This window comes from Nipponia nippon, unplaced genomic scaffold (genome assembly GCF_047370975.1).
Source record: "Nipponia nippon isolate SJK-2023a ecotype South Korea unplaced genomic scaffold, ASM4737097v1 scaffold_8, whole genome shotgun sequence".
In the NCBI taxonomy this organism is placed as follows: Eukaryota; Metazoa; Chordata; class Aves; order Pelecaniformes; family Threskiornithidae; genus Nipponia; species Nipponia nippon.
The window spans coordinates 2,718,512-2,790,600 of NW_028262402.1; the positions used below are offsets into that span (position 1 = coordinate 2,718,512).

At 40.7% G+C, this 72,089-nt stretch overlaps 2 protein-coding genes across 2 annotated transcripts; one reads left to right on the forward strand and one right to left on the reverse strand.

Moving 5' to 3' along the window:
• The first annotated feature begins 11,516 nt into the window (after positions 1-11,516).
• Positions 11,517-46,735, forward strand: LOC104019848 (atrial natriuretic peptide receptor 1). Its single transcript, XM_087742133.1, has 23 exons — positions 11,517-11,618; positions 12,613-12,709; positions 15,419-15,551; positions 17,988-18,111; positions 20,085-20,189; positions 20,807-20,909; positions 22,500-22,645; positions 25,061-25,133; positions 27,400-27,547; positions 29,035-29,121; positions 29,389-29,532; positions 30,404-30,525; positions 32,162-32,303; positions 35,844-35,892; positions 36,811-36,915; positions 37,881-38,000; positions 38,736-38,829; positions 39,638-39,725; positions 40,507-40,646; positions 41,790-41,942; positions 42,855-42,953; positions 45,323-45,414; positions 45,964-46,735. The coding sequence occupies exons 1-23, from the start codon at positions 11,553-11,555 to the stop codon at positions 46,126-46,128; spliced, it is 2,595 nt and encodes an 864-aa protein (XP_087598259.1). The 5' UTR covers positions 11,517-11,552; the 3' UTR covers positions 46,129-46,735.
• Positions 46,736-56,927: 10,192 nt separating this feature from the next.
• Positions 56,928-57,796, reverse strand: TMEM215 (transmembrane protein 215). The gene has a single exon (XM_009473170.2). It carries the CDS (start codon positions 57,752-57,754, stop codon positions 57,032-57,034), a length of 723 nt encoding a protein of 240 aa, XP_009471445.2. The 5' UTR covers positions 57,755-57,796; the 3' UTR covers positions 56,928-57,031.
• Positions 57,797-72,089: the final 14,293 nt, after the last annotated feature.

A 72,089-nucleotide genomic window follows, 5' to 3' on the forward strand; every position in this document is an offset into this window, starting at 1 on the left:
CTTACATTCTAAAACCAAATCCCTTAGTAAGAGTAGAAGGCACAGGCAGAGTCAGGGATTTGTAAACACAGGTGAAAAATCTATATTAAGTATGTGACTAGAATTTCTTTTACCCATAAGAAGATATAATTTGCATGGCATTGCTTAAAACACATCTAAATAATACAAGCTGCTTGCTTGGATTCTGGCAGTTTACCCTGAGAGCTGAGACTTCTGTTGTATCAACAAGTGTCTTTTTCACTATTTCTTGTAGATCTGTCGTGGTTTAACCCCAGCTGGTAACCAAGCACCACACAGCTGCTCACTCACCCTCCCCATGCCCCAGTGGGAAGAGGAGACAATCAGAAGGGCAAAAGTAAGAAAACTCATGGGTTGAGATAAGAACAGTTTAATAATTGAAATTTAAAAAAAAATGTAATGAAAACAACAAAAAGAGAGAGAGAAACAAAACCCAGGAAAAACAAGTGATGCAACCACTCACCACCTACCGACCAACACCCAGCCTGTCCTTGAGCAGTGATCACTGGCCCCTGGCCAACTCCCCCCAGTTTATATACTGAGCATGATGTCATATGGTATGGAATAGCCCTTTGGCCAGTTTGGGTCAGCTGTCCTGGCTGTGCCCCGTCCCAGCTTCTTGTGCACCTCCTCGCTGGCAGAGCATAGCCTAGGAGGAAAATTAACTATCCCAGCTAAAACCAGGACAGATCTCAGACAAACCAATTCTTTCAGCACACCCTAAAGAAAAATGGAGACTCTGCATTCTCTACAGAAGGCAGCAGTAACAAATACTGATGACAGTTCTCACGTGAGACAGAGAAGATGTCCTCAATGGCATCACAAGGTAAGTCCAGATGTGCTTGGCTCTTCTCATTGTTCATTTCATACATCTAAAGAAGACTAAACACATATCTCACAATTCTGAATAGCACGTCTCCATTCCTTCCTAGCAACTGAGACTCATTCTTCCTTTTGTCCCTCTCAAAAATCAGACCAAACTTGTATTGACACCCTTCATCAGGGAGGGCTGGTAAACCTTGCATCTCTGCCTACTTTCTTGCTTGCCTGTCAAGTGTCATTCTGCATGAATTCTCATTGCCATCTCCCAGTACTTAGGAAATCACAGGGCCATCTTGCAGGCTTGGATGTGCCAGTGGCCAGCATTCAGCAAATCTGTTGCTTCTCAGCTAGTTTCATCTAGCAATCAGGGTTTTCAGTCAGTAAAAAGGGGACAGCATAACAGAGCAGTAGGAGTATGTCTGCATCCCATCAAGGTCACTTTCAGCCCAGAAATCCAGTGAAACACATTTGTTCAATACAGAGGTACAAGCACTTCCTCACAGTGTGATGCCAGGCACATGTAAACCTTTGTCCTCACAGCTGTGGTCTTTGATCCTGCCTGCTACTCTTTACTTTGCTTGCTGTCCTGGATACTGCTTGCTCTGCTTCTTGCTCCTTCAACCACAAATATTTTGACTATTTAAATTCTTTTAGAATGCATATAGCCTGTAGGACTCCACACAGTCCCATTGGTCATACAAGTCCAGGCAACTCTGAAATACATTTTCTTTCCCTCTTTCTTCTTCCCAGGCTTTAATATTTATACCCCAAAACTTTTACTTGGCCAGACTTACCAGAGCTGCTTAACCCAGGTTTCTGTGCACGGTTACAGTACATACATTGCAATGCTCCATATATTGTGTGAGTATATTATATGATTGTCTTACATATCCTGACTTCTTTTTTAAACAGAAGTGCCTCCCAAGCACACAGGAATGGAGTGAGAAGTATTGCTTCTTGAGAATGTCAGTCTGGCCCACTGGCTACATGCTATGAACATAGAATAGTGCAATTAAATGGTGCTGCTAATGATGGGTCATGTTCATTCCATGGTTGGAAGTGAAAGTGATCTCAGATTGCTTTTAAGAGAGAAGAGAATCCTCTTTGTGGGCCCAGAAATATCAGATTTTAAGTACCTGCTAGTCATAATACACAGAGATGTAGCTGTTTCACAAAAGCTCACTAACAGTTAGATTTGTGGGGTTTTTTTATGCAGAACAAGGTGTAAGTTGGTTTAAGAACCAAACTTATGCGCTGGGTATTTATTGAACCACTGGTACATCAGAGGGAACAAAAATAACCACTGAGTTATTTAAGAGAATTATCCACTTGTGTTTAACCAAAGCCACACAAGTAATCTTCTCCTCAGCTTTATGCTAGCCACAGCTCCCCAATGGAATTTCAATTTATATCTCTTACATAATCAGAGCACACTTTCAGGGGAGAATTTGACCCTGAGGGAGGCAGGAGGACTGGAGAGACTTGCTAATAGTCATGTGGTAAAAATAGTCTTTTCATAAGCCCTGCATGAAGCACAGAGAATGCCTTGAAACATGCCCTAGCTAGTATCAGAAATAGCCGAGCCAGAGATGAAAAGCATCCTTCTGCTGAAATGTAAAGGTGGAAAAAAACCCCTAAGATATTCTATAATGGTCCTCATGAGTCACTCCAACGTGCTAATGAGTTTGTCACAAGCCACTATTTAAAATGGCATCCGTTTCTCACCAGCACAGAAGCACACCAGTTCCCTGGACATTCAGGTTCTCATGCACCCCTTCTCCCTTTAAATGTGGAATATACTAACATTGGTCTCATTTCAGGGTGCGTAGAAATCGGTCCTCGCAGCCCAGGTGTTTATTCGCAAAAAGAAAAATGAATAAGCCTCATGATCCCTGGGAAGCAGCACTTTGTCCAGGAGTTGGGAGAAGAGCAATTTCTTTCCTAGTTTTACCTATACAGCATATCTAGTTTCCCTACCCTTTCTGCAGGTAGTCTGGCTCTTTAGTCCCCCATTATCTGACAATGGTAGGAGATTTGTCCTACTTTGTGCTTGGAGGGCTAAGGATTTTGTGTATCGTTTTTCCAAATGAATTACTTGCATCTGTAAACTTTCCCATCAAGTATGGAGCTGCTTATCCAGCTTCCATGGGATATAAAGAAGGCACTAATAAGGTGGGTTTTTTTCTTCCCACTGAAGTACAGAGAACAAAATATATACAAGTCAAAAGTCATCTCCTATTAATGGGATAAGCACTTGGGGCATGAGAAGAGGACACGCCTAGTCTTTTTTATGACTAGGGAAAGAGTGATATTATGAGCCAATGCAACAAATGGTAGTGGTCAAGCATTAACAGAAAGCTATCATTGTTAAGAAACTAAAGTGCCTGTATAAATTTTATAAAAATCTCTGAAGCCACAGCCTGAAGCAGATATTTTGAAGTAGGAGTGTGCCTGGAAATCAAACTAAATCAGTGATAATACTCTTTATTGAAAAATACTTTAGAAACCCCAGAAAATCCCAAGATATCAATAATATCTGTGTTTGAAGTTAACTATGCATAGAATTCTGTTCCAATAATTACCTACTTACTATGAAAACAATTTCTTTTTTGTTTGTAAAGAGCAAGTCCTTTACAATAATCCATACTTTCAATTAGAAAGAGTTTAGCAAAAGATGCTGTAGAGAGGTATCTCTATGAGGTTTTGAGCAAAGCATTTACATTTTCCTTTCTGGGTAGAATTTTGCTTTATGGCATATTTACTCCTGAACATTTTTTTTCTTTTTTTTTTACTGCAGCATTACAGCTGAGGTATCTTTGTCAGTGAGCAGCAAGAGCAGGGAACTCCAGAAGGGAGGGAGATTCAGGAGCCAAGGGTGACAGCAAGGCAGGCAGGGTAGTGTCACCCCAAACAGGGCCCAGGTCTACAGTGCCTGAAGAGGGCAAGCATGGCAGGTCTGGAAATAGTGAACAGCGTCAGCCAAAAGTGGAGATTGACAGATGAGTCCATGGTGATGAGACAAGTCCGAGGACAAGCCAGGAAGTCAGATCCATGTGTCAGGGTCAGGATTCAGATCAACAGGTTGCTTGGCCAGGTATGGGCATAGGTGCAATGTAGCTCTGTCAGAAAACAAGTGTGAGATCCCAGCCCAAAAGCTGCTCTGCTCCCAGAGAGAGGTGGAGAGCCCCTGCAACGGCTTCTCAGGCAGCTCTCCCTCACATAGCTTCAAGGCTGGAGAGCTACACTGTCAGTGTTGCCCCTGAGACCAGGCAGCATAGCTTCCAGGAGAGAGGGTTGTGCTCAGGGCCCTGATAGCCTGTGTCAGGGTTGTGAGTGTTTCCTTTTATTACTCATTGTACACATACTTATATAAAAAATAGAGGAGATTTTTCCAAGACGTACGTGACAGTAAACCACAGGGAAATTCAGTGGGCATCAGCCCTCTGGCTGCTGTTGATGCCTTTGAGAATCTCCTGCTTTTGGAAGTTTAAAAACCAAGGAATTATTACATTGGAATTAAATCATAAGGGAAGTGAGGGGTCTGGAGGGAAGTGTAAGATGAGAAGACACAGCTCAACTCCTAACTAATATTTGTCAGAGTAGAACAGTTAAATACTTCATGGCAGAATCAAACTGACACTCCATGCTTCTTGTTAACCAGACTGCACTAGAAACAATTAAGGATAGCACTCTGGAGTGTGCCCTCTGAAGGGAGAGAGATATCGAAAGACAGAAGAAAAAGCTAATTAGCTAGTAGCCCTAGGCAATACAAAAGTGAAATAATAGAAAATAAATATCCTCTTTATAAATACTGACTTGCTCCGCCTCCATTTCTCTTTGCAGTGTGTTCTCAAGTTCTCCATTCTGGGACTAGCATATCATTGGAAAAAGCAAAGACATGTGCCAGCAATTTCAGTCAAAGTGAGGCTGAGCCCTAAATCAGATGACAGTTGCATGTGGCTATACAAAAGGATACCTTATTTTATCCCAACAGGTAAGTCACATCAGGTATTTGGGTTTCAAATTCAAAACAGTTTTCTGTCTCTTCACCTCTGTCAGCATTTAAGCCACTGTTCCTTGTGTCAAAGCTACAGTGCAAATGGTAGATTGATCTCTGTTTGCATGCTAAACATGACAGGAAAAGAAGTTTCTGGCTCCCCAGTGTTTTCTGACTGAAGGAAGGCATGTCTGACTTCAGCGGAGAAAGTAATGTACCCAAAGAACCAGAGAATCCTGAATGACAGAGAAATCTTTTCAGGTTCAGTAACATCTGAAAATTCTCAGCTTCTCCCACTAGACCAGTTCCGACAACTAGTCAGTCACAAAACAGTCTACAAAATGACATTATGCCAAAGTGAACATTTACCAAGTTCACTCTACTTGAAGCACAGATTTAAAAAGCTCACTGAGATAAAGCCTCCATCAGCAGAAAGACTGGGATGTTAAACAAAAACTGTTTTTTACTTCTTCCTGGAAATGTGACTTTTATTTTAATCACAGTATGAGAGTGGTCTTGTGATTATGATCTTGGGCTGCATTTGGGATCACTTGTTTGCATCCAAAGATCCAAGGAGAATGTGTTCATTCCTACTATTGAAATATCTGTTCTGCTTAGACTTATGCATTTTCTTTAATCACTCTTTATTCCTGTATTATGTTGCTGAAACTAGGATAATCCTTTTTCCCTGTGAAGAAATGTGAGAATACATTTGTGTAAGGCATCTTGATACATAGTAACTGGCAGAAGCCAGAATAGTAAAGGCTTCAAGAGTGTAAAAAGTATACAGAACATGCTAACTGTTCTCTGTGTAGCTGGGATAAGTACTGAGCTGAAATTATAGCAAGATAGAAGCAGGTGGGACCATAGAGAAAACTTGCAAACAAGGAAGGGTAGTGAAGCATTGGAGTACACCACAAAGGAATGGATAGAGGCTCCACTACTGAAGGTCATTAAAAGCAGGTTAGGCAAACATCTGTCTAGCCTGACATAGGCAGAAATGATCATGACTTGAAGAAAGGAGGTAGTTTGGACCTCTGTTTCATTTTGGGGCTGGTTCAAAGAGATGATCCAAAGGGCTAAATGATCCTTCAATTACAAAAGGCTAAGAGACCGCTTATCTCAATGATGTCTCAGTGTTTCTAAGAATTCCTGATCACATGACACCCTAGAAATGTGGAAGCAATTGTGGCTTATGGGGGTGTCTTTTTCGGGGGGAGAAAGGGTGTGTGCAATGGCAATAAATGTGCAGTGCTAAAATGCATAAAAATATGGGCAGAAAATCATTCAAGAATTCTGAAAACAGAAATGAGTCATGCAGTGAGAAATGAAGAAGAGAGGAAAAACCCATTAAAGCAAAATGCAGATTTCAGTTGAATGGTACAACCAGTGGAGTGACCAGTGGATCTTAGAAGCATGATGCAGGTAAGAATAGAGATGTCCCTCAGCTGCCATCTGTCACTGACACCCAGATCTTCCACAGTAGCCAAGTTTGCTGTTCTTAAGCACTGCAGACATCTATAACATTTTTGCCTGTGTGGGAGGACTGAAAGATTGGAGGCATTTGAGAACATCAACTTCCCAAACAGAAAACTCAAATTATTCTGTGCTGAACTGGGACCAACTCTTCTTAAGCCTCTCAGGCAGTCGTCCTATCAAATTGAAATTCATTCTCACATTCTCAGACTTGCTGAATGCCCTTTGAACAACTACAGTATTGACATGCTGCATTATAGTAACAGAAACCAATGATTTATTCAAGCAAATCCCTTGATGCAGAAATCTCTTTTAACTTATATACTTAGGCTAGGATTTTCTAAAGATTAACCTGGATCACTTTGAAAGTGAAGTTCCTGTTGGTTTCTCTGAGAACTGTGAGTTCAATTTTTCTTATACAGTCTCCTTAGAGGTTTTCAGTCATACGTTATATCAAACTATTAAGACCAACAGCATTTTCAGCTTTAGAGAGAATCACTGTTACCTCTTAGTTTTCTAGCTGTGAGTATTCTCCTTGCAGAATTCCACATATCATCATTCTTGCCACCTTCTCTTTGGAAGAAGAAAAATTAGATTGCTTTACATGATGAAAATCCTGGAATGTTTCTTTCCTTCCACAATAGCTCATGTACCAGTGAATCCTCTAAACAGGGAATAATGCATATTCTTAAAGAGAAATATTTCTTCTTCAAGTTTGCAACATATCCCAGATGACAGTCTTCATACAACCTGCCGGAAGTATACATGATACATTTTGTTTCAAGTTTTGATATATTTTCTAACATTTTTGAAGTGAATTAAATATTTAAGCTTGTTTAGTACTGCAGCTTAAACCCAAAGTGTAGCAACAGAACAAGCCTTCTCGTGGTGCCCCATGAACTAGTGTGGCCCTGAGGAATGCATCTATAAAAGCATAAATTTGTTCAGCATTCCCAGCAACTTGAAAGTCCAGAGAAGACTACCTGCCACCTTACCAATGAATACCATTTGCATTTTTGAGGTTTCTGTGAGTTTGTGAGGTATGTATAACATCGTAGGTGGTAGTCAGAAGAACCAGTTTCTTAGCTGTAGTTTTCAATGTCCCTAATTACCTTTTTACAAAACTTTCTCTGATCTGTCATGCTTTCATACTGCCTCTCAGCTCTATTCCTTTGTGTAAACTATGTAACTGTTTGCTCCTCTGCTGCAATTGAGTTAAACTGTCATCAAACATTAATCATCTAGCATTAACCTTTCAGATCTTTAGTAACAAATATGTCATTACTTCCTTTTTATTTTATGATTACCATCCTTTTAGCCCAAGGCCTCTCTCTGGAATTCTCTCAAACTTCCAATATTTGGGAGAGTGTGTGAGAGTAATGGAGAGATACTACAAAGTTAAGGGATGGTGTGTGTGCTTTATGCAAGGCTCAGGAGCTTGCTTTCTGCTCTCCAGCATTTTCCCAGACCCACACCTGTTACCTGTTCAGCACTCCCAGCAAACTGAGGGCACTCAGTACTTCTGAAGCTACTGATCTACTGCAAAGCTTATGAAAATGTTTAGTCTTTTAGTTAAATTACCAAGAATTCTGGAGAAAATCAGATGTTGTTTTTTAATCTTGCTAATCCAGGCTCCTCCAGCTGAGGTCTGAGTCTCACTGAACCACATGAACACACATGTATGTTACTTGAATAAGAGTTTGCACTCAGAACAGTTGAGAAAAGACAAAGGGTGGGAGGAAAAAACACTGACCCAGTTAAAACTAATGCAGCAGAATAATAACAACAAAAAAAGAGCAGTTGTAACCAGATCAGGCTTTTGATCCAATTGTCCATCTCATAAGCAGCAGAATGCTTGGAGGACCAACACCACAGTGTGAGCACACAAGAAGCCCACACTGGAAGGCCTCTTTTGACACATATACTTGTTTGTGTCAATGTGGAGTTACAAACAAGATCAACACCCTTTTTCTGTGAGGCTGCATTACGTAGGACGGCAAAGCACTTTCTGCAGGCTAAAAACGCGTAAAGAAGTGGTTACGGCGATCCAGTGGAGGTGTGATCACTTGCTGTGCTGTGGTAACGTGGCCAGAGCCCTGGGAATTTCTTGTGGCTGTCCAGTGCATCACTCTGCTGTTGGGAAGGGGAGAGGTAGAAGGCCACCAGCTGCTGCCACCAAGCTCCCAGGTGAGAACCCGAGATCAGGCAGGTTCTCTGCTGCACTGCTCCCAAGTACGCCATCTGTGGCAGCTTGTGCATCGGGGGGAGGCTATCCTTAACCCAAAGTGCGCACCGGGAGGGAGTCCGTCTGACGTACTTCTGCCAAGAAACCACTAGAGGGAAGTGTCAGAGTGCTCTGGCCTTGCCTGCGCACCGCCTCTGCCAACAGGGTGAATATCGGAAGCTCTGCTGGTCTCTTACGATCCCAGTAAGAAAGGTACTCAGACTCCGTGTCGTTTAAATGCTTTTTATTCGAGCTAACACTATAAAATGAGAATAGGATAGATAATCTTACATCCCTTTAGATGCTAGGAGCCCGGAGCGTTGAAGCATTGGGCAGGATGCCAAACCCGTGTGCAGGACGAACATACTCTGAGTAGCGGAGTTTTGTATTTCAAGAACTTAAGTTTTAACTACTGATTTCACAAATGACAGCATAGGTCTGATAAATGGTATCTTTGGAATTCCATCAGTTTTGAATTTCAAATGAGCCCTGGTAATGATTTTTTGAGATTGTTTTTTGCTGAAAATAAGTGTCTTACTAGAAAATTTAATCTGATTAAAAATTAAGTAGCTTAAACATCTCTATTTGAACTTCAGCTTGTTGTCAAGACAAGAACCATCTGGAAAGTCTGAATACCAGAATAAATAAATATTTTCAAGGATATTTGAAGCTTTCATCACAGTAATTTTTTTTTGGTATATTGATGGAAATTGCTTTCCTAAAATAATTGAAAGCACATAATTAGCATAATTATTGTTTTAGTCAACAATATTTAGCCGTTGTTATTACTTTCTACAAATATTGCATATTTATGTTTTAGTTATAAGACTATTATCAAAACATTAATAAAAATGCATGTTTTTACCAATATTTACAGTGATATTGCTCATAAAACTTTGAAATATCTTTATTTTCCCTCTGTTTGGTAGTAGACATTATTATTGAGTTAACTAATGAAATGGAAATGATGTAGTTTAATGGACCATCTGAGTATACCCAACACAACAGAAATATATCTGTAAACATAAAGTTATTTGATAAACTTCTTTACAATCAGTAGAAATTGCCTATTTTTTTCAGATTAAGAGATCCTTCCAAGAGAAGAAGCCAAAGAACTGTGTTATTGCACTAAGCCAGCCAAGTGGCAGTAGGCAGAATTCAGTTAATCTATGCTAGCCTGAGTCTGTCTGTTAATAAACTCATTCACAGTATGATGCAATATTAAGATGTTAATGCAAATTATGTGACGGCATATAATTTACAAACAGAAAAAGGAGCAAATGTAAAGCAAACATTAATAGGTCTGAGATGACCATCTCACTTTATTCAAATCTGTTTCTGATTTCCTTGATATATGTAGAGAGTGGTAGATAGACCTAAAGAATATATTACTCACTATGCTGTCAATCCTTTCTTTTTACCAAGGTTCATATGTTTATATTGCAAAATAGTCCTCACTGATTTTTGTTTTAAAATTTCCAGTGCTTAAATGCAGAGGCAGTAATGTGCTTCTCAAATAGCTGGGATAGATTGTTAAATCAGATAATCACCAGCCATTCCAATCCATCCATCTTTAATTCAGGATCCCCAGACCAGCTTCTTGTACATGGCCACTCTCCAGGAATTCTGAACTTGGTGATAGACAAGTAGCTATAAAGGTAATGTATGATCTTTACAGTCCTTGAATCATGATATTAATGTCATGTGAATATTTGAGAGTCCTATTAAAGAAAACAGGATCAGTCTGGTAATCTTTTGGCTGCTGTAGGGTCTAACAAGTTGTAATCCTTAGCTTCCCTGCCAGCAAATTCCTCATTAAGCACAAGATATCCTAAAACAAATCACCAGTAAAACCTCTCCAAGATGTTAATATGCGTAGAGTTCTTTTAGGTGATAATTCTAGCCAAAAAAGGCATTTTTTTTGTCTTCTCTTTCTACCATGTAGGCAAGCTGAAATATTCTCAAGGCTTCCCTATATTGAAACCTATGATTTGGGTGAAATGGTCATAGTGAAGCACAGGAAAAGACAACCCAAATGAGGTTTAGGATTTCACTACAAACATAAAATTCCAACCTAAAATGTTTGTATTAGTTTATAGAAATATCTCTTTTATGACTGAATCCAAACAGATTTTTTTAATTGGTCTACAACCCCTTTCAAGATGAACTGGACACACATTGCATTTTTTTCATGCAATTTTGACGCAATGAATAGTGAAGTCCAACCATTTTGACTAAGATTCTTAATGTCAGTTTGGGATAAGAGCCAGAATTCCAGAGAAAACACAGGGAAATATTCAGGAGAGCTGAATAACAACTGAAGTTCTGTGTCGGCAGTGACTTCAGCAAACAGAAATAGTCATGGACACATCTATGTCTTTATCGTACCAGCATGGCTAGGCAGAGGTCTGTTTCACCTGTGTATGTGGCAGGACACTTATCAGGTAGAAGTTGTCCTACAACTCCAGTGATGGAAAAATCGAAGTCATAGGGTCTAATACAATTCAGGCTGGAAGGAACCTTAGGAGATCACCTAGTCCAACTTCTAGTCTTACAATTTATCTTACATAGGTGACCTTTTCTTGCCTTGGAGTTTATACACCTCTCCTCCCCCAGGCCCAGCTATGTCTCTGTGTTTATTTCCACAATATCGATTCATCCGCCTAAGGGTCAGATGCTGCCCAAGTTCGACACAGCAGTGAAATGAAATCCTCCCATTGCTTTTCCAGCTTTGAGCTGACAGGGGCACAAACTTCAGTGGCCTGAGAGTGGGGCTGCCCCTGAGACAAGTGATGATTTTTCAGAGAGGTTCAGCAGAGATGCAGAGGGGTGTTTCCACCCTGCACCAAGAGGAAGTGGGGTAGGGGAGAGGAGAGGAGGAGGAGGCAGAACAGCTGCAGCAGCTAGAGTTGCCAGGATCAGCTTGCCTAGCAACCCCCCTTCTTAGCCAAGGGCATCTAATTCAGGAGCAGCAACAACATCAGAAGCAGCCCTGATGCTTGGTGAGCTGGGTGCATGTTAGGGAGCATGAGAGCTGTCAAAACACCAGCCTTAGGGCTCCGAAACCTCCTCAGTTTATTGGTAGGTAAACTACATAGATCAGCATACCAGAACTTATTCTTATGGTCTGTGCATACGGAAAGAACTGTATATGGCATATTGCAGTAAGACAACTGTTTATACCAGGCAATTGTTGAATGTTATTTTAGTAACGTAGAAAACAAGAGTAATTAATAGAAGAATATATTGGAAAAATCAGTTGTATAATTCTATCTTATCCCATGAATACGTGATAAGTAGTTGTATAATCCAGTAGATTATTGTCATCCAACAATATATAGAAAAATAATAGCAGATTATATGAATAGGAAGTATTATTTTTTACTAGAAGTGGAATAAGACCAGGGTGCATTGTCATAACATATTCTGTTGTGTTCATATATACCCTAGAGTATATATTTTAATACATGATTAATATATCTATTATAATGTATAACATATAGAGATATAATGTATATTCTGCTGCTGTTGCAATTCAATCTGTATGCTATTTGATGCTGTATCTTAACAATACAATTGTAATATTATCTATAATCATATATTTTAACATTTATGTAATTAACAGTTATATTGTGTTATTAAAGATATAACAAAAAATTCTAAGAGTTGAAGTGTAAAAGATTAAAAGAAACAGAGCAGTTTGGAGCAGGGGGGTGCCATTTTAAAAGCAAACAAAAAACCTCTTTAAATCAAATGTCTCTCTGCATATGATTCCAGAACCACCTGTTCTTTGTAGAGAAAACCTTCTGCAAGAGAAGGATTAGTTAAGTCCTCTCATTGCTTCATGGCTAATTTTTGGATAGGTCGAAATAATATACTGATCGAGTTTGTACACCCCTAGGAAGCTGTCATTCTTTGCTCCAGAAGATGAAGAGAGTGAAATATGCCAGGCTATATTTCTGCATTTGATTTGATTTCTTTAGAACAAATATAAACTTTGGAGATGGAACTCATCCTTCCCCTGTTCACATACTGTCTTTTTTGGAGTCTATTCATATGCTTTTTTTTCTGGCAGGTGATATTAGTGGAGGGGTGGCATGATTTAGATAACAAAGACTATGATTGTTGGCCCCTGGAAAAACCAGATGAGTATAACATGCTGGACTGCGGAGGTGAGTGAGTCCTAAAGGTGATCAAGAAAGATCATCTCTTGCTTGGGGAATGGTTGGAAACCCAAAACTGAAGTACTCAGAGTAATACCTAACTGATGATGAATGTTATGCATGGTGGAAAGCATCTGCATCAGTGGCAACCTCTCTTTCTAGAGAAAAAAGTGAAAGAAAACAACCAAAAGATACTTCAGAGCAATTATTTGTCCAATATTCATTGGTTCCAAAAGAAAAAGTAATAGCAACAGCTGAATCCCTTTCCCAAGAAAGAAACTGAAAACATTTTATTTCTCATTAGAAAACCAAATGCGACTTACTCCAAAGAAAGCAGGCAGGCAGCTCTGCATTGCAGCAAATTCTATTGAGTCATTGCTGAAATTCTGTAATGTCAGTTCAAAAGTGGACTGTGTTTAAACCCTCCAGCCAGTAAGCAAAATCACTGATTCTACACCTCATGCTTCTCCACCTTGCTCAAAGTTGTGTTCCATGAGTACTTAAAAAAAATCTGAGATCTTTAACCATTTCTTCCAGTCAGTTTCAAAAATGAATTTACATGATGAGACAACAAAAAATAGAATAATTTTTTATGTTGGAAATCGATTGTTTCAGATTAAAAAATAATTAAGAGCAACTGAAATATGGGAAATTCAATTTAAATGTAAGAAAAATATTTTATACTCTAAGGGTGATCAAACAGTAGAACAGGTTGCCCAGAAAGGTTGTGGTTTTTCCATCCTTGGAGATTTTCAAAACCCAACTAGACAAAATCTAGAGCAACCTGCTTTAGGTGACCCTGCCTTGAGCAACACAGGATTGGACCAAATGATTTCCAGAGGTGCTTTCTAGTTTCAACTATTCTGGGATTTTGTGACTCTGTAACTGATAAATAACTGACGTAAACGAACACTTTTGTTCATGTTGTAAAAGACAAGACTGGAGACAATGTGTTTCAATAGGTTTTTTAGAAAAAAAAGAAGAACACCTGAGAAACTAATACTGATAAAACACTCCAGGAAATATACTGCTGGGTTACACTCTGAGCTCAATATTATGGTTAAATATTTTCCAAACAGTTCTGTTGGAACAGTGAAATTCAGAGACTATCCAGATGATTGTCAACTGAGACTTTTATCTCTGTATGAATTTACTATTGCTTTAACATTGAAACAACTATTCATCAGAACAGATGACTTGTTCAAAGTTATTCTTACTAATAATCAAAATGTGAACTGAGTACAAGGGAAACTAATATGAGTAGGTTGCTTAATTAACATTTGCCATTTACAACCAGTTTTAGAATGAACTCCAAGCTCTATCCCGCCTTTCTCTGTGATTCTTTCTTGTCATCTTCTGGGCATTGCTAAAAGCAAAGCAAGAGCCATATACTGTAGCCTCATTACTGTGGATTTAACAAAAGATCTTCAAAGCATTTAGATGTGGGAGTATCTATGGTTGAAAGAAGAGATTTGTTTATCTTTGTGAGACCTTTAAAGGGAAGTGGAAAGTAATTTAACTTAAATTTATGCTGACCTTTTGCCTTCATTCTCACACATCCTCTGAAGCTCAGCTCTCTCTTACCTTTTAGTGCAAATCACACTAGCATTTTTTTGTAAATCTTTGTGTTGTAGTTTCTCTCATAGTGTTAGCATTTATAATGAGTGTTTACTTTTCAAGGGAGGTGTGAAATCAAGAGGTTATTTTATAATTTGCTTCTTTATATCTGAAAGGGAATTTTGTTTAGGGGAAAAAATAGCAGCTTCACTAACAGTGCAAGTGAAGAATGCACTTGTAAAAACAACTCCAGAGTAATGAAAGAGTTTATAACTGAACAACAACAACAAAAGTGAGGATTTCTTGAAGGGCAGGTTTACCCATCCTCTGCAGAAGGGATTTAAAACTTCCTGACAAACTGAGAGCTACACATTTGCATGATGTAAATAATTTGATGTGGTGTGAATTAAAACCTTCATCCTACAATCTGGAAAGAGGTAGGTGAATGGAGTAGGAAGATTTTGATAGTATTGTTTAAGAATATGGATTAATAACTTCTACCACCTCTTAACTCACTTCATTCCCAGGCTCAGAGCAGGTAATAAGGTGTGCCAGGGACAAGAGAGATGACTCAGACAAATCATCTTTCCCAGTAAGTGTGTGGAAATGGAAAATGACAGTTGTCTGAGTAGCACTCCTTCCACTGTCCCCTGTTCTAAATGTGATATGGTTTTATAAAATGAGAATGCTTTCTTAAATATAGAATTATTAGTATATATAATTTACGTCTCATGAGGTTAAGGGTTTTGACTGAATTTCATGTGTGCTAGAGTTGTCTGTTCTTCCATAATGAGGTGTGCCTCAGTGAAAGCAGCCAAGAATGAAAAGCAATGTTTATTGCCTGATCAAAGAGGAAAGCAAATATACCAGGACAAGCAACACTGCATTATACTGGGAGCAAAGTTATTTTAGATAAGATGACCAGATTTTTGTCATATTTCTCCAGTTTCTTGATCTTTTCTAAGTAGGTTTCAGAATTGTTCAATTAATGTGCATTTGTGTTTACCTATACAGCCACTAAAATGGATGACTGTTTTGGGCTCATAAAAAGCAATAGGAACAACAGATGAAAATAACTCCAGAGAAAGTTTTACATTTGTATGCATTTGTAAAGTAGAAAAGTACAGTAAATATGTTGGCCCATGATTGTGTTGTTTCTAGGCCTGGAGATGGCATGGGTGCAAAGGCCTCCAGAAAAGGCTGTGAGTGGGGAATTCTTCAATGTGACCTATGCAGTCTTTGCTTCAGACAGCTTTTATCAATATGCAGTGCAAAATGGAATCCTTTCTCACAGGTATTACCTCCTATAAAAATGCTTTCATGGTCATGAGTATATGGAGATGCTGTGTGTACATTTTCAGTAACATAATTGGAACACATACTCTGGGATTCCTTGCTAATTCCTTGCATCTCTTGAGGTCTCTTACAGGTCTGTTTGCCCTGGTATTTTCTCCTCTGCAATGGCTTTGCTCTCAGAACAGCCATCACGGCATGCTTGCCTGCATAGCCGAGGATAGGGCACGTCATCCTGTATCTGCATTACTGTCTCAGTGCAACTCTGAATATCTTGTTCTTGCCTTCTCTACACAAAGAATTTACAACTGAAGTTTAAGCATGAGTCCCAAACTAACTGTGTCTTATACTTATTTTAATCGTAAGTGAGTTTGAAGTGCACAACATGGATATGAAAAAGAGGCTGGCCCAACCCTGAATCCACTGAATTCAGTGATGAACTTCTATTGATTTCTGTGGGATTGAAATCAGTCCAAAAGCTTATATATCAGCTCAGATACTGTGTTGGTAACTGTAGACAACAGAGGTTAAATACAGAATGTTTATGTGTACAACCCCAGATCACTAAAAGGCTAATACAGCCTGATTTTACACTTTTGTCTGTACACAGCAGTTCTCCAGCTGCAGCTCTATTTCCTCACTTTCTGTGCTGTACTTGGTTAGTGTAAGAGATGCTTACGGAAAACCTCACATTTTTTCTCTGCCAGTCTGAGTGTTCAAATTGCAAAGTTCAGATTGTAAAAGCTGTTATCCAGAGATTTTTTTCATGTTGAAAGATGACCTATAATCCATTTGCAATGACAAGAAGTGGATATTGTATTTTGATCATCTGTGTACTATGGTTACACAGTTTTGCAAAATTTGTTTACCATATATTCTGAAATATATGGCTAGTAATAGTTCCAAGAACTTAACCATAAAGCAGATTTTTCACTGCTTGGAAATGCATCTGTTTTTCTAGTCTTTCCAGGGAGACCCACTCCCTTAAATCAGTAAGGAATTTGGAAAATTCTGCTCTTTGTGTACTGATACATATCTTGCACATAGAGACAGATGGCAAATATTTAAAAATAGAGAAATCTATGCTGCAGTTTTTCAAAGGGATCAAATTTGCACCTCATTTTACCTAGAAAACTATCTGTTTGACTCTTAAGCTTACAGTGGCTGACTCAAATATGGGTGAGGCTGGCAAGTCAACATATGGGCATCAGCATAATTGGGTGAAGCCATGATGAAGATATTGAATAAAAAATACAGAATACAGGAAAAATTTTTAAAAGCAGCCATAAAGACAAATACGTGATGGAATTAGGCACCAACTTGCTTAAGTATTTTTTTAACTCCCAGCATGGGCTCAAAGGCCAATAGATTTTAATATTTTATCTGTTTAGATGTCTTGCGGATTGGCAAATTTGCTTATCTTGGGTTTCAAGTATGCCTATGCCTTTTTAAACCTGGCCATGAATACAATCTATGTCAACCTGATCCCCTATGTTTGTGTTTATTTTTTATAATACAGTCTTCTGTCTTAAATCTACTCATTACTGGCTAGTTCTTTCTTTAAAAACAGTCTGAAAAATAAGTCAATCCTGGTGTTCTGGCATTGCTTTATAGAGATCCTTCAGAAAGGCATAACATTTAAACTAAACCCTACAACTAAGTCTGGCTATGTCTGCTGAGTAAACCATGTTTGCAGAAAATTATTTTATTGTAAAGCCAAATTTATTAGGGTGATAATAACTGAAAGTGTAACTGAGGAAACAGTGGGAAAAAGTGTTGCATCACACATTTCCAGGTAACTACATTCATCTTTCAGGGATAAACTCTCAAAACACCCACCTTGTTTTGCAGAACAGTCTATTCATAAAGTCCACTTTTTGCTCTAAATTTTTGGTTTGTCGAATTGTATCTGATATTATTGTCCAATATAGTTATTTTCCTTGGCTGTTTAGGTTGTGGAGCAAGGACTGGAGCTGAATGGTATGTATGAATCACATGCATAGATGAAGGTACATAACTGAAAACACTGAGAATGAAAGTAGCCAGGGACACATATTCTGATAGTAGAAGCAGAGTAATGGCATCTTCTTCTGTGCCAGATGTAGTGGTGCCAAGTAATCCCATCTGGTCATGAAGTCAGTCTGGGGAGAGAAGCGGAGGTTAGTACCTGCTTGTGGCATAGTACCTGCCAGAAGTCCCTACTGCATCACAGTAAACAGTGGTCCAATTGACAGCAATCTTCATTGCTCTAGGAGCACTTCAACCAGAAGCAAAACAAAAGAGGAAGAAATGGTGTAACAGTGTTTATTTCACTGCATATGTTTTTGCTGTTTATTTTTCTGTGTGGGATAAAGAATACGCTCTCATGTGCTTGCTGAAATTTTGGGGAATGAGGAATGAATATGAAAGTTTATTTTTCTCTCTGATGCTTGGCTAGCAATGCTACTGCTGCAAAGGAATTCTGTGAGAAGCATGAATGTCCTGCCAGCTGGAAAGATGCAAATGGGGAGAACTGCTGTGTCTACCATGCCAACATTCACTCCTGTCCTTTGGCCTTCATGGTTAGTATAATGGTGCAGCATAATGTGCCCTGTTCTTGCTACTGGATAAGACATCATTGCAATAACCAGTAAAGTCTTTCTGTAATTACAATTAGACCAAATCTATAGTTCACTAAAACCACTGTGGGGATGTCTGTCAGTTTTAGAATTTTTTGCAATAGATGCTGAGGCTGCAAAGCAAATGGCTGGATTTTTGGACAAGGCAGTATTCAGAATCTCTCATTATGTTTAGTGGGGCCAGTTTCATCTCTTTGAGATTACTTGACTAAGGTCTCTGTAAAGTCAATAGAGAAAGAAAAACAGATCATTTCATTCTAAAGCAAGCAGGGCAAATTGTCAGTTGGAGATGTTACTGTCTCTGCAGCTTATGGAGGGACTCTGAACAATTTGCTTGAATTACTGAAGTTGAGTGAGATGAGTGTCACTGGCTATGACCTCTAGAACTGAGGCCAGTATGGAATGATTTTTCTGTATTAGATCAGATCAAAAAAAGGAATCCAAATACAGGATAAAAAAATTTGTTCACACAATGTAAACAGGATCCATTCTTAACTTGTCTTCTTGGCTCATTATAAGAGCCTGTCCCTCTTTGAATGAATATTTAAAGTTCTGACTCTACCAGTACAGTTTGGGACACCTTTTTTTTCCTTTTCTTTGTCTGTGAGGTAGGCCTTACCCTGCATAATAACCTTCATGCAGTTGCCCAGTCTATCTAGTTGATCTCCCTTTTGGCAATCTGATTCTTCGTGATCAAAGATGGTGTTATAGAAAACCTAGTCTACACGTCTTGCTGCTATTTCATGTACCCTTCTGTGTGAAGGCTTAATGTCTTCACAAGAGCTGTAGCTTACTTCTTGGCAGTCCCTTCTTAAGGAGCTATTGTATTAATGACTCCTTGGGGGCCTTAGCTGATACAAGGACTTTGATTTAAAAGAGGAATCCCTGCTGGAACCGTCACATCAAAACTTTTGTCTAGAACCATACTAAAGAACTTCAACATCCCACCACTGCGGTGACCTCTCCATTATTTCTTACTTTCACAATTAGTTCTGCTTGGAATTAAGGTGTGGAAAAGGTGAAAGCATGTAGCCAACATGCATCATCCGTCTTCCTTGTAATACTGTAAATATTTCAGTTCCTGCTTAGAAGTCGTCTAAGCAGGTTGGCTGTCATACAGCAAGAAGGCCTTGAGTATCATTGCATAAGATTGAACATACACTTCAAAACAAGCTTTTTCTATTATTCGAGAGGAGGCTTTGTTGGGTTTTGGTTTTTTTTTGTATTTTCATGACTTTTAAAACATTCTGTCTTCATTAAAATGAACTCCATTTCTTTTGATTTGGTCTATGTCTTACAGTGCATTGAAAGAAATACCTGAAGAAATATCTGGAGTTAGCAGACAGACTTAATCCTTTCAAACAAACAAAAAAAAGCAAGATCTTTAGGCAACCAAAATAATCCTCTGTGGTTGCAGTTCCTGGGAGGTTTACTTTTTAACAGCTTTACTGAGAAATGCTCTGCAAACAGGCACAGAAAAGATGCCTTTCTTCCTCGTTAAAGAAAAAAAAAAAAAAAAAGCTGTTGTATCAAAAGTTAAACTGCAATAAAACTCCTTTAGAAAAATATAAAAAGTGGGATATAATTCTGGTTCTGGTTCTAATACAGCAAATCCTGAAAAACTGTATTAGCTTCATAAAGTTACTGCAGTTAAAATTTGGGACCACGTTTTGGCTCATTTATTTTAAAATGTAACAATATTTGTAAGATTTTACTCACTATAGGCACCATTGCTTCTCTCTTATCTTTTATCACAGAACAGTGTTGCTTGTGCTTTGGCATTTTAATAGATTTGGTTGTAAAATATCACTTTATTTGCTGTTAAAGAACACAAGTCATGTTAAGAAAGTAAAAGAGGACGAGCTAGGATTTTTCATTGTCGTGGTTTACTGACATAACCAATATGTCTGATAAAGGGTAGAGGAGGAATATGCGGTCCATGGATCCCAGATGATGGCCAGATATTTACTCACACTTTGTCTACAGCTGGCAAAATGAGCCAAAGAAACTGGACTGCCAAGGTAAGGTATATTTATTGCATACAGGATTTCACCTGGCTTGCTCTTTTCAGAGCTTACTTGCTAGTAGTTTAGTGCAGTTCATGTACATGTTCCCCATCTCATTTATTTGTCAGTGTTATGTGTGTATGCATATGGCTGAGTAATATCAATTCCAAACTGACTTGACTTGGAAGTAACAGCTTTTCACACTACTACTCCTTAGGTAATTAGTAGAAGTAATGGGGATGGGAAGGAAGACAGCCTAATCTGTCCATTTGAAGCCTACACTAACAATATATTGCACTACTGACTGGAGTGTGTTGCAGGTTAATATGGTCATTAGGGGGCTTCTACCCAGCAGAAGTAACAGGGAAGCAAACATGGCAGAATGCATAGGCTGATAGCCCTGCTTGGTGAAAAGAATACACACCAGGAGGGCAATCAGACCTGTCTTTCCCACAGGAGTTGTCTATCCTGCTTCTGTTTGCCTCCCCAGTCAAGGACACCTGTGCTTCCTGATTCTGAAAAAATGCACGCATTCTTTTGCAAGACACCACAACTGGACAATTGTTGTTATAATAGCCTACTGTATGTAAGTGAAATTTTGATGCTTGCTGCTTTGTTCACTTGTTTGGCAGGTTGTTTTAGTTCACGTGGGTGTGACTTCTCTCATCGCACACATCAGAGTTGGGAGAATGCAAGTTGCTCTGGAAGCAAAAACCACAGTCCTTCCTGCAGTAGGTATGATATAAAATGAAGAAGTGACGGAATTGTTTATTGACTGCCAGTCTCAATGGTTTTATCATTCATGCATGGTTACCAAGAGCAAAAGGGACTCCTACCCCTCCGCCGCCCCTTACCATTGAAAATACACAAAAGTCTTTCTAAAATTCTTCTTTGCATAGCACTGAACATCTGAAAAAGTGTTTAGGCTTCTAACCTGTGTATGAATCTAGAACAGTAGGAAGCCACTCTTGTCAAATAGGTAAAGTCAAATACCACGACCAATGGCTTCAGGTGCTACAAGGCTTGTCTCTAGTTGATGGGGATGTGAAAATATTCTTCCAGCTAGTATGTTGTGAGGATCTGGACAGTCTTCATCTGAAGGGGAGCAGACTAGCCTTGCGCATGTTGGAAAGGTAAGAAACCCATCTTGGTTCCCTTGTTCACATTAAAATTCAATTGCTCCCAAAGGCATCAGTCTTTCATTCACTTTAGTATAGCTGTATGCGGGGAAGCAGAAATAACCATAAGAATTGTCCTAGCAATGTAAAATTTAAAAAGTGGACTTTATTTAATAAATTAAACACACAACCTGAAGAAAAATGTTGGGTAAAATAGGAATGTCATCACAGTACTCGTTAGCTACTCTTCTGGAAGTTTGAGAATATATTTCCCAATGTTATGGAAAACAAAAAGAACTGAAGCAACTCCAATGTAGATGGAAGTATTTAGCTATATTTGCTATGAATTTGCTATTCATTTTAAGACAGCTGCAGCTGAGTTTTCCAGGAAACTTTGTCAGAAGAGAAATTTTTAAAATGCAGCTCTACCCCTGAGGCAGAAAGTGACTTCTGTGATTATCCTGGTATTATACCGGAATTAAATGGACTGAGGCAGAATTATCACTGAGCAGTGGATTTTGTTTTGTTGAGGCTTTTTAAAAAAATATATTACATAGCAACAGAATAATACCTTCAGCTCGTCTCAGAAGGCTGAAGTGCAGCATGATATTAGTTTAGTCATAGAGGTAAAATTGAAACACCATTCAGGACATGGGAGAAGGAGTTTTGTCCCTTAGGGCTTTTGTTTTAAATCACATCTGATACTGCTGATAATTTTCATAAGACCTTGGAGAAAAAGAAAAATAAAAAACAATACTTCAGTCCTTGAAGTATTGTTGTACGGTTTCATTCTGCAGTACCCAGTGTCTTCTGCTGCTGCTGGGTCACGGGCTTCTGAAGATCTCAAGGGCTGGATTAAGTACAAAGAATACAAAAGACAATGCCTGTCTTAAGGAACTTTAAGTCTCAGAAAAAACAGATGGACACTGAGAAATAGAGTAGTGATGAAGTGATTTGTAGACAAAACATGTCAAAGGCTCTGATGGCATTAACAATTTAATCTGATCAAAGAGATCCCATATCACTTAAAAAATTCAGATTATTCTTTCAGCTGCTGGGGTGCTATCTCTGGATTCTTCAAAATTTATTCTTTCTGGTACTCTGAGGTTTCCCAGCTCAAGAACCATATGTTTAAATCTGAACACAACCACGTGGATTGATGAAACTGCCTTAAAATATTCTGATACATGTTTCCTTTTCTAATCAGTCTGTGGAGATGGCTTTTGTGAGGAAGAAGAAGGCTGCTTTGTCTGTCCAGCAGATTGTGGGGAATGCCCACTATCTGCCAGTTCTAGGATAGCAATTGCCTTACCAATATGTTTAGTCTGCACTGGCTTCATTTTGACAGTCGTGGTAAGTATCCTTTTTCTCCTCTTCTATTTCCTTTCTCTTACTTCCATTATTTGGTTAGTTAGAGCAGAGCTCTCTTTTAATAGAGGCATAGATTTTCTTCTGCATCCCAAACCTGTGTGCTACAGAAGAAAGCAGAAGGAAACAACATTTTTGGCTTCTTTATGAGGGGAGGCTCATTGGGCTAGGAATTGTCATCCTGTAAGAGTGAAGACTGAAGATGAGTGTAACAGGGGGATGGATATATAATGGTAAAGGAAGAGGTTTTTTACAACATGGGAACTAAGTGATGCCAGTAAAGTAAGAGTACTTTTCACTCAGAATAAAACTCCGTTATGAAATGAACTGCTTCAAAACCCGACGGAGGCCAGAAGTATAAATTAATTAAAAAACAAATTAGGTAAATTCATAAAGGGATTAGCTCCACCAAAGCCCACTAAATCTCAGAGTCCAAATACAACTCACAATGGAAAACATTCAACTTGGGATATTCTTAAAAGAAATAATGAGAAAAGGATCTTTCTTTTTTTTCTTTTTTTTTTTTTTTAAAGAGGTTCATTTTCTTAGTGTAACTGAACCAGTTTGGTTCAGTTCAAAGTGATTAATTTTTCATAATAGTTATCAATTATTATAACAGACTCATGAAGGAGAAACAAAAAGGGAATGAGACAGGAGTGTGTGAATATGGGAGAAGTTGGTTTGGATACTTTTGACTGAAAATGCCTATATAAAGAGGAGACAGCATGCTATTACTTATTACTTCACAGCACTTCTGGGAAAGAGGATCTACGTTTCTTATGTGTCTGCATCTTGAAAAAAAATACATTTCTGAATTTCATAACAAGGATTTAGCACGTGATTATGGCAGTTGTAGAGTCATTAAATTGATTATGTATGTGAAAGGTAATTTATTTGGGGTTTGGCCTATAAATCCTGTAAATCGATAGGCTCCTCTTTCCTCAGGGATTCCTTTTCTTTCCATCTTGTACTGCAGTTGCAGTGAGCATCTGAGGTAGCAAGTGCACTGAGAGGGAATGAGCAGGAGAAGGCTGATGGCCCACCAAATAAGATACTACAGGAAGCCTGAATCACAATAAGTTTTTTTCTCTATTCTGTGCCTCTCTGTGGGGCTTTGTGAGTTAGGACGGAAAGACTGTTGGAAACTGTTTGAGCATTTATAATTCACAGGGCAGTTGTGACAATGTGTTTATGGTAACTGTCCTGTAAAACCATATGAACTGATAGAAATGTGTAATTGGACAGAGGAGAAGTTCAGACAGTTTTAAACAATTTGCATTTTAGAAAGAGCAATGGAGTTTCTTGGCCTTGCTTAGGTTTATCTAAAGGTCTTGTAGCAAAATTTACCTATTTTTTCCTGCTATTTTTCTGTAGGTTTTGAGGTTTATTTTTCTCTTCTTGCATTTCAGTACACTTATTCCTGCTAACTTCTGCAGTAGCATCTCCTTTTTTTTATGTTTTATTTAGGTGATAAGTAAACAAGACAGGAAAGATCCTTTTATCCAATTCAGTAATTAATATCATGTAAAAAGGACCACCTGGGAAACTAATGCCTTCTTTAATCATTCAGGTAGAGGAGAGGATTCCTTTCATATCAGTGTCTGTAGCAAGCCTAGTGGTCACTTCTAGCTAATACATCTTTGTTCAGTCACAGCTTTGCAAGATAAAATATAGATGTCTTTTCTCAGAAACCTTTTAAAATAAATGGGATGACTTAATTTTGATTCAGTGAGCTCTATATTTGTCATAAATTTCTACCAAAATATCGACACAATCTCCACACCATGTTCCTTGTGTATTATCTGGGCTTTTGTTACCTGTTTCAATGAATGCATAATTCCTAAAATTAAATTCCACACTATAGAAAATGGTATAATGATGGTAAAATGCTGCTTTGGTTTGATGTTTTGGCATTGACTGCAGCTATAACAGCTGTATAATTTAATCTGCTGCTCCTCTTTTGAAAGCATGTGTGTATACTTTCTATGTTAGTTTTGCATGTCAGCTTTACAGAAAAATCAGCTTTTAGATCGATGCCTTCTGTACAAAGTAGCCACAGAATCCCTATGTAATATTCTTTACGCTAGAGTATTTCACAAAATATGACCTAATTTGTGGATTGGGGGCTAATTCTATTACAGGATATAAGATGTTTTGCTTATATCTTGGGGCTGGGATATAGTGTGTTCTTGTCTTGCACTTACATAGCACGGGACATTTCCATTACACGAGGTCATATAAACCACTCATCTTATACCCAGGCTGAGATGTAAATGCAGTGCATAGGAAGTATTGATCTGGATACTTATAAACTTTCATATTTGAAAAAAATAATCTCTGCTTTAATTCCTTCAAACTCAGTAGGGCTACATCAGGAATGAATTTAATTTATTTTTGTAGTGGTTTCAATATCAGAAACAAAAGATGTTTTGGGATGAAAGCTGGATTATAGACTTCACCTGCATCAAACAAGGTTAGTAACTTGTCATTTTGATACTATGATCAGTTTCCTTAATAATTTTGAGAAATAATCTCAATCATAAGTACATCTTCATGTTTTAAAGGTCTTACAAAAGGTGAGCCAGTTTGTGAAAGACATATGCAAAGTTTCATCCCTGTAACCTCTGTGAGCTGATCACTGGTATTTTTGTTTACTGAAACTTTAGATGTTGAAGTTATTTTAAACAGTTTCCTTCTTTTTTATGGTGATTCATCAATTAAAAAAGACAGGCCTATCCCAAAATAAACAGATAACCTCTGGACTTGGACAAAATAAATTACAGTTGCTTCAGTGGATGTATCATTCTCTATAATTGGTCTCACTAAGTTGCCCTGGATTTGCACAAATATAATGAGGGATATAATGATATCTTAATTTCAGTGTATGATATCTGTGACAGACTTGCTGCAAAAAGTGATTCATTGTGGCCAGAGTTGTGTTCATTTTACCTTCTGGATATAAAATATGATTTAATTGATTCTAATTAAACATGTTAAGAATATAATCGGATGTTATTATATGCTTTACTATGCTGCACTTAACATAGGTATAGATTATTTACTTTGCTGTTCATTGTTTTAGCATTCAGAAGGAAAACAATGCCTAGACCCTCAGAAAGGGTAAATCTATAGAAATCTGCTGAAGTTGATAGGTCTGTGCTGATGTACACTCTCTCACTTTCTGTCTCTGTGAGGAATTGCTAGAAAGATGTCTGCTTTATCTGTGTTATGTCATTGTGTTGCTAGTAGAAGTGTCAAGACATTCTTGAGTTAATATATAGTAGAGATACTTTCAGCCTTGGACTTGAAAATTGATTTCTGTGTAGTTTTGATATCCTCATTGCTGTAAAGAATAGATGTTGTCTTAGAAATTAATTTGAGTACAGAAACCAAACTGAATTTCAATCCAGATTTGTGAAAACAGAAATGGAACACTTAAGGAAAGGAAAAATGTCTTTCAATATAGCAAAAAGGAACATGAGCAAATTTTCAGCTGATAGTGAATTAGAAGAGGTCATAAACATCACATGGGAGGAGAAACAATAGAAAGAGACTGAAGGAAATTAGAAGCATGATCAAAAAATAACACAATAAAAATTAATTTGAAAAATCCAAGATGAAAGACATCGTTTTCTTGGAGAGAAGCCTGCAAAGCAACAATATTGTTTAAGACCTAGGAGCAATAATTAACAACTTAAGAGTAATGAGGACTGATAATATGATGAGATTTGGAAACACACAGTATGCCTCCTCTGGACAGAGCTGTCCAGAGATACCCATAGTAGCCTGAAATGTACAGTTATCTAAATGGAAACACATCAGCAGTGCTGTACGCAGGGTATATAGCCAGTACTGTGGAAAAGTTAGCTTTATTTTTTCAAGATTACTCCTTTTTTGGTGCATTGCACCATATATATATATATACACACATACACACACACACTCTTATTCTCAAAGCTATCTCAGGGATCTCTAATATATTTCTGGGTGGAATGCTGTAGAAAGACCCCAAACGTCAATGCAATTTTGAACTGCATATGGATAATACTATGGTGTGGGAACATGGCAGTCCTGATGCAAAGTGAGATGCTGAACTTCCTCAGCAACACTTTATCGGATACTGGTACCAGGGAGATTTGAGAGGTTTCAGCAATGCTGAGACTAATTGGCCAAATCTGGGTTTTAACTGGAGATGGTGAAATGATATGTAAGTCATTAAATTTGTTTTGAAATCCATTTTGTTACCTTGAGCTGGTCAACAGAGATTAAAAAACATACATTGAGATCACTGATTTTTTTTCATCTGACTGTATTGTTGCTCTTCTCTGAGTTCCCTCTGGTGTCAGAATCACTTCCCACATCCCTGTACTGTACAGTCTTCTAGGAGCTTCAAATAGACTTGTTAAAATATGGCACAGGGCTTGCTCTGCTTCCCTGGGTTCTGTCCTCAGCATCTAAGTAGCAGCAAGGGCTAATCATCCCAAGAGCAGAGAAACGAAACTTGCATCAAATTCTGAGGATTAGTGGAAAAGATCTCTGGCAATGAATCACCTCTGGAACTTTTCTACTTTTTATGCATCAATCTTATTCCAAACAATGACTTTCCGCCTTAAGTGTTAACAAGACCAGCCAAGAGGCAAAGATTTGGAGAATTCCCTGTATTTGTCTGCCTCTGGAGTCTCTACCTTTGCAATAATATGAATCTTCAGGTGCCTTTTCTCATCCCACATCCCATTTAGATCGCATAGTACGGACAGCAACAGGAAGCATGATGAGTGCTCCCCCAGCACCCAGTGACTCCAATGCCAGCTGTATCACTGCCCTGAGCTCCTGCACAGCAGCTGCTAACATATCCAGGAAACAGTACTTCACCCAGACTGGGAGATAGTAAGTCAATATATTACACATTTACTGCAGTACCCATTATACTATATTTTCACCTTGCTTTCTGGTTCTTGCCACTTTACTGTTGATATGTAGTGCAAAAGCTTGCATTTCTTTTGCTAGCCCAAATCCAGTAAGTTAATATCATCGTCGGACTTCTGTACCACATTCTGGCTGCAGAATATCTTATATGCCAGGCTTCTATTTTGGTTGTCATTTTTCCTTTTCTCTTGGGGACTTGTTAAAGGGGTGTGGCTGCCTAACGTGTCTTGCATCTGTTAATGAATGGCCTTACTGTTCAAATATATTTGCAACCAAGGCTTTTATGCAGCCCTTTTTCTACAATGCAGGCAGAGAACAGCTAGGTTCTTTACACTAAAGGGTGGCATGCTATACAATAGCGCATTAGAAATCTTGTCCTTAAACCAGCTGACGTGACTGAAGATACAGAGCATTTCACCTCTGGATCCCATTATAAAGGTGCACATCACATAACTATATGGGCAAACAGTATAGCCATATCCTGCTATCCAGAAAGTAATTTTTCCCATAAAAATAATATAATTAGGGGGTAATGGTGAAATATGTGCAAAGATGGAAGTAATACCTACCATTTGAATACACAGGGCAGGATCTGTGCTTTGCAGGATAGAGGAGCTTACTTAGGATCATTGTCTAGGGCAGCAGCTGCCTTTTTAGCATAGATCACTGTTCTGGAAAATCACAGCCACTTCATTGATGAGACACTGTGTCCAACATAGATCTTTTACAGTGTGCGGTTTTTTTGCTTCTTTCTGAATTATGACATTTTCATCGTCATCATCATCATCTTCCTCAGATGAATCAAGGTCAAACACATTCATCAAGGTTAAAGATGTAAGAATGGGGCATTTAATCTCATAGGCAAAGCACCTACATCTGCTACACCACAAACCCCATACTCTGTATTTATATGGTGGGTATCACTTAAATTCCTGCATGTAACTCCACTGCATTCCTTTATTCTTCCAAGGAAAATTGCTTTCCTGTCTATCAAGCTCAGCTGCTTCATTGCTGAGAATGCTTCATCCCATGAGAACAAAAGGATGTTAAATATCAGTAGTGGATCTCCAAAACAGCAGACAGAAGCAATGGATAGCAAGGATGTTGCTGTATAGGTTTCACTAGCTCAGACATTTCCTTTGCCGCTACTCCATCATCCAGCTGCCTCAACTGACTCTAACACTTTCATGTTCCAACCATCATCCACAGATGAAGGATGCTTGAATATAATCACTAATGCTTCCCTTATCATAGAAACAGGGCCCTGTCACCTGTCATGTACTCAGATTCAGATTTACACCCGCATATGGACATGCTTAAATTCTGTGCCTCATCTCTAGAAATATGAAGCTGCCCACTGTAGAAAAAACATCCAGTCCATTTTTGTAGTCTGGCTGGCTTATGAAGTTGGCCTAAAAGTCTGTGAACAGCATTTCATTCTGTTTCAGTGACGGTAGAACAGTGGCCATAAAGAAAATAATGAAGAAGGCATTCACGCTGTCCAAATCCATACGTAAAGAAGTAAAACAAGTGAGGTAAGAAGTGAAACCTGAGAAGTGTATGTTGTTCCATTTTTACGCTGGTTCTTTAGGGGTTACAATCTGTACAAATGTGACTGGAAATTCATATTTCTCTTTCTTTCAAACTTTGCTTTGACACCAGATCAAAATCTCCTTATGCCTGTTTTACTTTTCTCTCTACATGGTGAAACAAAGCACTTAGTTTTCCAGTTACCCTACAAAAAGCAGGAGGGACATCCATGGAAGTTGCTGGTGTGCTGTGATTTCTGTTGATTTTCACAGGGAACTTGACCATCCCAATCTCTGCAAATTCATTGGAGGTTGTATAGAAGTGCCAAATGTTGCCATCGTGACAGAGTACTGCCCCAAAGGCAGCCTGAGGGATGTTCTGCTCAATGAAGACATTCCTTTGAACTGGGGCTTCAGGTAGAAAAAAGCTTTTGAAAAGCTAAATGACTCAAACTGTGCTACATGCTGTTTAAGACAAGATGTTAAGTTTAGGTAAAGTCCTTGGATAGACAGGCCTGCACTGGGATATGGAGAGAATGAAGAAGAAAGAAAGAAAGTGTATTCAAGTATCCAGCCCAACTTGTCTTCTGGATTTTTCAGCAATCATATGTTTAGCACTGGTCATGCTAAGCCAATGACTTTTCAACCCACCTCTAGTTATACTGCAAAACTAGTTTTAAACCTTTTTTCCCATGTAACTTCATTTTGTTCCCAAATATCTTGGGCATCCCCATTTAATTAAAAATCACTGCATCTCTGTTTGTGAAGACATATTGATGAAATGATTAACATACCTACACACATTTTATTATATTTACCAATACAGAAAATGAGCTCACGTTGTCCGTGAAACTTCCACAAAGCAATGACATTGTTTTTTGAGAATAATTTTCTTGTCACACTCTTTCTATTTCTGCCTTATGTTTGCCTTCAGCAAAGAAAAAGATTGTAAGGGAGGAAACCCTCCAAATAAAGTGAGAAAGTTAATAAAAAATTGTTTCTCTTGTAAACATTTGAAAGCACTCTCAAGGATACAAAGGTACTGGCAATTTCTAGAAGAAACTTAACTGTCTTAGAAGAGGCTAAAGGCCTGTGGACTCAGACAGCTGAGTGGGAGTTAAGCGCTTTCAGCAAACCACCTTAAGCGTTTTGCAAAAATGAACATGGAGACACAAATTGAAAGCTATTGCAGTCATAGGGAGGCTTTCTGTCAACTTCAGTAGGCTTTTGAGCCCCTCTTGAGTGAATGTTTAGTGGAAATACTAGCTCATTGATTTTTGTCTTTCAGGTTTTCTTTTGCTACTGATATTGCACAAGGAATGGCCTATCTTCACCACCACAAAATGTATCATGGACGGTTGAAGTCCAGTAACTGTGTGATAGATGACCGATGGGTTTGTAAAATTGCAGGTAAGGAGAAGATAAGAAACAAAATTTCAAAACTGTCCAGCTAACCCACTAATGCATACAGATTTCACACTCAACATTCTTCCCAAGAACCTCCATGTTGACATTTCATGTGGAAATGCTGACTACAACAGCCTTCACTTAGAAGTGCCCCGTGCTAAAGCAAGTTTCATGATATGTTACCATGTCAAGTCATTTAACATGTTTTAATGCACACATCAGGTCCCACAAATGATGGAGTCTATCAACATCACTCTGGGCAGAAACTCTGTCTCATTCTCAGTTTTGATACAGAGAGAAGACCTGAGCCACGGATAGTGCTGTAAAGACATGGAGTAATACTGACTGATTGGTAAACACAAGGTAGTTTCATGGAGAAAAGCAGACTCAACTCACAGCTTTTCAGTCCTGCACACAAAACTGAATTGTATTCTCCCAGAGACAGAGCTGCACGTCTGGTCTTCTCCTGGTACAGGAAGACAGCTTGTGGGGACAGGAAAACCACTGGAGAGTCTCGTTTAGTTTGCAACTGCCAAAGGGAATGAAAGCAATGATCGCCTCTTCTACTTCCTTCCCAAAGTAGTTATCACACTCTATAACCTGCAGCTATCTTAAAAATGGTTCATTCTATGACTAAGGCTCCTACACAGGGCCATGCCTGCTTCTCCAACTTGTTTAGTATCCTGCTGCCTTCAGAACTGCCTGCGTTGCTTAGAACACGTTCTGGAGAAAAGCATAAAAAATGGAGAAGATAGATAGTTGGATTACATCAACTGCATCACCTTAGCACAGCTCCTCTGAATTAAATGGGATCTCTGTGAAATTGTTCAGAAGTTAACTGGTAGCACTGCAGAGACTTCAAATATTCATGGTTTATCTGGATGCAATAATGTTAAACAAACCTCACAAATAACCAATCTGGGAACTATTTGAAAAACTCCAATGACCTCCAACATAAAGAATGAAGCTCTAGGACAATCTGAATTAGAGGTCACTCCAGACAAAACCAGACAACTGCATCCTGCTTTCTCGTACACTCAGCAGAGTGCTGTTTATATCACCAAGAAAACGAAAGTCAGTTGGTTTTTTCTTCTCTTCAATGCTGAGTCACAGGCTGAGAATCTCTTCTATGTTAGGCTAAAAGTATAGCTGCAAAGATGTTTCATGTTTATGCTGCCTTTGTTCTGAAGCTAGTGGTGTGCAAGTAAAGCCCACCGTCTGATTTTCAGTAGTTCTAGTCTGTCGAACTTTTAATTACTCTAGCAACCTGCCAGCACAGATAAGGATCAGGGGATGAGTAGAACAGAAACCTGCATTTGCATGCTAACTCTTGCACTGAAGTGAGGCTGTTCTCTGAATATAATTTTATAAAATCATAAAATAATTCTGATTGGAAGGGGCCATGTAATTCAACTTGCCTGCTGTCATGCAGTCTCAGCCAAATATTTGATTTCCAGACCCTATATTTGCAATTGATTTAGAGGGACAAGACCACGAGACACACACTATTTTTAGACTAAGATATATATTTCAAATAGGGAAAATTAATTCCTTTAGATTAGTTGTGTTACTGTCTACTAATACACGTTTCAGAGAAGTACCCACTGAATAGTTTGCTTCCTGTTTTCTTCCATGTTAGATTATGGTTTGCAGTCATACAGAAAAGAAGATTCTCCTGAGGGGTCAAGCTCATACCAGCAGCATTTGATACAGATTTACACAGCTCCTGAAATCCACTCCCTTTCAGACTTTGAACCAAATTCTATGACAGATGTCTACAGGTAGTTAACTTTTCCTGATTCTCACACTTAATAATCCCATCTCAAGTTGAGTATTCTTTAATCACAATTAGGCTCAGTGTAATTCTGTGGTCGCTCCGGGTATAAGTTTCATTGTATTTTAAAAAGGATTGATCCTGGAATACAGAACACCATAGATATCACAGGATCTTCTCTTTCAAGGTAGATAACCAAATACTGAATTCACTGACATTATATAAATGAAGAGTTCGTCTAATGATTTATAAGGAGTTACTCTGGACTGGTAGATAAAAAAGGTATAAAGATCTGCTATTATCTAGTAACCCTTTTTTGCTGCTGTTTCTTATGAAAAAGTAGAATGTTTTCAATAATGGCAATACCTTAAATGTTAGTAGCAACAATTTTCCAGGATGTCATAATGCACATATGCATCCCATAATCCTATAATTAGTGTCAATACGGTATTTTGCTGCACACACACAGTGACAATATTGGGATTGCAGAGAAAAAATAGAGGTAGAAAAGGAAATGGATGAAATAGTGGATAGCTCCATCCCTTTCCTTTCAAAATCCTTTATGGGAGATCACTTTGCACTGGCTTATTTGGCTATCAGGTTTAGCCTTGCCAGTGATGGGTAGCTTCTATCCAACCACTTTTCAGATAAGTGGGATTACAATTGAATTTTCAGAGAATAATAATCCAATGAAAAAGTCATTGAACTAGTTTTTTTAAAAAAAACCCTATATTTCTTTTTTCTTGCATGATTTTTCTGTATTAAGTAGGAAAATCACTGTGTTCTTGGTGTATTCTATTTCATAAGAAGGATACTTCCTCTGTCTGCTTATTTCCAGTAATTTGCTGAAAGCATGTGAAAGGGGAAAATGCAGAATGGTACTACAAGATGTTTTGTGGCCCTTTTCTCTTACTTTTTCTTGCCATATTCCCTGCCCAGCAGAAGTCTTCTATTTCACAGTGGCTTTGGTAGCTAGCAGAATGCAAAGAACTGGAATTCAATTAGAGACTGAAATGCTGGTAGTGCAACACAGTTGAGCAGAAGAAGGCACAGTTATTAGCACTGTTTCTTAACAACGTTTACCAAAGAGTAGCTATTATTGCCTTTTATCAAAAGCTCTGAGTTTTACTCTGGCCTGCCCTAGGCCACAACAAAAGCTTACTGCCTTAGGGACTGTTACGGTGCTTTTATTGAAAAATTAGTTGCAGAAACAGAGAATGTTGTTTCACTCTTCCCCTTTTTTCAATTAGGATTCATTAAAAATTATATGAACTGAAGACATGATTTTATAGATAAGATTTACTGGATTAATGCACATTATTCCCTCATAAAGAAATGTATGCATATGCAATGTGCTAGAACATTGTTAATTGTAGTCAATTCTGTCAGATTATGTGAGCAAGAATTTGAGGTCTCAATAGTATTTATATCTATAGCCTTAAACATGCCCTTTAGCTCAACTAAAGGCAGTTTGTCACTGTGTTGATATTTCTGGCTATTGTCATTTGTCCTGTGTCAGTCTTTACTTTTTCAACATGCACTGGTCTTACAAAGTGCTGTGCTCCAACTAAGCAGTATTTTTAGGATTGTCTTATACATTGCAGTTTATCATTGCCCCACAGCCAAAATGCATTCCAGAAAATGTTTCCTCGGTGCTTATCTGGTTCACACTTTGCCCTCGTTCAGGTTAGATATCATTACTTGACCTTGCAGGCAACCTGGCCTCCTGAAGCCATTCCTTGCAAGGACTCTCCTTAAAATAGTGCAAAGAGCTGATTTGCTAATATAGATGACTACAATGTAGTTTTGACAGATTCAGTGAATGCTTGCTGAATCTATCTTACTGTCAGTCCCTGTGACTGCAAAATCCAGGTATTCTTTCATTGTACTGCAGTTAATCCTTTCTTGGTAAAAAAGAAAAAAGGAAAAGAAATCAGAAAAGGGAGAAGAGCAACGTGCAGTCAGGGAAGAAAGAGAGATGTACTCTGTAGCATTAAAAGGGTTGTTTTCTTAGCAGAGCTGCATTTTAACACAGTTTGTGTTTGATGATATGAGCGGGTGCTAAGCCTTCCTGATACATGTATGTGGGATCACTGGCCAGGGAGCAGTGTCCCAGTCTTAAAATCCTCAGTTTTTATCTGTGCCAAAAATTCCATTGATATTCCTAAAGGTATGGCCCAAATAAAAAATTAGTAGAAATTGCAGGAGTGGGACTTGTAATTTTGTGTGCTCTTATGGATGAATCACTTGCTTTTAAAGTTCTCCAGGGAATGTGTTGGTCAGATGGGAAAGCTAAAATGGAAATGAGAACAGGAACATGAAAGCAGCTCCCATTTGAGCTGAAGAGGCTGTTTCCAGTCACAGTTTCTCCTAGATTGGCTCCTCTTGATTTGTAATCCTTTTGTGAAGTTCACTATCCACTACATTAGGACTTTTTTGAGCAGTGCTGCTGAAGCTGAATGAAATCAATACTGCTTTATCGGAGTTACCATCATCTAATTACTCTCCTTGAAAATTTGTTTCAGCTTTGCTGTCTCACCAGAATTGGTATTCCTTTCTACTACCAAATGACCCTCAAATTAATATAAAAATCTCATCAGATTAATTTCTACATCATTCAGCATGGTTTATATGTGTCATTTTATTTGCCAGTGGTGGTTCATGAGTGGACTGAAAGATAGATAGACATACCCCATTATATAGCTAGAATGCCTTACTGAACAGAGCAGCCATTAGCAATACAACAGATTGCAAACCAATGTTCCCCATAAAAATAAATGTTATCAAGTAGAGATGCATGTGGGAAGTTAATTATTACACAGTTTCAATACATAAAAAGGCAAGAGCATCTTTATCAGGATTGCTGGCTGGAGGAGGTGCTGGCTTCTTAGATATCACTGTTCTAAAAGATCTCTAGTGAGTTCAATAAGGAGACTGAGCACCCAGTTGTTACCCCATTTTTTCCATTCTTCACCCTTGATGAATGTGTTTGACCTAGGTTCATCTGAGGAAGATGATGATGATGAAAATATAATGCAGAAAGAACGAGCAAAAGTGGTCACTGTAAAAGACCTACTCTGGACACACTGTCTCATCATTGACTTTATCAAGATTTTCCAGAACAGTGTTCTATGGTGAAAAAGAAGTCACTCCTCCAGATGATGATCCCGATGAACCTGCTCCTGCCCCTTGATTATAGCACAAACCTGTTGTGTATGTTTAATTGATAGCTATCATGTAAGTCCCTGCACATATCCCCTCTGGATTCCATTAATTCTTCCAGAGAAAATTGCTTTGCTGTCCATCAAACTCAAATGCTTCATCTCTGAGACCAATAACTGTGAGAGAAGACTGCTATAAAATGATCAGTGACAGATCTCTGAAAACACAGAGTAGTAACAGATAGCAGCACTGTTGCCATCCTCCCTTTTGGGATACTGGGCTTTCAGTCATAAAATGGGGAAGAATAAGAAATCATGGAAAGAAGAAATCACTGATGCTATTAACTGTTATTTCATTGATATTTTGGTTTGCTTTTATTCTGCAGTTATGCCATCATTTTACTAGAAATTGCCACAAGAAGTGACCCTATGCCAGTAAGTAAAGATTAACTTTGAAGTTTGTATGACAACTTTGATTCTGTTTCTACTGAAGATACAAACCAAACTCTGAGTAACTGCACCTTTGATTTATTTTTTGAGCATGCATTTTCCTCTTTATTTGTGGCTGCAAGTTTAGGTCCAATGGAACATGCAATCAGGGCTTCCTCATGCATCTACCAGCCCTCCCTTCAGGTCTTTGAAGAAGAGTGCATGACAAAAACAATGTAGCTCCAAAATTGCCTTTTGGTTAGCTCTGTGAGGCTTAATGGCAGTGGCGTGGAGGGGGAAGGTATGCCATAACATCTTCCTTTTTCTCCTGCTGTTCCTTCCCTTTCCTGCCATGCACAGGCCATTTCAGTGGAGTCTTGCAGTGGTAAGAATATGCTAGAAGGCCAAATGAGCTGCTGTCCTTAAGGAAAAAGTCATCTTTGCATGTGTCTTGTGATCACTGCTAAATGGCAAACACAAAAAATGCACCTTGAAATTGAAACCAGATGTTCTGGATATGTAACCATGTTCTGTCTGAAATAATTTGCTTAACAAGAATTCTGACTGAAACTGCCATTCTTCTATTTCTGACGGTTTGTGATAATAGACCAATGTAGGCCTTGTGGTTTCTCAAAAGTTTCTCAATATCTTGCCAGGTATTCATTTCTTTCAAAAGTTGCTTACCTCATATAAACATTGAGATTAAAGTCTTTCAGCCACAAAAAAGCTTTTTAGACAAGGCCACCCAGTTTAGACTGGGTTATATCCTTTTTTTTTTTCCTTGTACTCTCATGTAAAAAAACTGATCTGGAAGTGATAAGGAAGACGTCATAAAAGTAAGGATAATCATAGTAATACATTTTCAATGGGTGGTATGAAAAGCACACCACTTGTTTCAACATTGTTTAATCCCTTTTTCTCTAGAAAGATGATGTGCATTCAGCTGAATATTCTTGGTGCCCACCTTTGGCAGAATTAATTTCAGGAAAGGCTGAGAATTCTTGCCCATGTCCCACTGATTACATAGAAGTGAGTAAGATACCATATTGTGTACAAAAGTTCTTTATTGAAGTGAATTTAAGATATCACAGAAATTTTATGGCAATATTACCTTTGATGAATGTAAACAACCAAGAAGTCAAGAAGTACATCTCAAACAAGACACAACAAAGTGCTTTAATATCCTTAATAAAAAACAGTCATTCTGACAAATTGAAAGTTTCAGTGGTCCCCTCAGATTGTCAGTTTAACAAATGATGTTTTTAATATCCAATCATTGATTTTTTGTGCATTTTCATTTTATTATAAAGTGTTGAGTTCCATACATATTTTATATTAGTAGTATCTATTTAGCTTACTGGCAAAGGACTTTCAAATAGTGAAGTATGTGTCTCAGGCAAAGTATGAGTTTGGTTTGATTCTCATGCAAAAGATCTATATGTTCAGTAGCCTCAAACTGCTTAATAAAACAAAGTACACCCCCTCCCAGTTCAATTAAATCAGAACAAGATTGTGGCATCCTTGTTTCAGCTTAAGAGCTATATAATTCACCTTTCGTGGTTTGTAGCAACCTAAATGTAACAAACTTCTCATAAGCAGCACTGGATTTTAGTCATGAGTTAACATTCTTAAGAAGTAGTTGAGTTTTTAATCTTTTGTGAATTTTGTGTACAGACAAGTCCTCTGAAAACAGTATGTGACTCCCACAGCATAACACTGTCTTAAAGCACAAGACAAGAGCTTAAGCAGTGTTTGGCAAAAGGAACGTGAGCATCTAATTCATGATCTCCCCCAGCAGCATTTTCATGATCCTTCATTCAGCATAAATCTGTAGAACTCTGGACACCTCAGTATAGCTTTGCTACTTTTCATCAGCTGCAGATAGGGCTTCACATGTACAGTTTGCACCAAGAAAATAGTAGTATTAATTAGAAACACTGCACTTGGAATGACAAAAGGCTGTTTGCTTTTCTCATTCTCTTTTCCTGCTGCAGTTAATCAGAAGGTGCAGAAAAAATAATCCAGCCCAAAGGCCTACATTTGAACAAGTCAAGAAAATGTTGTACAAGATGAATCCTAATAAAGTTAGCCCTGTTGACATGATGATGACTCTGGTAAATTTAGGTTTTTAATCCAATCCAAGTCAATCTGCTCACTTGCAATAACTTTCACTTCTATCCTTCAGGTTTGTTTTTTGATCTCATACTCCTTGTTTGATGAGAAAATCCACAGTCATTCACTCACCTCTGGGGGGCTGATTGTAGCTGTGGTTCTGCTTGAGACCCAGCTATTCTTCTCATTCCATTTCTGTCAGTTTTTCTTAACTTTCTCAGCTTCTTTGGGGATGAACACTTTTGTTTCTTCAGTCAAATGTTTTTTGGTTTTTAATGCATTCACAGGAATCTATATTTCCCTTTTCCAGTGGCTCAGTGGTGGTCTTACAGTACTAGGGGTATAGAATCCCTGCATGCCACAAATAGCACATTTACAGATGCATTTTGAGCAGAGTCTCTTAAGCCCATCAGCAGAGAAAAGAGTCTCCTGCCTCCACAGCCTGTTGCCTGTCTCTGCATTGGATTTGACTCCTAATTTTTACACAGACTTTGAAAAGTTTGGAATTGGCTTCTGCCCTCTTAAGTGTAAGCAACAATCTCAATCCTAGAATCATAAATGTACCTAGGGAGAAATCTGATCTTTGGATTTTGTAAGAAAAAATTAGCTATCTCAGATCTGAGCCTTTGCTTATCTGAATGTTTTCCAACCAGAATCATTCAAATGCTTAAATCCTCTCCAACTATGAATGTTTTTCAGTAAAAGGATTATTTTATGCAATTCTCTATGTTATGTAGATGGAGAAATATAGCAAACATCTGGAGATACTGGTTTCTGAGAGAACCCAGGATTTAATGCATGAAAAACAGAAGACAGATCGTCTGTTGTATAGTAAGTTAGACAGCAAAAATACTGGATATTCTTCTCAATAAGAATTTAATTTTAACTGTCTAATTACAAACAGAAACCCTTTGATAGGTGATTATTTAATAGATAACATTTGTTGGCAATGAATTAAAATACTTGTTCCTTGCAAAGCTGGAAAAATATTTAGCGACTCTTTATATTTTCCCCCTAAAAATCAGTGCACTCATCTGAGAGCTATGACGCCAGAATCTATAGTGCTTTCACTTTGATCTTGCTTGGCAGTCCTTCTGTATAGCTATAAATATTTGGGAATTGCTTTTGGACTGAGGTTACTTTTGATGGCAGCATATCTTCTGCAATTCCGCAAGAAAAAAGGGATAAAGGAGCAGGTATAACACATAGGAGAGAAAAAGAAAAGGCTGCAAAAGTGCAAGATAATAGAAATGAGGAAGATCAAAAAAATCAGAGAAGAGGTAGTAAACAAACATAACACAGGAAAAAACCACTAGCAAAGAGTTGGCAAAGAAGGAGTTAATAATATCCCAGGTCACACTATTAGAATCTAACCTTACTCTGACTTGGAATGTATAGATATTGGTTTGTTTGAACTAAAAATTATGAATCATCTGAAAAATCTGGACTTGTTATCAGTGAGATTTACTGTGAATTCTCACATTACAGCAGAGCAGATTTTGATGCTAAAGAATGCTTTCACCTTCAGAATATTTCACATTTACAAACATTGCTTTTGTACCTTTAAACAAACATGTTCTATTTATTGTGTGCTTTTATCCATGGCAAAAAAGTAACAGCACTCTACTTTCTACAACAGGTATGTTGCCGAAGCAAGTAGCAGATGATCTCAGGCAGGGAAAACATGCACAAGCTCAAAGTTACTTAAGTGCCACCATCTTTTTCAGGTAAACAAAATGAAAGATAGGACTAAAACTGACTCCTACTGAAGAAACTTCTAGGCTTTTAGTGGAGGTGAAGCTTCTAACCGAGTACAGAATGAGTACAGAATTTCTATCATCTCAACTGCCATTTATTGTACTAGGTAGCAACATTTGACTCTTCAAATGAGTGTCTTTCAAAATTCTCACACCTCTCCATTTTTTCATTATAACTACTTAAATAAAAAATGAGATTACTGTGGAGCTCTAACACACAGCAGAACATCACTTTATGCATGTTACACACACATGCATGTATGTTTCATAAGACAGGCCTAAGTAACGGTTCCAGCCTTTGGCTGTGTAAAGGAAACTTGTCTATCCTTAGAGTCCACATGGATTTATAATCTTTGATTTGTTATGTGTGCATGAAGCAACATATAAATTGAATGTCTTCACTTGTCATAAATGGACAGATATTAATTTCCCTTTTTTCATTTGTACATAACCCAAAATTGAAGACTACTTAGTCTGTCGCAGATTAAAATCTAGCTGTAAAAAATGGTTTACTGCATTGGTAAGCAAAAAGAATTAGGTCAGTCAGCCCTTTTAAATGGAACGAGTCTTTTTTCAGTTTAAGTAAATGTTTGAAGACAAAACTATTCTGTAAGATCCTTAGCGAAAGAAATACTGAAAAAGAGAAGGTTGAGGTAGTTCCACTGAGAAATTATTACTGTGTTCTTAGGATTACCAATCTGCAATGGTTAAGACAGTGGATGAGTATGTTCTTTTTGTTGTGTTTTAACAGTGACATTGTTGGCTTCACTCAGCTGTCCAGTAGCAGCACACCATACCAAGTGGTAGATCTCTTGAACAAGCTTTATACCACTTTTGATGAAATCATAGATAACTATGATGTCTATAAGGTGGAGACAATAGGAGATGCCTGTAAGTTCCTTGAGCTGTGGACAGTGCTGGGGCATGGGTATTTCATCAGGATTGAGACCGATTTGATGACAAGGAAGAACAGATGAAGGAGATTTGGGAAGCTTATTACCACTGGGAAGACCACACAAAACAATTAGGGGAGAAGTCCTAGCAGAGCCCTAGCAAACTTTAGGAACATTTTCCTGCACACCTTTCATCATTTCTACAATTGATGAATGTTGTGGTTGGGACAAATGAGTTGAGTAAACTACTGCTGCTGTTTATTTGGTTCCTATGACCTGTAAGATCTGACTTTAAACCTTGGCAACAGATTAATCACAGCTGGTGACTTCTGTTTCACAGGAACACAGCTGAAAAATTTACCTTTTACATGGGAGCATAGATGCCATTCCATAAGCTTTATTATCTCTGTCTTTTTTGCAAAGACCATGAAAACCTTCTCCCTCCTAATACTCTGTAGGGGCTTGGCTGCCTCTTCTTTTTGGATTTTTAGGAAAATAGCTTTCTATTTGCTACCATGGAATCTGTTGAAGATTGACTACCATTAAAACTGAGTTCCATCAAAAACCTAGCAGAATCTAGGAAGATTTTTGGATGAGACAGACAGGAAATCCTATAAGAGATGTGGAAAAAAAAAACCAAAACCACTCTTTTTTTTCCTGTGTGTGGTTGAGGACATTCTGGAGCATAAAATTCCTGAACAAATGCACCTAAGGGATTCTGAAGAGACCTTTCTCTTTTCCTACACAGTAAGAGTCAGTGCAGGAAGCATAAGACAATGCCTAGTGGGAATCATTGTCTCTTTTTATAATATCTGCCCAAAGACAAAAAGTACTGAATGGCCACTTTCCCACTACCTGTCCTACTTCAAGAATCCTCAATGGAGGGAGGGAGGAAGAAAGGGTAGGAAGGAATAAATCTTATGGAAAAGTAAAAAAGAAATCCAACATTTTTCAGAAGTAGGGTAATTACACACATGAGCTGTTGCCCTATCCTTCGTTTCTGGTGTTCTCTGTTCAGTAGGCACAACTGTGCCACAGGATATGAAGGAATAGGGCTTTATTTTTTTCTAACTTAGGCAGCATCCCTTGGTAAATCTGTGTGTAATGCCAAAGGTTCACACAGCTGCATTGTTCTGTTAAGATATGGTGGTGTCGGGAGTACCCAAAGAGAATGGAATCCTTCATGCTGGTGAGATTGCAAGCATGGCTTTAGATCTTCTGGACGTCTGCAAGACTTTTGAGATCCCACACAAGCCCAACACCCTCCTAAAGATAAGAGCAGGAATCCATTCAGGTATGTTAAAAGGGCTGCAAAAGAGTCCTCCTCTGGTTTAACAAATGTTTCTGTAGTGGCATTTCCTCTCCATTAAAAATGAACTTAATTTCTTGACATGGGATGGAACACCTCACAGAGGTCATCCCAACAGAATAACTTATTGGATACCTGGAATATTGGGAGCATAATGTGGAATACAACATTGGAAACACCACATGGCCCCAGTGCCTTTGCTGATGTGAGAGGACTGCCATTCTGTGTGTTACTTGTCCTTTTCAGCTGTTCTCTTCTCAAAACAGTGAGTTTCTTCTTGACTTTTGATCTAGCCTTCACTCTCAGACTCCCAGCTCTCTGATGTAAGCTGATGTGTTATTGCAACTCCTTCTCGATAGACGGCCAGAGTTCGACGTGTGCTGTGCAGCCCAGCATCTACAAATTAAGCAGCCTACATTGTCTCAGCAAGAGATCATATCTTCTATATTTTAAATTCCCTGGGGCAGACATGAAGGAATCAAAATGCTCCTTTTCTGCCTTCAGCAGGAGCAGGTTACTTCCTCTTCCTGCTTTTGCATGTGACTAGTGAGCATTTTGTGCACAACTCCTATTGGCAGCATTCCTATCTCATTGCCCCTCAAAATATTCTGTTGTCATGCTGAAATATGATTCTGCAGGTGCCTTAATTCATGCACACTACTTCCATCCCATCATTACTCCCTGCACTGTTCTCCTTTGGGGCCCTATTGCAATTCCCTCCATGGCTCTGGAAGCCATCTGTAAGTCACATGTATAACCCATATAAGACAATATGACACTCAGTCTTTATCTTGTTAATTGATGAGATATAAGGTAATGTAGGAAGCAGCCAGGAGGCTGTATGACTGATTATGTGATTTAAAACCACAAAATATCTTGTTTTCTTTTCTTTAACAGGGGCAGTTGTAGCTGGAGTTGTTGGGACCAAAATGCCACGGTATTGTTTATTTGGAGATACTGTGAACACAGCTTCCAGGATGGAATCTACCAGTGAAGGTAACAAGGACCAAACTGCAGATGTGGTTTTGACCATCCCTTAATGAGTGCTGAAAAAATGTTATGCTGAGTTTTGAGTCCTGTCCTGTTTAAATGACTGCAAATCCTGTAAGGAGGGTGTTGATTTCTGTGTCCAATCTGCCTATGGGCAAATTATGCCAGTGATATTCTCCACAACCTTTGTAACAAGATCCCCTCATTCCTCAAGTCTCAGAGAGGGATCTTCATGGCTTTGAAGTTCTCTACCATAAAAAAGGGTGAGAATCAGATAAAATGAGAGGTAAGTGGATATATTCACCATTTCTATTCCTTCCTGCACCCAGCTGAATTTATAGTAAAAATATTTTCATTACTCCTCTTTTTTGCTGATAACTTCCTCTAATGGAGAACACAAGAGATAGCAGGACACCAAGGGAACTGTGTCTGTCTTTAACCAGTACAGAAGATTGTATGTGTGTCCTCCAGCAAAAAGATTAGACAGAAATCTCTAGAGATTAAATAATGAAGATATCCTCACTTTCACTTCTTCCCAGGAGATAACAGAGCTCCATGCTTAGTTAGCAAGCTTTATCTTTAGCCAATATAAGCATTTGAACCTCAACTTCTGAAATATTTTAGCCTGATCTACCAGAACTGGAAAAAAAAAAAAAAAGGATGAGGGTCAAAAAAAAAAAGGATGAAGGTCAAACAATCTTGATGGCTTGTTTTTGTGTCTTTCATTCATGAAATGAAGCTGAATAGTTTTATGGCTCACATTGCAGTGCTTTGTTAATGGATTTGAATTAGACAAAATCTAAGGTGTTTTCAAGTTTAATTTAATGATAAAAAGTGATGCTTGTGACATCTATCATGGTCTACTAAAAACAAGGCAGAAAGGCAGAGAAGTGGTCCTACATGATGACTTTGAAGGTTTAGTGTGGGGATTTGAGAATCAACCAGGATCCATTCCTTCTCACCATTTTAAACATTTTTCCAAAGCAAATGCTAGCCTGAGTGGAACACATATAACCTTCTGTCAGTCTCCCAGATGATAACTCCTTTCCTTCTCCTCCTCCTCTTTTCAGGTCCTTGTATCATCTCATCTGAACTTCTTTAAAACAAATGCCTTCAAAATCTGCTTCCATCATTCTTCATATTTCATCTTTTGTTCTGTATGTCAGTCCTTTTCTCACATGGCTCATCAACATTGTAAACTTAAGTATAAAGACAGAACTTCTTATCTTTTAAGCCTTTCTTTTATCTCCCTCTTTCTCTGGCCATGTACATCTGAGGATCTTAAATTACATTAACATGTTTTAACCCTAAGATGATCAATTTAAAATAGATTAATTAATTACTAGCTATGTAAATTAAAATTGCTATCAGCTGGAATCTGAGTGACAGTGTCTTGTTCCCAAGCAGGATGACTGGTTAAAATATCATGTGTCTACTGGAAAGAATATTTCAGAGATATGTATCTGGATATGTTGAAACATATATTTCAGACTTCCTTGTCTACAGAGAGTGTTTTGAGACTTTCAGTAAAAAACATTTTAAAAAGAAACAAAAAAGTGGATATTACAAAACTATTGTTTTCTGATGTAAGAAAAATCAATAAGACAATCTTAGCCAGTCCTACTATCATCTGGGATCTTTTTCAAACAAAGAAGCATAATGATTTATTCTGTGTCGCAGAATGTTAAAGGCAAAAAAAACCCAGGATTTTTTTGGGCAATTTTCCATATTTTGGCAAAATTTTGCTTTCTGGCAAAACTAGGAGTATTCAAAATTTGTTCTAGCTGTCCTCCTCCTTGGTCCTTCCTCTGTCATTTGCAAAAGGCAAGACAGCCAGGGTTTACATGAAGATAAATTCTCAACTAAGGAAAAATCACATTGTTTAAAAAAAATAGTGGAATTATGGTAATATTGTCTCTTCCCCCTGTTTTTATTTACAGGTTTGGAGGCAGAGCAAGGATGGCAGTTTCTTTAATGTTTAGACTTCACTGAAAACTGTATGTGTAAAGAAAGCGCTGGCTCTTTATTGATCAGGAGGTAGAACTATGTATGGTTTTCTTCACAAGATGAAAAGGGTGCTTATCAGTAACTCCAGCCAGGCAGCTCTGAAGAGTAGACAAATAATATTAGATGCAGGATGTGAAGAGTAGGGTGTGTTGACAACCATGTATTTGTCCTGAGATGCCCTCACAAAGAGGCCAGGATACTGGAGCTTGTGTGTGAACATTTCAAATAACAGAGGAGTGACAGCAAAGACATGAAAAAAGCAAGGGAGAGCTCATTAATGAGTCTTGAAGTCTTTGGCACAGAGGGGGACGGGTCTGTCTTAGATGTTTAAATTGTTACGATAATATGACAATTGTCTCTCTTTATAGCTCTTAAAATACAGTGCAGTTCAAGTGCATACCAGCTGTTGGAGCAGCTTGGAGAGTATGTGTTAGTATGCCGTGGGAATTTACAAGTCAAGGTGTGTATGCAACATTTATACTCAGCTTTTCAGAGAGGAGAGTGTGAAAGTACTCTGGAGTCACTGAATTTTAACCCATGCAGTCCACTATGTCTCAGAGTCCTTGGGTCAGACTATTTCCTGTCCCTGAAGAGAGGAGACTCAAGTTTTAAACCAGGACCAATTCCATGGCTTTGTTCATGGGACAACCCTGATAATTCAGAGATGAAGAACTTAGCCAAACTTGGAAGTACTGCGTGGCACATCACTTTGTCATAACTGCTTGAAATCAAAAAAGGTCATTCAGAGACATCATAAGTCATCATAAGAGTTCCATGAGAGCACTAACATGCTTCTGGACCCAGTTTTGGATGGGACTTCAAAGAATTGTTTTAATCCATAGTGGTGCCACTATCTTTTAAGGAAAAGTTTTATGCCTGAATTTTCCTGTATGTAAAATGGTTGACAGCACATCAGTCTCCTTTTGGGACTTGCTTTGAGCTCTAATAAGAAGATTATTACACAAGTGATGGGTAGTATTATAACCCCATGACTCATTTTCTTCCTTAGGGAAAAGGAGACATGATAACATACTGGCTTGAAGGTAAGAAAGCCTCTGCCACCCAGAAGGCAGTCACCAGCACTTCTGTGACTCTTCAAGACCCCAACAGATCTTCGTTTAATTTAATACCTGGTGTCCTTCCCAGTGATCCTTTCTCAAGTCCTGCTTACTAGCCACTCACTAACTCACTCCAGCATCCATCCTGCTTTCAGTCTGTTAGGTCATCGTGCTGAATTAGAGAGTAAGAAAAGAGATAGTATGCCCCTTTGGCCTTGTAGATGTATTAGCTCAGACTTTACTCACAAGTACCTCTCTCCCACCAGTGGCAGGAAAAAGTACAAAACAGCAAAAACTCATCTTGAGGAATGATAACATAAGACTGGCCCACCAGCTACTAGGGCAGAAGGTAGCTCCCCATGTTACTTGATTTGGTTTTGCTGGGTAATCCCCTGCCAGCAGCCTCCATTACTTCAAAACCAGCTGGCTGGACATTCCAGCCTGTAAGCTGCTCCCACAGGAAAGAAAGAGACAGTGTAGCCTTGCTGTTCAGTGGTATGATAAACCTTGTGGGTGTGATCGGTTTTGTGCTGTGAAAGGGAAAAAGGAGATGTGTGTTGTGTTAGAAAGCAAGGCCCATTGAAAGAAGAGGATAAAGCAGTGCAATCATAGTGGATACAAATCAAAATGAGAATTTGTGCTCCTGCTTCCGTTTCATCTCCATTGCCTGGAGCATAGAAAGAAGAATTAAGAAGAAAGTCCAGGATATTTCCATAGATTCAACGCTTAGTGATACCTGCATCTTGGTACAGAGATCTGAAAATCTTGGGAGAGAAAGGAAAGACATTGCATGCCGTTGTCAAACAGAAGAGAGTCCATTACAGCTGCTCTTGTCTTTGACTGCTCTGGGATTTCTCTGAAAAACTGCTCTTAACACTAGCTTATATTATGGAGTTGGTTTGACTAAAGTGGCGGTGAAGCTACTATGGCTGGGTAGCTGTCTGATTGTGAAATCAGGCAGCCCTCTGAGTCACTGTATAATTTAGGACACAGTTTAGAAAAGGTCATTCCTGAGCAAGCATTTCCTGTAAAGAGAGACCCATCGCTACAAGTGGAGTAATCTGTTGATGAGCAAGTGGAGTAATCTGTTGATGAGTGTAGTTCTGTAAGCGTTGCTGGTGTTGACTTTCTTTAAAGACAAAGTATATGTACAGTGGACCCTGTTTATACTTTTTAGGGTTTTATTTATGGCAATAAATCACCTTTCAGGCCTAATCTATTTAGCCAGTCCAGCTGAACTGATTAACAGTCTAGCAGAATTAGATACATGAAATAGAGGAATGAAGGATAACAAGAGTCACAGCAGTTCCACCGTAATGTGAACTGGGCTGGCCAAAGCTAACTGGGAGGAGGTGAAAAGGAAGGATTATGAGTGACAGAGCACGATTTACTCCTTATTCTGCTCCCTTACCCTCCAGTCTGTCCCTGATTCTAGGTACAAGCACAAAAACACACATGTAGATGCAATTTTTCTGGTATAAATTCATGTAGCTTAAACAAGAAGCTGACTAGTTGTCCATGTTCCCATGTAGATAGCATACTTTTAATTCTGAATATGTGCTCTGTGATAGTAATAGGGGAGTCACATTACAGTCATTTTTCAGCTTCTGTGGGAAGTAAATGCAGTGGTAACATTAGATTTTTCAGAGATGCCTAATAGAGGTAGAAAGCTAAATCATTCTGAATTATGGAAGAGTTATTTGAAATCCACAGAAAAATATAGAACATTCTGAGTGAAATTCTGTCTCAGAAGTCTGCGGGAATACTGCCACTTCAATGGGACCAGAATTTCGGCAAGGGACATACACATAGCTGATCTTCTCACATGAGATCGCAACATAAAGTGCAGCCAAATTTTTAAAAATTAAAATTTTTAATTGGTTCCACATTTTTTTCTAAACTTAAAAGATTCCTTTCTCTATTTTTGAATTTCTTAGTAGAACATGGTACAGTACAGTTACCTTATTTATAATCTTAGAAAAATAAACCTTTCAGTTATCCAGAACCCAGAGACGTCCTTTAATACAAACATTTCCTTTAGCCAAATGCTACCTAGATATTGTGAAACTCTTTATTATAGTGCTGCATGATGTATAATATAGTTTACATTATGCTTTTAATGAGTTAGCATATTTTACATTTTTATTAGAAATGTTCATAAGGTCTTTTATCAAATGTGAATGTGAAAGCATGTTCTTTGTTATATGTTCATCTGTAGCAGTACTTCAGCTTTAAATCTACTGCTTTATTTTACTGTTGTTTTTAGAATTAAAAGTTTTAAAATGAGTGTCTTCTGAGTTTAAAGTCTTCTAAATAGAAATGAGTGATGAGTAACCATCAGCAAGCTTGTTGGATTGACAGCCTTCACCTTGGGTCCTTGGGTAGTATTCCTTGGGTAGTCCTTGGGTAGTATTCAAATTCTGCTGAAGATAGTACTCTTGCTGTCTTCAAGAGGCTTAGATTCTGGTTATCTACAAAAGAGGTACAGCTTGAAGAACACCAGTGTCAGCCTACCTCTCCGTTTTGTTGTCTCTTGATCCTCTCCTCGAACAGAGCATCTCCAGAATGAGAACTAGATTATTTTCTAAGGACCGTTGGACCTGTGGTAACTCTGCTGAGACTTCAAGCAGTAGTCCTTATTAATGTCAGTTTGTCTGATGGCTGTGATGATGTAACTGTTCTTCCTCAAGAAGACAGAAGAACAGGGTAATGAACATTATAGGTGCAAATGGAAGTGTCCTCAGTCAGCTGGCAAGTATTTAAGATTTATCTCAGGCATTTTGACAGATGTAGTCAATGGCTACAGACATATTGCATTGCCAACTACCGAAGCAACAGGCAAGTTTCAGGAACATGAGCTCTATTTGGTTCCACAGATTTTTACTAGAAGTTAGATACAATGCAGCAATCAGTAGAGATTGTATGACACAACAAACTCAGCAAAGATGGTTGCAGCATAAAGCCTGTGAGATGTGCCTTACTTTTACCTCCTGGGGATGGCATAGCTGCAGAGATAATTTTTTTCTGTATTGTTGTGGCCACACAGGCATACGTATGTATAAGAACATATATATAGAATATATAGAGAATTAATATTCATATTTATGTAAAACATGTCTGGCTATAAATATAACTGTACAGGGAGAGGTTACTGCAAATCCATACCCAGTATAAGGACACAACATTGTTGAGAATTGTTGCCTCGGGTTTGGACTCTGCAAGCATCTCAGTTTTTGAACCCATCAAGGGAACACAGAGTGGTGCTCTTCACAGAAGTTCATACACAAGGGCAGGTGGTCTTTACAGCACCTGCAAACCAAAACGCTGTCCCATTTCACCACTCTAAATCTGTATCCTTGCGTGGGGCGGCACTTGTGACTGGTGTTACTGCAAATTCAGATCTCCAGAGAATAGCTCCTAGAGTCTCTGGCTGCCCAGGAAATGTGGCAAGGAAGTTCATGGCTAGTGCTGTAGCTGCTGACTAAAGTCCTGATGACCTTGGCAATGCAGGAAAGCATTTACCAGCTGGTAAAGCTGAAGTATGATAACCAGCATGGTGCTCATCTGTGAGATGCTTCAAATCCACAGAGATTCACATCCCAGATGTGGAGTTAGTCAGCTAATCTGGCACGTATTCTTTCCTAAAATGGCACTCTATACAGATAAATATGTGATGTGTTCCTCCTTTCCTAGAAGATTATATCCCTACCAGAAAATGGGAAAGCAACTGTAATAATAGAGCTTAAGAACTGAAGGTGATATATGCTTTATAGACCCTTCAGTTCTTCACTGAGTGGCCATTCATTGTCTATGGTCATGGAAAATAATGCAGAGGACACTAATACTGTATTCATGATGTGGTGATTTTATGGAAAGATTGTGCATTTTCATTATTGTTTATTGCAGCTTCATCTACATACAGGTGAGGATGCAGGCAGGTACATTAAATAAATCACACAACGCAAAAACTGACTTATGAAAGTCTTTAATTAGATTGATAAACCTTCACTATATTGTTTCAGTTTGAATATTGAGGAACAGATTGAATAACCACAATATTTTAAAAAATCCCAACAAGTTTAAAAAATGGCTAATGTATTTCCAGGTGTAAAACTTCCTAGATTTTATTCAAACCATTGGCATTGGAAAAAGACTGTGTTTTGCCACCGAAAAGTTAGTCTTTATCCCCTAGATTAGGTAGCAAACAACTTTTATTTAGCTTGTTATTGATATGTACAGACGGTCTCCAGTTCCATGGTTCTTTTTGTGTAAACAGAAAAGTTATCTGCTTCTTCCTACAGCTAATTAGTCAAACCAGAAAAATGAATTTATTTAAAGAAAAGTGGAAAAAAACCAGGTGTTCTTTGCAAACAGTGCAAGGGCATAGTATGAGTGTTGAGCCTGACTGTGCAGCCAGAGGATGCAGGGTCTCTTGAAAATATATGTCTGAAGAAGAGATTTGTATGAGGTTCCCCAGTGTGTAGAACATCTCTCTCTCTCCCACCCTACTCAGACCCCCAAAAGTTATTAATAGCCCTTCCACCTGAATTGACCTCAATAGTAAGAGTCTTTGTTTTTTTAAGAGTGTCTTTCTGGGGCTGTCCTTTCAGACCAGTAAAAAGACAAGGCTATGCAAGATTATTCTGATTATTCTCCAGCTGGCTACCATCTGCTTTTCAATTAATGAGCACTCTGTCCTCCTAATTCCTGTCTGAATTTTCCCCTACTTCACACCAGTCAGTGTAAAACATTGGATTGTACATTATTACATTCTAAATTGGAATTCAAAGATAAAATAATTTGCAATCCAAAGGAAACAGGGGAAAATTCCCTCTCCTCCTAATTTAAAATGTGCTAAAATGCCCTTTCTGATGTAGAGATATAAAACAACCAGTTTGAAATGTGAGAGAGTGGGTTTGTAGAATTTGTTTGCGTGGGAACTCTAATGACTGAAACATTCCAGTGAGCATGCATGAGTCTACATGATGTTCTTTAGTGTCCCATAGTCTACTAACCACAGTCCTCTGGCTCAGACAGGGAACCAAGCTACCCCATCTCCTGCATTTGTACCTCACCTTTCCGTTGCACTAGGTCTTACGTGCATATGCATCCTTTTTGGAACTAATTTCTACTGCTGGATTTAACAGTTTTCATCCAGTAGTAAGCTTGATCTTGAAGCTCCACATGAAATTTTTACTGTTACAACTTTGTGAAATTTGCCTTGGATTTCAATTGCAATAGAATAGCCATTTGGCATTCCTAGCCAAATACGATGCTACTGTAGTAGTATCCGTATGTTCATGAGTGCGCATAATTGCTAATGATTATCACTGAATTTCATAGTAAAATACAATGGTGTGCAAATAAGGGTTTTGATAAGATCTGAAAACGAATCAGCATTCCTGGCATCAGGGCCCTACTACACAGCAATTTTTTCTGTAGCTCTTGCATCCTGCCTCCGGGCAGAAAAACACTCTCTGTCCCTACCTGGGGAGCCTGTTCAGGGTAAGCTACCAAAGAGAAACTACACATATGGAAGAATGCACTAAACATATTGCCTATGTGACCAGAATATAACACAGTTAATCTAACAAAGTAACGAAATACTGTCTGTGAAGCCTTTTTGGTCTCTTTTGCTTTTATGAAGAATACCTCTTTTTCTGTTCTTGCCTCACTAGAACGAAGTACAGAGTCAGATTTTCAAAGTATGTAACCCTGTTCCACTCTCTAAGTAATGAAACTGTAGGTTGAAAAAATACTAGTGCTGAATCTGTCAGAATTGATGAAGGGTTCAAGGCTTTTACGAATGGTTTGGGGAAACGCTGAATGCAAAGCACTGGAAAATTTCAGTTTGCGATTGGTAATGGAGCCAGGATTTCACAGGGGTTATAATGAAACACACTCCTGGGATATTTAAACTCTGCGTATCCTGTTGGAAAAGCTGTGTGTCCTTAAAGAGCCACAACAGAGTTCTTCTTAGAAAAATTCTCTTCTCCTAAAGGACGGAAGGAATTTTAAATTGCAACAATAGGCTTGAGGCATAAAATTTGGGTGAGGTGTCAGAAAGAGAGACGGGTCCTCTGAGCAGATCTCAAATTAATATATTGCTATGCTTGTGCATTCTGTGACCTGCTCTTGCAAACAAATGTGTAACGTATACACAGCTGTGCAGTGTTTGTTAGCAAAACCATTAAACAGAAACACTTCTGCATGCATCTGACAATAGCATAGCCTAGGCTAATCCATGCAACTGTTCTGAACAGAAAATAAACCATGATTTAAAAACCAGTGATAGCTGGATCTCCTTGCATGGTAAAGACATACTGGGTCTGGAATTCGTCTACTGAGAGGACTGATAAATTAAAGGTAATGATTACTGATGAAAGTTTGCCAGAAAGCATTAGAAGGGAATTCTAGATCCGCTTTCTGTGTCATTTCTAAAGATCTCACATAGAAGAGACCATCGTACCAGAGAAGTAACAAACCTGACGACTGTTGTCCCAGTAGGGATTGCATGTTCTGACTGGCTGCAGAGTAGAAATGGGCTCAGCATGAGCTGCTTTGCAGCTGATGCCCCATGCTGCGCGTTAAGAATGTGTTAAGAAAACTCCTCTAGTCTATATATTAGGAAATTCCTCTACAAGTTTCAATATGATTGATATTACAAACTTACACAGAAACCTTTCGAGACTCAGAAAATCTTCCATGTCAGAACTGCATTCTCTAGCAATATGTCTTTACTGGCAACGTGTTGAGATTCAAGTTTCTAAGTGCAGATTGTGCTCTGTGTATAAATAGATCAGTCCCTAAATGCTCATGAAAATCAGGCTGGAAGTGCCTTTGAGGCCTGACAGCCACCCATCTCTAACCCATCTCTACAGCATCTTCAGTGTGAAAGGTATTACACAGAGATGCAAAATCCCAGGCCTATGCTGCAAGAACTGACAATAATTCAGTCGGATGTCTCAACATAACAGCTTACATGGGATGGATGATGTAGGGTCAGATTCTACCACCCCGGTCAAGAGCAGGAGCTCACTCTGCAAACAGTCTGGTACATACCAGGAGGAATGCTGAGAGGGGGTCGTAGTAGCTGTTATTCTGCTAATTACAACATAACAAATAGTTACTGGAGCCAGGACTGCAGAGAGGTTGGACTGGATGGGGAGGAACTGCCTGTGGAAGAGCACCACATTTCTGCAGAATGCAGATCAAGAATCCAATACCAGTCTGAAGGGACACACACCCTGAGCACACTCACCTCCCACTCGTTCAGTTCCAGGCAGAAAGGACCAGCTATCGCTCAGTGCTCCAGGAGGACAAACTGCACACTGATTAAAACTCCCAGTTTTCTGTTAGAGGGTTTACAAATATCAGCTTGTATGACTGTAAAAATGCTATTTATGGCAATGGAAATTTAAACAAAGCAACACAAATTTGCCCTGTGTACAGTTGATCTGTGTATCACATTGTTTCTTAAAAGAAGGTAAACTCCACTGTAGCACTGTGACAAATGCTATTCTAAAAATAAATTTTATATATCTTAGGAACCTCCTCTGAATGTCCAAATCACTGGTTTTCTTCAAACACTGATATATGCCCTGCCACCCATACTGTAGGACCAATATGTGGTAATTGACTTCAATGAGACTAGGAGTTAACCCCACAAACAGAGCTCCACTACATCTGCATACACTGTTTGGAAGGTAGCATTGAGTAGAGAGGTGGGATTTTGACCCAGAGGTGTTTTAAAGGTAGCAAGGACAGAAAGAAGCTCTCATCTCCAGGTCATGGCTTGGAATCACACCCCAAGCTGTGGTATCCTGAAGCCAAATTCAGACCCAGAACTAGAAGTTGCCTCTGAAAAGCAACGTGATTATTCCTGCTTGTTCCAAGATCAGCACTGGTCCTACAAGTTCTAGTGGCCATCAGAAGGGACCACGTGAGCTGAATGTGAAAATAAAGCCCCCGTAATTCTCTGGCCTGGGCATGGTATCTGCATAAACAGCTTGAAGCTGCTGTCACGCTGTCTTTGATCAAATAAGGAGTAGATTTCCACTGGCAAAACTATAGTGTATGAAAAAAGCTCACTTTATTTAAAAAAAAAAAAAAAAACGAACACAAAAACCTTTCATTTTTAAATGGTTAAAATCTTATTTTTAAAATGGCCAAATTAATCCATTTCCATTTCATTCTCTGCTTAACTAGCAGAAAAGAAAGGAAAAATCATAGAGAAAGAGATTTCAGAGGCAGTACTAATGTATTTCTTTAACTTCAAATTCCCACACGTTCAATAAAAAACTTTAGTGGATTATGGTGGATTAGCCTAGAAATACTGCTTAAACTTGTATTTTGTGATGAAATCTTACCTCAGCTAAATGAATGGAGAAAGGACATTGCCTGTAAATATCACATTTTAAATATACATTTTTTTATATCTCTTTCTATATTGTGGAAAATTTTCACTCCCACTAAACTTTGCTTTAATACAAACATTCTCTTGTTTTTACACTAAGAATGGAATAAAGCACATGACTCAGACCTGTGTGGCTGTATCTCAAGTTATGTATTTACCATTCCATTTGTCACTAGAGTTTGCTGTCTTGCCTTGTAAAACACCATATAACTTTTGACAGAGAACATCTAATCCTAGACAAAATGGAAAAACTTGACCTCTTCCTATATATATTTGCAGAACTGTACAAATCTAGGTTCCCAGTGGGCTGACGCTTTGCTCTCTTATGCCAGGCAAGCGATTGCTCACAACCCTGGCAAAGGCAGCATGCAGCTACCTGGTAGCCTGTTTTCTCACGGTGGGTCTGATATTCAGGGATGCTGAGCACCCATGGGCACACGCTGAGACCCTCACCTGAACAGAGAGCCATAAAAGACTCTATTCCTCATGTTCATCAGCAGTATATTAGCTGTTGGCTTCAGAGGTCATGAAATAAGGCTTCCCAGTGCCATCAAAAAGCTGCTCTGCACATTGCAGAATAAGGTCCTGCAGTGACTAAGCCTGCAGGAGACAATCTGCCTGACAACAACACAGTGCTTTGACGGGGAAGTGGGAGTTGAACATGTCAGGGAAAGGGTCTGTTTTTGTGGAATTCCTTTGCTCAGGGGATAAAACTTGGGCTGTACAGAGTATAAGCGTTTGCTTATTCCCACGGTACTGTTGCTGCATGCCACAGCAGCAAAGCTGCCTCTTACCACCTATTGAGAGGCTTTACCTGACTCAGACTAGCTAGTATTTTTTGAATTTATCTTAATAGCATCCTGATGCCCCACCAAAGCCTGGCCAAAGCGTTAACAACTTGCTTGGTCTGAAAGAAACTAAACTATCTTATGTAAAAAATTGTATTTCCTCCTTCTGGAAGCCTCCTTAGAGACTGGTTGTCTGTAACAATTTGACATAAGTTTCCAAACAAATAAACTAGTGGATGCATAAAGTTTCCACTCGCTTTCCAAACAATTCCATAGGCAGTGAAGAATGGCTCATTTCAGTGGAAAATTCCTTGCCACTTTCTACACAACATGTGAGGTTGCTACAAAAGAAAGGCTGTTTTTCTTCTTTACTACCCTTGTAATTCAATACGTTTGTCTGGTACAACTTATGGTTGACAAAAAACAGCTAAGAACAATTATTAAGACCACCATCAGAGAGGAACTTTTTGGAGTTGTGAGAGTTTAGTTATAGGAACTGGGACTTTGTGAGATGCTAGCAAATTACTCTATGCTTTAGTAAACATTACCGTAAGCGCTTAACACTTAGAGTAGCTGCTTAGCATGCACATCATATTATACCACATCTCTGTTACCTACAGAGGCCAGATAAGATTTGTACACACAGCATGGAACATGCAATTTACTGTTGATCAGAATAGCCAGGATTTGCGTTTCTGTATGTAAGCTGCAGGCTCAGATTTTGAATGGTTAATCCTCATTACTCACTTCATGCTTCTCTTGCTATGTATCCATAAACTGTGAACAAAAACATCTGTCAGCCAGGTCCTCTGTTCCCTCTCTCCAGCAAAGCATGGCTTTGAGACCCCTGAGTGGACTGTAACCATTCATCACCCATAGAGAAACATCTGGCATTTTAGAAAAGGCACATGAAAATGACATTTTCAGAAGAGTCAGATCCAGCTCTGAACACAACCCGCAGAAGTCTATACCCTAGCAACTTGAGAGGTACTGAAATATATTTTTAAGACCTGAGTCCACTGACATCTGCTTTTAGTCTCTGCAAAACTGTGTCATAATCATGTTGTAATCTCCTTGTCAAGTATGCCTGTGAAATCCAAAAGTGTTAGAAACATTCCAGTGAACTCAATACCAGTGGGCAATGAAGCTAAAACCTGTACCTTCCACGCTATTCATGATGGATTAGCCTTTGAAAACTCCCTTGAGCCTATCTGGCTCCTAGGAGACTTTCAGAAGAGCCCACAGGGTCAGCACATCAATTCCTTGAAGCAGAGGAAAATAAAATCCTGCCAGGAAGAAGAAGGAAGAGAGCCAAATCACTTCTACACTCCCTAACATTGGCCAGCTATTGGAGTGCACGCGGACATCTCTCAATCCCTCCCAAAATTAACTGACACTGTTGCTAAGACCCTTTCAGCCATAGAGCACCACATTTTTTTCCTACAGACAGCTCCAGAGTTTTGATACAGCTCTTGATCTCAGCTGTCAGCCACTGCTGCCCTCCTGCCAGTGTGTCTATGGGCTTGGGTACAACAGGGAGAAGGAAAACAAAAGGGAAGGAAAGGGAGAAAATAAAATTAAAATGTAATTTCTTTTTTCCAAAATGAAGAATTGAATTCTTTAACCTTTAAACATGCTTGTTTACTTACAGAAAGAGTATTTCAGGCACAAAAGGTTTGAGTATCAGTCACATACCAGGTTAAATTGTAATAGTATCAGGATTGTCCCATGCAGTGCAGTCAGCTATATTATCCCCTATCAAGAAGTTGAAGTTGTAGTTTTTGTATACATACATATGGATAAAGTATGCATCTTTCACACTATGGTCTCCTGGTCCGAGTTGACTCCAGCAGGGTTTATGTAACAACAGTATCTGTCATAAGGGCTGTTCTCCTTGTACGAGCAGACAATGATGCTGTCCTTAGGAGCAACAAAAATGTTGTCTTCGATGTCAGGGCAAGCAGCGCTGTCCCTGGTTGGAGAAGAGCTCTTCTTCTCCAAGGCACTGTATGTGGAGCCATCTCCCACGAACACGTTCCCCGGCATCTCTGGGTAACAGGTCTCCAGGTATCTCAGCATCTCCTCCTGCTCCACCTTTCTGATGAGGCTCTTGCACTCTCCCATGGTGGTGGTGGTGGTGGTGGTGGTGCAGATGGACACAGAGTCCTCGCCCCGTAGCACTCTCCTGTCCTTCTGGTATGCCTTCTTGGCCAGCTCGTCGCAACTTCCCTTGCCAGACTCCAGGTCTGAAGGGGTCCTCAGCAGCTCCATGACATCCCGGTCCTTGACTTGCTTGCAGCACGGACACTTGTTCTTGGGCCATTTGGTGCAGCCGTCAGTCTTTCTGGTGAGGGCGATGGCAGCGATGCCCGGTAGGCAGATGGCCGGCCCGATGGCCAGCAGCGGGATGTCCCCCAGGGTCTCTCCCTTGATGCCGGACACGGTGAACATGAAGCCGAACACCAGGAAGACGCTGACCAGAGCCACCACCAGCCCCGTCCGGGGGTTGATGTCGTCGGGTCTCATGGTCCGCCCCATCCTGCCGCTGTGCAAGGGACCACTTCCCTTCACCGAGGCGGGGTAGGGAACGGGTGCTCCCCGGCAAGCGCCCCAAGTTTCCCGGACAGGGAAGGGCGCAAACCCCCGACGGCCGGGACCGCTCGGCTTCCCCTCGGCGGAGCCGCGGCCGCAGGACGGGCGGGGGCCGGGGCGGGGGCCGGGGCCGGGGCGGGGGCCGGGGCGGGGGCCGGGCCGGGCCGGGCCGGGCGGGCGGGCGGGAGCCGTCCTGCCTCCTCCCTCTACCGAGCCGCTCTGAGCCGCGCTCCGCCGACCGCTCCGCTAAGGCGGGAGCGGCCCCGCCGCCAGCCCCGCCGCGCCCTCCCACGCGTGACGGCGGGCACGCGTGGGCACGGGGGTCGGGGGCTCAAACCCTGCCAAAGGCGGGGGCGGGGGGGAGGAGAGAGACCCAGGCGGTTTCTAGCAGCCGGCGGGCGGGGAGCGAGCGGCCGTAAGGGACACCTGCCCTTCCTCCTCCTCCTCTCCCTCGCCCAGCCCCGCCGGAGCTCCGCAGCAGCCGTGAGTACGTGCACCGCCCACGGGTGCCGCGGCGCGGGGGGCTGCGGGGTCGGGGTGTGGGGGGAAGCTTTTAAGAGGGTGCGCCGAGGAGGCTCGGGGGGTTCCCCCCCACTCGATAGCCACCCCGGGCAGGCTTCCCCTCCCAGGCGGAGAGAACCGGCTCTGGGAAGCCGGCGGGGGCTGGGGTTTGCGGAGTAAATCCTCCTCCGGACAGAGAGCAGTCCTGCCCCAAACTCTCCTTTCCCCAGTTAGGTGCAAGCGGAGAACAAGGCTTTGGAGAGATGCTGTGCTGCCGCTGAATTTCATCCCGGGAGAGCCCTTACAAATAAAGTCTCTTCTGGTGTTGTCCCCTCCCCAAGACCCCAAGAATGAGCCTAGTTGTAGGGATGCATCTCGCAGGGTTTCCCTTGGTGTCTACAGCCTGACATAAATCGGCTGTGATGGTGATGTTCAGTCTCTGTGTTTTCATGCACATAGGTGATGGTAATTCAAAGTAGAGCCCCACCATCTGAATGAACATAGGAAAGGATCTGAAATGTGTGGGAATGTGGAAAGGCAGGAGGAGCCTTATAAGCAGCAGCATTTTCAGGCAGGTTGCTTCAACATTTAATGTGCCAGTGACATAAAGGAGTACATGCTTTCACCTGGGGCAGAGATGTGGGGAGATAAAAAGGAATGGTGCCAGAAAGTGTCCAAGAGAATTAAGAGAATAAAAAAGGACATTCTGAACTAAATTGTGAAACCGTAGTTTCTGTAAGTTTTCCCATTGACATGATTCCGTTTCCTCATACTAGAAATTTGGACAGCTCAGAGAAGCCATTTTAGAAAACACTCAAACACCCGTCATCTTTCAGCCATGAAAAGGCCTGTTTTTTATTCATCCTCCCTACAGTACAACATGAGCAAAGCACCTCTGTGTTGTAGATTTCCAAGCTGCCTTGCAGAGAGCAAGGCCGAGAATATCCTCTCATTAATAGGCACAACTCCTGCCTTACAGGACACTTTCTTCATAAATGGGGTGTCAAGTGATAGCCTTTGCTGTCCTAATTTGAAGGAAGAGTAACGGTGGGAACAGGAGTACATATACTGGGATGAGGTGTTTAAGTTGGTGGCAATGGCCTGGTTTTGACATTAAAATTTTGTAATGGACCATAATCATCGTTTGAACTTGTCCTCCAGAAAGCTGTCCAGTAAAATCCACGTTGAGCGTCTCACCTGTTGCTGAGTGAGCTGAAACAGGAATAATTTAGGACTCTGTTAGGAATACTCTCCATCTTGACTGAAAGACTTAAAAATGAAAATCCAGATTTCGGCACAAGTTAACTTCTACCTTTGTCACTGTGCAGGATTTAGCAGGGTGAGTAACGACTGTAGCTTCTCGGCTCGTATTTTCTGGAGTGAGAATTTGCTTCTTGTTTCCATCTGCTGTTATTCAGATACACAGCTTTTATGTCCTCACATTAGAATGAATAATGCCTTTTTTACCCCTCTGCTAAATTCTGGATGAAGGGAAATGATTAACCTTCAGCCAGTCTGTCCCACATAGCTAAAATGTTGTAAAGGTTATGTTATGAGCAGGGTTATGTTGAAAATTAATGCCATGAAGCTCACTGTTCCTGCTCCCTGACCTTCCTTCACCTCCCCTCGTGCATTTGAATAGTCTTAAGATTTCCTGTTGGGCTGGAAATTGGTCTTTTGCTGAAAAACAAATTGTGTTGCTTGGGAATAGCAATTAGCCCTTGCTGTATTAATCAACAGTCCTTCAGAGAAAAGAAAACTGCATCAGTAGATGACACGGAAATGTAAATATCAGTAGTGTCATCGGTGGAGGGGAAAAAATACTGTAAGAACTGCAGTACATGTCAGAAGATCTAACAGGAATAAAAATGGCCCTTCAAATTTAAGCGACAGGGTTACTGAAGTGGAAGAGAGAACATCTACTTTGGAATGGAAAGCTGTTAGTGGGCACAAGAACACTTACAGAAAATGTCAGGACAAAGGTGGAACTAAATGCCTCCAATTTGTCCTTTTGTCAGTGGTTTCCAAGATGAACAGTATGAAGATAGTATGCTTCCTGGGGGGATAGAAAAGGGAAACCAACCACCCCGTTCCATCAAAGCATGTGACAATTGTTAAAATTGTCTTTCTGAGCTGGAAATCAAGAGATCAGCAAGTATCCAGTTACACAATTGAGCAAATGGTTGAATTTTCTATCATCCTGTTCATAACTAGAGAGAAAAAATTACTCCTTGGAAGTGAAGCACGTTTCCATTGTGCTGCCTTATACAAAAGGTTTGGATTAGCTAGCGCAATGACTGAAAATTCAAAGTATTAATTGAACAGATGATGATGGTGGTTAACGATCTTTTATTGCTGTTACCCATAACTTAGACTGTTCACTCAAAGCAAAATTGGAGCTGAATTTAAGGAAAAAAATGTGTTCTTATTCTACACTGATTTTTGACAGCTCTTTTGGGACTGGTCTAATTGGATTAATCTCTGGAAGAGACTTTTGGGAAGATCTAGGATTCATTAAAAGAAGGCTGTGAATGGACATCCCTTACTAGGGCAGACAGAATGCGGATATTGGACACAGGTCATGTGTCTTGTGGAAATGGTAAGCTGGTATGTTCTGGACTGGGACACTAATTTCAGCTTGCTCACCATGCACTTCCCTTATATACTCAGTTAGATACAAAACCCTTTTCCTGTCCCACAGAACAGTTTGGTGTAACCAATAATCAGTTAGTATTTGTCATCCTCTCACTGTTTGAAATTCATAACTGAAAGTAGTGGCCACTGTTGATAAAATATGTAAGCATTACTCAGGTTGAAAGCCATTACAGAGGTGACACCTACCTCAGCTCCTTATAGCCGTAGTGTGGAAGCTGGAAAACTGCAAATTAGAGCTGTCTTCAAATTGAAAATAAAGATTTAAAATAAAGACCTAATTCAAAGTGCAGTGAATATTGTAGTGGTAGTCATGTTAAATATCATGGGTGCGTAAAAGTGCCCAACCCCCTTCTTTAACATCTTGATCCATCAAATGTAAAATATATAAATCTGAATGGCCCCAAATGAGTAAAACACTGTTGAGCATTAGCTACAAAGGTGAGAACTTTAACATGTCAAATATCTTCAGCAGCCCTGGTCTCATGCAGTGGTCTGAGCCCAGTGCATCTATATAGGAATAAGTTGTCCTTCCAAAAGGGTTGGACCCCTCAGATAAGGATGACCCGATCTTCTTTTTATCTCCACTACTTTCAGCACTTGCCACCTCAACAATGCAAATGTCCTCTAGCTTGCATTTGCTGACCAGTTGTATTGATGCTAAAATATCAAGACTCAGCCATTCTGGGTTGTTACTGTTTCAACTTCAATTAATGTTTTATCTCAATGGCAGGCTGTTTCTTAATTACCGTGGAGCAACCAAAACAGGTATCTAGATAAACAACTTCAGACATGCTACATCATTTCTGTTTTTATGTAGGTTTGATGGTACGGATCAGAAAAGAATGGACCAAGATGGATGTGGTGAAAAGGGTACCAGCTGAGTGACACTCAGATAAATTTTCCTGGCACTTCTTTCTTAAGCCCTTCTCTGAATCTTTTGTTTTGCAGATCTGATTGTCCACTTCAGTCAGTGGTTTATGTAAAAGCAAAGCCTTTCTCTGACCAGGCAGTACTGTAAAACCCATGGAAAAGTGTGTGTAGCACATTTTTAGCATCCTAAAGGGAGACAGATCTAGGAGGTGGAGTTTCAAATCAATACGTTACAACTGACAGCTGGCCTATCTGTAACATCTCGGCCATACCATACCAAGACTCCACAAGTCCTTAGTAACATCACAGGTAAAATTAGACTCTCCTTTCCACCTTCTAAATGCTATGGCAATGCTGAAACTTGACACAGCTTGATACTGCTTCTGAGCGTGGGATCATGTAAGTCCTACCTATAATTTGGATGCGAAACACAGGACTTGTTTTGCTGACAAGTTCTGTGTGGGTTGAGATGCTCAAGTTTCAAGCTTTTACAGCAGTGCTCTTGTGCACACATTTGAGCCACCCCATTAGCTTGGGTAGACCATTGTCATTCTGCTGAGGTCACTGGCACTTCAAACCTGCTCAAGAGCTGCTTCACAAAGTCCTTCCAGTTTGCTATCTGTGGCAAGTACTCCTTACTGAAGGTGGGTGCTGAATGCCACATCCATCTCCAAGCCTTCTTTAACATTGTGTTTTCTTGGCCACATCCATAAAAGAAAATACTTGCTAATTTCTTTGTGCTGTGCAAATGTGTGCTGTGATTCTCATATGCCTCAATTTGCAGATTTTTCTTCCCATTTGAAAAAGCTTGTCGTTCACCCAGCTCCACATACCAAAATTATTTATACTTTTTAGAGGGTCTGTCTAGCCAGATCCTATGGCTCTTCCATCCTTCCTAACTGGTCTCAAAGCCCCAGGCAGTTCTCTGTCTCTTCATGTCCTCAAGCACAAGAAGTTCATCTGAGGGAGGATTTTTGGACCCTGGCTGTTCACTAACGCCCCTAGGTCTTGATCTCTGAAGGCAATCATTTGTGCTTGACTGCTGCTTGCTGACTGATTGGCCGTAGGTCAGATGTGGAAGGACTCTGCTGATGAGAGTCCGATCAAGAAACAAGTGGTAAAAGGGGAGTAGCAGATGCCTGAAGGGCTTGTGCTTTGCCGCTGGGCCGTCATACCAGGAGTGGAATTCAGAAACCCTGGTAATGAGTCATGCATCAGTCTTGAGGTGACCTCGGGGACTTCAGCAGGGTTGCTGTGGAACAGGTACAGGCTGTTGTATGAGTCACAGCATCAGATAGTAAATTTGCACCATTGGAGAAAAACCCTGCCCATATAATTGAATGGGAACTTGTCTATCTGCATCATGCTGCCCTGTGTGCTTTTTCCCTTTAGGATACTTGTGATTAAATATACTTTATTTCTTCTATACAGAAGCACTCAGACAAAACATGCAATAATCTCAGGGGAGTCACCCACAAGTACTGTGTGTTATGCATAATGGTGAATAATTGGTATCTTGCTTTGTCCCAAAGAACACAGCAAAATGAAGCCCACACTTCTTAAAAGGGGTCTCTAATTGGAGTCTGCCGTCTGTGGAGAGAGAGGGAGGGAAAATAACCCATGTCAGGTTGTCTTGACCTAACTACAGAAGCAGCTAATGATTCTGGATGTGCTGAAACTCCTTTAAAACAGTTTTAAGCATAATCATGTAGAAATCACCACATATTAGGGCACTTGAAATGACTAGTTCCCTCTGGGAAGCTTGCTGACACCCTTCCTGTCTATTTAGGAAAAGTTAGTAAAAAACTAAAGGAACTGATCAAAAGAGTACCAGCAATTCATGTTGCTTGCAGGCTCTGGAAGACTGGAACTTTCCAAGCCAACTAAACTTGAGGCAAATGAAAATGGGGATGGATATCATAAAATCCTTAGTCTATAGCTCATTTAAAAAATCATCCCATTCTGTGGATGTGAAGGAAACAGTGAAATCTTTGTCATAACAGTCCTGATTGCCTGCCCTCTGATTACTTTGTGCCGCGTCTGCATCTTTGCCAAGATGTAGCAGCTAATCCTGGAAACCATTTCCAGGCATATGAGTGACAAGAAAATAATCAGGAGCAGTGAGCATGGATTCACAAAGGGGAAGTCATGCTTGACCAACCTGATAACCTTCTACGATTAAATGACTGGCCTCGTAGATGAGAGGAGAGCCATGGCTATTGTTTACCTGGACTTCAGTAAGGCCATTGACACTGTCTCCCATAAGGTCTTCATAGACAAGCTGTTGATGTATGGGTTGGATGAGCAGCGAGGTAGATTGAAAACCGGCTATTTAGCCAGTTTTTTTAGATCCAAAGTGTGGTTATCAGTGGCACAACAACTAGTTGGACACCAGTGACTAGCAGTGTACCCCAGGGGCCAATACTGGGTCCTTCAACATCTTCATTAATGATCTAGATGATGAGGCAGAGCACACCCTCAGGAATTTTGCAGATGACACAAAACAGGGCGGAGTGGCTGTTAACAGAGGGTCTACACTGCCATCCAGAGGGACGTCGACAGGCTGTAGAGATGGGCTGACAGGAACCTGATGAAATTCAACAAGTGGAAGTGCAAAGTCCTGCACCTGGGGAGGAACAACTCCAGACACCAATCTATATGCTGGGGGCTGCCCAGCTGGAAAGTAGCTTGGCAGAATAGGACCTGAGGGTCCTGGTGAACACCAAGTCGAACATGACCCAGCAGTGTGCTCTTGTGGCAAAGAAGGCAAATAGTATCCTGGGCTGCATTAGGAGGAGTGTTGCCAGCTGGCTGAGGAAGGTGATCCTTCCCCTGTGCTCAGAGCTGGTGAGGCCACACCTGGAGTATCGTGTCCAGGTCTAGGCCCCTCAATACAGTAGAGACATGGACATACTGGAGAGAGTCCTTTGCAGGGTCATTAAGATGATTCAGGGACTGGAGCACCCCTCCTGTGAGGAAAGGCTGAGAGACCTGGGACTGTTCAGCCTGAAAAAGAGAAGGCTCCAGGGGATCTCATCAATGTATATAAATACCTTCAGCAAGGGCGCAAAGAGGACAGAGCCAGGCTCTTTCCAGTGGTGTCCAGTGACAGGACCTGAGGCAATGGGCACAAACTGAAACACAGGAGGTGCCCTCTGAACTTCAGGAAACACTTTCACTGTGAGGGTGACCAAGCCCTGGCACAGGTTGCCCAGAGAGGTGGTGGAGTCTCCGTCCTTGGAGATATTCAAAAGCTGTCTGGACATGGTCCTGGGCAACCTGCTGTAGGTGACCCTGCTTGAGCAGGGGGGGTTGGACTAGATGACCTCCAGAGGTCCCTTCCAACATGCACCACTCTGTGATTCTGTAATGGCAGAGAAGATGACGGATGAGTGTGAGTGTGTGTGTGTGTGCATGGGCTGAGCAGCCCCTCATCACTGTGTGCAGGGGCACTGGATGGAGAAAGGCAAGACATGTTTTGCTGGAGAACGGACTGCAAGCAGCTCTCTTTGGAGGGAGTGAAACCTGCTCGGTGCACCAGGAGCTGTCTGTGGGGAGGACTGCAATGTGACACAAGGCAGGGGGCAGCTGTGTCCCTGAATAACATGAAATCTTTTTTTCAGGAGGCAGCCTGTCTGATCCCTGTCAAATGCTGATGGCTTCCCTCCCCGTCTGCTCCACTGGGACTGTCTGCCGTCACATGGCTGGAGGCATCAGAGCTGCTTGCTGCAGTCCCATGGTGGCTCCCCAGCTCTCGGGCACTTCCCTGGCAGCTGCCCTTCCCGCCACATTTGGGGGATACCTGCTGCTTCACTGGCCACAGCCCTGCCAGCCAAGTGTCTCAAAGGGGTTTCCTCTGGCAGTGCCCTCCAGCAGCTGCAGGGCTGCAGAGGCTCCTCAGAGGACACATCTCACCTCAGCCCAGCTAGCTGCTGGTGGTGGCCACTGGGAAGAGCTTTCAGGCCATCTCTGAAGTCCCAGGGGAGAGTTACATGCTACGAGGCAGGTATCCGGCAGCTCCGCTGTCCTGGTGAGCAGTACCCAGAGCCGGCAGTCAGGGCAGCCGAGGATCAAACCAACAGCGTGTATGCACTGTGCAAGTCCCCTTCTTGTGTTTGGCCTTCAGGTGCACCAGAGACCGAGGTCAAGGAGTGACAGAAGTCTGTCCAGGCTTTCCTTCCACACTGTGAGCTGCTGGAGACTGCCTGCAGAGGTAACACTGTTTGAGTTTGTACCCACAGGTACTAGCCGTGAGGAGTTTTGGGGGAAGGAGGGGAGGACATGGTTGTTAGGAAGATATTGCTGTTTTCCTCCATGGATAATGTACCAAAGGGGCAGGAAGGGGTAGTAGCCATAAGGTCTCTGTGGTGGAGTGGGGAAAAATGAGGAGATATTCTGTTGTCCAAAGGAAAATGCCTGCACATCACCATGGCCCTTGCATGCCACCGGCTGTCTAAAAATCAAGAGCTGACTTGTACAGGCACCACTCATAAGAGCTCTCATTACCTCAATAGTGGCTAAATGTGTACCTGATTGACCTTGGTGCCCTACCGACTAATTGAGCAGTTATGGGGGCAGCTTCACAGATTTTAATATTTCCTTTCTATGGACTCGCTGCCTTTTTCTGAAGCTGCAGCCACAGTATCCATTAACTAACTAGGCTGTTGCAGATGATGAGATGATGAAGACCATGAGCCAGTCACGGTACTGCCCTGTGTGACGGAGCAGTATTTAAAGGTAGGGTTATGTGTTCATTGTGCTGGGAGCGCAGCTGTGTGAATGCTTCAGGCATAAAATACATTATAGTGTTTACTAGATGAGGAGATGTGTAACCACAAAGGGTGAAGGATGGTGATGGGGGAGGACTTTGCCAGTGTTACGCACTTTTCAATGTAATAGGCTGTTCTTGTGTTTCAAAGGCATTCGGTGCAAGGCGGGGAGTGTTAAGTTTTTATTGCTGTACACTTGGACTGATTGCAACACTTAGAGCTGGTAAAAACCTTGAATGCTAATATCAGCGGATATCAAATGGCTCCTGATTGCAAGCGTGGGTGTAAATACACTGCTAATTCACTCCCTTTCTGTAGAACAGACCTGTGTCTCTGAAGAAACAGGGAAGGATGCTGTAAAAACAGCTACATATGTTGCGGAGGAGGAGCAGAGCACAGGAAGGTCTCCAGCCAGCCCCTGGGAGCGAGGGGTTGGTGCAAACCAAGCCTCTGAGCACAGGCTCAAAATGGCCAAACCTGGCCCCCTGCCCACCCTCACCTCCCCTGCCCTCTGCCTGACACAGAGGCAGCCCGGACCACCCGGGGCAGCTTCCTTCGGACAAGGATGTTATTTACTGTCCCCCACAGATGGGCTTAACTTTGCCGCTGGGTTTGGAGAGCACCAGTGAATATTTACCCAGTGTGTTTACTATTGCTGGCCCTTCCCAGCCCATCACAAGCCACTCGCTGGTGAGGCCCCATCTCTACATCCAGCATCAGGCATGAGGTGCCATGTGTCCTCCATCGAGGGAACTCCAGCCTACAAAGAAGGTGCTTGGGCCACGTGGCAGGCTTCTTTCTCGCTTTGCAGGCTGCTGTGAGGTATTGTGCAATACGTGTGTGCAAAATTTTTTAATTCACTTCCAACAAAGAATACATCTTTCACTGGTGTGGTGGTAGGAAAGACATGGTAACAGTTTTATAACAGGCTTTTTTCTTCTTCCTGCAAAGTGCAGGCTTTTTCTGCAGACTGTGGTGGCATTTTGGGTCCCTAGTGTACTGCACGTGTGGGCACTGTCTCTTCGGCTGGGCTTTCACATCCCTGCTCCTAGAAGCCCTGATACAGCAGGACAGCTGTCAGAGGTCTGGCCCCAAGACCTGTGGGTGAAGACGCTGGTAAAGGAGGAGCCGGTGTGCTCCCTCCTTCCCTGACTGCCACACCGCAAGCAGATGGGCACAGCTCGTGCAGTGTCACTCTGACCCAGGCTAAGGACCTTTAGGTAAGCACATCCTTGGGCTTCCAGTTGATCCAAAATGCCCACTTCCCAACACTCATTTTCACTTTCCGTTCAGGAAGTAACCTTCAGTTGAAGCTGCAGGATGTGGGCAGCAAAGACTCCTAGTCTAGACAGACGGCTCATCCCAGGCACAGATGCTTGGCTTGGACACCTCCTCAACACATCTCCCTACAAAGAGTGAGCACAGGTCAGTCCAGGACCCTCGTCTGCTGCTCTCATGGTCTTTGAAAAGGACCAACCAGCCATTGGTGTACACTGAGAAGTACCTTGTGCTTTGACAGGAAGCTGCAGTGTGGCAAGATGAGTAATTAATTAGCCTCATGCTGCCACAAGCATTTCCAGTCCCAGCTGACAACAGACTAATTAACAACCTCCCCGTGGTGTCTATTTTAGATAACCATTTACTTTGGTACAAATTAACAAAGGCTTTTCTAATGGTTTATTTCACAGGCGACTCATTAGATCAATTTATGGGGCAAATACCAGGAACTTGAATAGACATTTTGAGTTCCTCGCCACCAAAAGCCCAGACAATTTTGCTGAAGAGTGGTCTAATTTTATCACAGCTGGCTTCCTTCTGATTTTTTGTGTCATGTCATTTGTTCTCAGATATTACCTTAGCCCAAGTCCAGAGGCTTTGAAAACTGAAGGTGACCTTGTAAGTGCTGGTTCTTAGGAACAGATTAATGTCCCGGCACCCTCTTATGTGAGTCATTTGGGATGCTTGCAGATCAAGCACGATGAGTGCTGACTGGACCCTGTTACCAGTGTTGTCTGTTTCGGCATCTCAGTGGAGGCTGAGGAACCAAACCTCATGCTACCCCTGTCATCCCTGCATCTGTGACCATGGGAAACACTTATGCATGTGCAGCTCCAGGGCTTTTGCAGGATCCCCCACAAAGCCTAAGAGAATCAGACAAGGGCCCTATGTCCCTAAATGGCAGGCAGGAATGTCCTTCCATTCTGCATTAGCTTTCAAATGTTAAGCTTGACCCTGCCTAACAACAGCACAAACACAGTTTGTCTTTAGGATGCTGCAGGATCCTCAGATGTAGTCTGGACCGTAGCAGGGACATCGGCTGACAGTCAGCCCAGAAGCAACCTGGTTAACTCTGCTTCAGTATCTGTCCTAAAATGGGAAAACATGTGCAGGAGAATTTTACCTTCCCTTACTGCCTCTGCACTGCCTCATGTTTACAAAGTATAGCTATGAGGGTGAAATATTTAAGTTTGACCCCAAATCACGAGTAAGCAGAGACAGCAAAGACAGCAGATTGGACCTTATGTAGCAAGGGATCGCACAGCTTGGGAAGGGAACTGGGGCTTCGGATGGGAGAGGGGAGCAAAGAACATGAGCTGGAAGGTCTCGCTGGGGAAATAGGGCGGTACTGCGGCAGCAATGAACTTACCTGTGTGCTTTTCAGCAGGGCACAGTCCTCCAGGTGACTGAGATCAGGTACTTCTGTCAGCACTACAATTAATTGAGAAGGTCTCATGAAATGAATGTTTGAACATCTAGTATCTTTTTCTTTTTTTGTGAGAATACTAGTCAGTTCCCTGTTTTCAAACACCAGTAGAAACTTAGGTTAAAGCCTAACGATTTTTTCTTCCACATTTGGTTGAAATTGGGTTGTGGATTTGCATACTGAACAATTTCGTTGGAGAAATTGCTAAAGCTAGGGATGCCTTGCTACAAGTCGTCTGCTCAGAGCCACCTGCTCAGAGGTGTGCAGATCATCTTTGTTGATGAAGGGGAGTGTTTTCATGCTTTTCTTCCTAAAACGCTGTCCCAAACTAGAATCCCTAGATTCTTGTCTAGATTAACTCATAGGAAGTGAAAACTCAAAACATTAATGGGATTATCAATCTGCATTTCTCAGCACCTAGTTGTGTGTAATTTTTGCCTCACTCCCCCCCACCCCCAGCAATTCTACGTGAGCAGGAATGGGAACATTTCCCCTGTTTCATGGCAACAGAGCTGTGCAGTGGAGGCTCCACAAAGCCACACGCATTATGATTTTTATCCCCAGTTGCAGGCTGGCAGTGTGTAAGCTTTTCCTTCCCAGTCGTCTCTGACCCTTTTTGGATGCAAGCAGCTACAGCGACTTTGTTTGCTGTAGCTATCTGCCCTCCCCCTGCTAATCCTTAAGGCTGTTGATGATTTCCTCCGTGGCTGGACGCCGGGATGCTGGTGACCCACTTCCCGAGTCTGAAGGCATCGCGGAGCATAGGGTAGCTGCAGCACCCAGCAGCTCTCTTGAAGCGGAGTGCTGACAGCCAGGAGGCAGCAAGGGTTGAACACAATTGCTTCTGAAATGCACACTGTGCACTTCTCCCCAGCAGATGCTTCTGCCATAGCTGCATGACAAAATGTGCTCTCGACTCACGAGGCCAGACTCCTCACAGGTGTAAACTGGCTCAGTGCTACCAGCTTCGATTTCTTTCTACCGAGGAGCTGTCCCTGCACTTTCTTCTGAAAGCCTCCGAGGACCCTATTAAGCGGGGGGCTTCTACACCTTTTTTCTGAGAAGTAGCTTTATATAAGTGGCCTGTGCCACATTAATGCAATTTGTGCCGTGGTCCTTTTCTGGCCGATCCTCTGAGCATTTCATTGTGGCCTCCTAATGTCACTGGCGCTGCTGTGCTAACTCCTACCTGGTCACTCCTCCCTCGGCTGATCTCAGCCTGTCAGAATAGTAAATTTGCCTACCAGGGGCACTCATGTCAACTGCTGGGTGCAGTTGGCGGAGCTCCAATTGTCACTCCTTTCAAAACCATCAGCTGGTTAGTTTTCTTTTTTCAACTTTAAATAGCTGTTTCCAAGAATATGGGGTGGTTTCTAGGGATGCTGTGTGCATGTGGGTTAATGGATGGGGTACTTGGGCATTTTGCAGTGCCTGAGAGTCTGTCTGGCCTCTGAAGCTAACCTCATGTCTGCTGCTGATTTTCCAGAGCAGAAAATCTTCATGGGACCATGAGACTAGGCAAGGTCTTGTGGGTGAGCTGGGTCTAAACTGCAAGTGACTGCAACACACTGTGCTACATATTTCCCTGCACAGGCTTGGTCAGCCCCAGCAGAAACACTGAAGAGTGCATTTTACCTGATTATGCAGCTTTGCCATTTTGAGACTCTCCCCAAGTATGCGTCTTTGATTGCTAGGTACTGTCTTGCTTCCAGGTCCCAGACAGTTGCATTCAGTTTGTTCCGTACGCCTCGCTCCCTTCAGGGGCAAGGCTGTCTCAGGGAGAATGCAGTCTCCTGTGAAACACGCTGGAAACAAGCCATGAGGCATGTAGTCCTTGGGCTTGAAGTGGAGAGTATGATCCTATTTTTCTATTAAGGGTACTGGTTCCTATTGTAAATCCCTGTCCTAAATCCCACCCTGTTCTGCCGAAGGGAAGCCACCAGCTGCCGTGTTATCCCATGGCTTGTTGCAGGGTTGCTGTCTTTGACAAAACAAGTTTCTAATGGCATTTTATCATTCATTCAGACCCTGTGTTCCTGGCAGGGTCTTTTCCACAGTTCCTACCCAGATGCTAGCTGCAACACAGGTAATCAGGCAGCGCGACAAAGATTGGATAAAAAAATTCTCAGCAACATTTATTTAACAGATCCATCCACTGTGATCAAAGGCCCTGGCCTGATCCTGTTGAATTTAATGGACATTTTGCTAATAACCTCAGGAGACCAGGATCCAACTCTCCTTGATTTGTGGACAAGACCATTACAGCTTTGGGAGAAATTAAATCCCTTCCCCTGCTCTTTTGGTGGGGGGAAAAGGCATCTATCATGCTTCTTCTTTGAATGATGCCTATTCTCACAACTGGCAATTATCTGAGACAGTAGCTGGTGTAGCATGTGTCAGAGCAGTGTGCTGTGGCAATTTTTCTCATCATCATGTATTTAGCCCTGAGTCTGGAAGATGGCTCGTACTAGGCAGAGCTGAGCTAAGATTACCTCCATGATTGTAGCCATGCGTTTCTAATCTGCGCAACCAGTGGTGCTGCAGAACACAGCTTTGAACTTCCACTTCTTGTTCTTTCCTAGCAGACTTGGTAGAGGAAGGGGTGTTGAGATGGTTTCTCTATCTTCCCCTGAGATTTATATTTCTGGAATATGTCTCAAATGTACTTAGGGAAAAGGAATGAAATTCAGCAGTATGACTGTGCTAGCAGAGCCAATATTTTGCTGGTGGTAGCTCTTTCCCCCTTCATGTTAGCACTGAATTTGTTCTGGTATTCCTGAAA

Bases quoted from the DNA above. Each gene is read 5' to 3' on its own strand.
- TMEM215 (XM_009473170.2), bottom strand. From the start codon at position 57,754: ATGGGGCGGACCATGAGACCCGACGACATCAACCCCCGGACGGGGCTG.
- LOC104019848 (XM_087742133.1), top strand. From the start codon at position 11,553: ATGTTAGGGAGCATGAGAGCTGTCAAAACACCAGCCTTAGGGCTCCGA. The intron at 20,910-22,499 runs GTATGATATAAA...TTTTCTAATCAG, and splicing joins CACAGTCCTTCCTGCAGTAG to TCTGTGGAGATGGCTTTTGT. The intron at 45,415-45,963 runs GTGTGTATGCAA...TTTCTTCCTTAG, and splicing joins GTGGGAATTTACAAGTCAAG to GGAAAAGGAGACATGATAAC.